Source organism: Panicum virgatum, chromosome 2N (genome assembly GCF_016808335.1).
Source record: "Panicum virgatum strain AP13 chromosome 2N, P.virgatum_v5, whole genome shotgun sequence".
NCBI classification, from domain to species: domain Eukaryota; kingdom Viridiplantae; phylum Streptophyta; class Magnoliopsida; order Poales; family Poaceae; genus Panicum; species Panicum virgatum.
The window spans coordinates 29,142,894-29,214,982 of record NC_053146.1 but is presented as its reverse complement, the minus strand read 5'-3'; the positions used below and the strand labels follow the sequence as shown (position 1 = coordinate 29,214,982).

At 46.1% G+C, this 72,089-nt stretch overlaps 1 protein-coding gene across 3 annotated transcripts; it reads left to right on the top strand.

Moving 5' to 3' along the window:
- Nucleotides 1-39,013: 39,013 nt before the first annotated feature.
- Nucleotides 39,014-43,469, top strand: LOC120660184 (protein RDM16-like). 3 transcript variants are annotated; one of them, XM_039938587.1, is made up of 7 exons: nt 39,014-39,778; nt 40,840-40,908; nt 40,988-41,109; nt 41,193-41,621; nt 41,710-41,904; nt 41,991-42,154; nt 42,236-43,469. In XM_039938587.1, the coding sequence occupies exons 3-7, from the start codon at nt 41,107-41,109 to the stop codon at nt 43,098-43,100; spliced, it is 1,656 nt and encodes a 551-aa protein (XP_039794521.1). In that variant the 5' UTR covers nt 39,014-39,778; nt 40,840-40,908; nt 40,988-41,106; the 3' UTR covers nt 43,101-43,469. The 3 variants fall into 3 exon arrangements, with proteins under 3 accessions (XP_039794521.1, XP_039794520.1, XP_039794522.1); XM_039938586.1 differs by having other exon boundaries at nt 39,019-39,778; nt 40,840-41,109; XM_039938588.1 differs by lacking the exon at nt 39,014-39,778 and having other exon boundaries at nt 40,896-40,908; nt 40,983-41,109.
- Nucleotides 43,470-72,089: the final 28,620 nt, after the last annotated feature.

Below are 72,089 nucleotides of genomic sequence, written 5' to 3'. Positions count from 1 at the left end.
ACTCTCGGAAGATGGGCGCCACAGGGACGTCGACTGGGGGACGAAAGCCTAGAAGTCCTCGTACTCCTGGTAGCTCCGGGTGAACTACTCTGCCTCACCAGGAACTGAGCAGCAGTAGGGTGTCCCCAAATAGAACAAGAGGAAAAGAGTAGAGTAGGCAAGAGTGAGTACACAACTTGTACTCAACAAGTATAACACAAACTATGAGGCTCTAAGGTTGGTTGACTCAACTGCATTAGCTTTTAAGTCTTGGCAAAGTTTTATTAAAGCTAATTACTACGAATTGGTGAATTACCATAAACCCAGTTACATAGTAATTAATCAAAATTAATTATGAACTACTGAGAACCAAACCAAACCAAACCAAACCACCGGGGAACCCCACTAATCAAAGGAAGATAACCCCACTAATCAAAAGGTGGATCTGGGCCGCTCATAACCATGAGCACGGCTAGTATACCAGTTGTACACTCTGCAGAGGTTGCACATCTTTACCCACAAGTCGTGAGCTACGCTAGTTGTTCATCACACTTCCGTAGGTGAGATGACTAGCAAACTCACTAAGAGGCCATTACAAAGGACCACGTTGGTAAGGTGTAACCGCTAAGGATTTAGGTTCCGCAACGATGGGGCCCACCTCGAGGGGTATAAGATAACACAGACCAAGCCTCGCAGTGCAGGGACCATTGAAGCTCACCCCCCCTCTTGCCCCGTCGGTAAGTTACTCCTGAACCAAAAAGACCTAATTAGTAAGCCAAGACCGTCACATTCTAGTCTTGTGGTAGCGCTGTTGTCCCAGGTTTTCGCTCTATGAACCGGTCCTTGGGGAGAGTGGCCAACCAAGCACTAAGCACCGTGCTGGCCCCCTAAACCATGTTTCTAGAAAAAACAATTTTTAACGAGATGTGAGCCACTCAAGCACAGAACACAGAGGGCCACTCTCAGAATTAAGTTGCATATATGTTTGCGCTCCTTAAGTCCCCATTTTATCCCTTGTTTATCCTTGATAATGGCATGAATTTAATATCAAAATCACTAACCGTCCTAACCCCGGCCTAATTATTGGTTATTTTCACATTTGCACATATATTTTGGAGGAACTTCGTTTTTGCATGTTTTGGCCTATTTTGGAGCATGAAATGACGAGGCCCGTGATCGAGCACTAACACGGAGAAAGACGAAGGCCAAAGCCCAAAGGAAGGACCAAAGCCCATGTTGATTTGAAGCCCATTCATGCACATCCATCCTCCAAGAGAGCCCAAAGGACCAAGCCCACAAAGATGAGATCAAGATACTTCGGGATTAAGCAAAGCAAATGAAGATTTAAGGAAGGATTCCCTATCCTATCCTTTCCTCGAAGATATCTCAAAGATAACGACGTCCAAAGGGGTGCAATCGTGACGGACATAAACTCTAGAAGATGCGAGGAGTCTACATGCGAAAGATGAGACCGAGGCGGGCCCGAAAGAGGGTAGGCCGGCCGGCCTAGGCCCATGAGGCCAGCCGGCCTAGACCGTTTCCGAGGCGGTTCGGCCTCACCTTCGATCGGTGGCTTCCTTGGCTTATAAATAGCTCGCACCTTATTCAACTCGCGGCATCCATCCACCCAGAACTCGACGAAAACCTAGGGCCAAGACTAGAGGGAGACGACGGCCGCCGTAAGTCTTCGAAGTTGTCTAGGAGATGACTTAGGCCGCCCCTAGCCGCCATGGCCTCCCTGCGTGGTTGTGCCACGGTGGAGTTCATGAGCTAGTTGGAGTCGTCAATGGTATGTACTCGGTGGTGACGATCCAAACGAATCTATTATGTGAGTAATGATAATCATGTCTTTCGAATCTATTAGTGATCATGTCTTTCCTTTTTGATTTCATTCTTACCTTGGGTGCGCTTATTCCTAGATCTATTCTCGAGATAGATTGCATGGGGTGTTCTTGTAGCTATGGTGGCTAGGAGTTCATACCTGATCTACCCAAGGGGGTTCGACACGTTTAGCATGCTTTAGGGTGCTTTTGTCCAAAGGGAGTGTCGTGACAGGGCGTGGCCTGAATAGGGGGGTTCCCGAGGGGTTGGATTGGAGGTTTTGATTTAAAGATGCCATTGATTGAGATGCATGATTTATTTGCTCATTAGCTTGAACTACAACTAGATAACAATAGGCCTAGTCATGTCTTTGGTTTTGCTATGGTTATGCCTATGTTCATGGATGAGATCAACCTTTACACAACACTCATATCTATTAAAGGTTTACTCTATATGTGCAATTCATGCTTCATGTTAGGATAGATCCGTTAGATTAGATGGAAAACCTTAGGTAGTTCTTTGTCGATCCACGGATTGATAAACCTTGGGGGAATACTCTAAGGGAAAAGCTACACGATCCCGTGCGCTTGCGGTATATAAATTGGGGCGCTAAGGAGCGTCAACAATATACCATGAATTAAATTAATTAAAAAGAACCAAGTGTGTTATAGCGCGGCACCTAGCACAACTAATCAAAATGCAACCCAAGGGATATATATATATATATATAAAGGATATGAAGTGGCTAGGAAATTCCTTATAGGCATATAGTATTAAAATGCAGTATGAAATTGTATTTAAAAGTGATAGGTGGTGTTCATGTTATACTTGCCTTCCTCAAAGTTCTCCTGCTGCTCAAACTGTTGTGAAGACAGTGGCTGCTCCGGGTACTGGTACTCCTCCGAAGGATCAATGTCTACTCACGATCGCAACGCCAAAACAAGTCCAGCACATGCACATACATGCAAACAAGAGAAAACACTAAGAAATAGTACAACAATACATAAAAACAGCAAACAAAACTAAGCTAGACCTATTTTACACGTTACAACGATCATGTGGACATAAAGAACACTTAAAACGGAGCTAGAACGCGAAAACTAGGCTTAAAACAAGATCTAGGGGCTAAACTGCGAAAGATTTGAAAGAACAGGGGGGTCCGGACAAGAAACCACAGATCTAAATGTAATTAACCTATAGATCCAGGGGTTAACGCGTGAAAACTACCGGACAGGACTGCGGGTTTTATTTCTAGGAAGCTGAGGGTCTAAAACGTTAAAAACAGGGCTGATCTGTAATTATTTTTGAACTACAATGGACCACGGGTTGAATCTAGGAAAGGTCAGGGTCTCTTTAGTAAAACAGCCAGGCCGAAGGGGTATCTTCTAAACTGAGCCATTGGATCTGGATCTAGCGGCCAGGGTTAAACGGGGCCACGGCCAGCGGCGCTGGGTCGCCGGGGACCTTTTCCCGCGGCGGCGCGCGGCTCGGCTCGCCGGAGTTCACCAAATCCGGCACTCCGGGGGTCAAATCGTCCTGTGCTTGGCTCTAGGGTGATCACTGCCCTACGCGTGATCCACCTGTTGCCTAAGTTGGGCTCGGGGAGGCCTGGAGCAACGAGCGCGATGGCGGGGGTGGATTTGCACGGCGGCTCTCGCCGGCACGCGTGCGCTGGGCTGCTCAGGGGGTCTGGTCTGGGCTCAAAGGTTCTCGTGCGTGTGCGCGGTCCTAACACAAGTGGAAACGAGGCCCATGCGGGGTTGTGTCATGCTGCAGCGGACCTACCACGGCAGAGCTGCGGCGGCGGAGCACCGGCGGCGGTGTTCCGGCCACTGGAACGGCCTACAGGTCCTAGGATCTAGCGCAACATGATGGGGAGGCGTTACTGGTGCTCACCGAGGGTTTGTTCTGGGTGGAGCTGCAGCGCAGGTGCGTCGACGGCGAGGTCGGGCGGCAGCGCTCGGCGCTGAGCTCGGGGATAGGTCGCTGCAGGGGCTCTCGGGACTCCTGGGCTCATGGGTTGACTCATGGAGTTCCTGCGATGGGGCCACGGAGGTCAGGGAGGTCGGGAAACCATCGGCGGCGAGGAATTGCGGCGGCGCAGCGAGTTCAGCTGAGATGCGTCCGGGTGCAATTCAGGCAAGGTCCGGGCTAGGGTCGAGGGTGGAGAGCTCGGGGAGCTTCCTGGCGTCAAGGCGGAGCTAATGCGGGGATCCGCAAGGGTGGAGGTGCAGCGGGGCAGCGTAACCACGGTGGCGCAGAGGTGCGGCACGGTGGAGCAAGGCGGGGTGAGGGTTTCGGGATTTGGGGCTGCGGGAAAGGGGAAGGTCCGGCGCACGGGAGGCCGGGTGGCGTTTTAAGAAGGAAGCCGAGGATCTCGGCATGCGTGACCGGGCGCAGTCACGGCGGGGATCGTGGGCGGGGCGTTGCTGCGTGGCCGAAAGGGGCGGGGAAGACGAGCCTGGCGCGTGGGCCCGGTGGGTCAGCGAGCGAGCGGGGCGAACGGCGCGCGGGGTCTGAGCTGGGATAGGCACCGACAAGTGGGCCTGGTTTGTCAGTCGGAGGGAGGCGACGCGCGTGCGGGGCGACGCGGGCTGAGAGGGAGCTGGGCCGCGTGCGTGAGGGAAGGACTGGGCTGCGGGGACGGTGGGTGAATTGGGCCGGAAAGGGGATGTGGGCCGCGTGCTGGGAAGGGAAAGCTTGCCGCGGGGAAAGAAAACGGGCCGGGCCTTGGTGGGCTGCTGGCTGGTTTAGGTTTTTCTTTTTCTGGCTTCCTTTTCCATTTCTTTTTCTTTTCAAACTCAACTCAAACTATTTGAATTCAAATGAAATTTGAATTCAAACCATAAGCACTCAACTAAATAAAACTTATGCACCAGCATGAATGCACAAACAAGTTAAACCTAAAATAAATTTTAATTATTTGTGAAAGAAATTACAATTAAATGCAAGGCTAAACAAAGAAAACCTTAGAAACTTTATTAAAGCCAATTGAATTTATTATAAAAGCAAGAATTTAAATTAGGGTGTTACAGCGGACCTCTACGTGATGCCGCTCGTGGGTTATGATGTCGTTCTCGGCACTCGCTGGCTGGCCACTCTCGGGCTGATCGTTTGGGACTTCAACGACCACGCCATCTTCTTCACGCACAAGGGCCGCGGCCTCTGCTGGCAGGGTCTGGCCAGCCCACGCGCCCTAGCGGTGAGTGTGACTATGGCCAGCAGCTCACTTCTGGAGGAGCTCCTGGACAGCTTCAATGACGTCTTCGGCGAGCTGCAGGGCCTGCCACCGCCGCGCAGCCAGGACCACACCATCACCTTGGTTCCGGGATCGCCACCGGTGGCCGTTCGGCCGTACCGCTACCCAACTTTGCACAAAGACGAACTGGAGCGTCAATGTGCAGACATACTTGCCAGGGGATTTTTCGGCAGAGCTCCTCGGCGTTCTCTTCTCCGGTTCTCCTCGTCAAGAAGGCGGACGGGTCCTGGCATTTCTGCGTCGACTACCGCGTGCTCAACGCCATCACCGTCAAGGATGCCTTCCCCATACCGGTCATCGACGAACTACTGGATGAACTCCATGGCGCCCGGTTCTTCACCAAACTTGACCTACGATCTGGGTACCACCAGGTACGCATGAAGCCGGAGGACATCGACAAAACTGCGTTGCACACCCACGACGGCTTCTACGAGTTTCTAGTGATGCCGTTCCGGCTCTGCAATGCCCCAGCGACATTCCAGGTCTTGATGAACGACGTGCTGTGTGCCTACCTCCACCAGTTCGTGCTTGTTTTCTTTGACGACATACTGATCTACAGCATGTCTTGGGCGGATCAATTGTGCCACATCCGCATCGTCCTGGAAGTCCTCCGACTGCACCGCCTCTTCATCAAGCGCTCTAAGTGCTACTTCGGCGTCGACTCCGTCTCCTACCTCGGCCACATCATCTCTGCGGCGGGCGTCGCCATGGATCCGGCCAAGGTGCAGGACATCCACGATTGGCCTCTACAGCGCTCGCCGCGCGCCGTGTGGAGATTCCTCAGTTTGGCGGGCTACTACAGGAAGTTCGTCCACAACTACGGCGCCATCGCAGCCCCTCTCACTGCCCTCCTGAAAGAGGAGGGGTTCGCGTGGAATGACGACGCAGCGGCGGCCTTCAACGCGCTCAAGGCGGCGGTGACATCAGCTCCAGTGCTGGCCCTGCCAGACTTCGCCAAGGCCTTCGTGGTGGATTGTGACGCGTCCACCCACGGCATTGGCGCGGTGCTCATCCAGGACGTGCACCCGATTGCATTCTTCAGTCACCCAGTTGCACTGCGCCACCGCTCCCTCACTGCATATGAGTGGGAGCTCATCGGCCTTGTGCAGGCTGTACGGCATTGGCGGTTGTATTTGTGGGGACGCCATTTCATCGTCAAGATAGACCACTACAGCCTCAAGTACCTCCTCAACCAGCGCCTCGCCACGATCCCGCAACACCATTGGGTCGGTAAGCTGTTGGGCTTTGATTTCTCCGTCGAGTACAGGTCGGGCGCATCGAACATGGTGGCCGACGCCCTCTCTCGCCGTGACACCGACGAGGGCGCTGTGCTGGCAATCTCGGCGCCCCGCTTCGACTTCATCGCGTGTCTCCGTCAAGCCCAAGCTACTGATTCGGCACTGGTTGCCATCCACGTGGAGGTCCGCGCAGGCACGTGCGCCGCGCCATGGGCGGTGGTTGATGACATGGTCACCTATGATGGGCAACTGTACATCCCACCGTCCTCGCTGCTACTCCAGGAGATCATGGTGGCGGTCCATGACGACGGACACGAGGGCGTCCACCGCACGCTACATCGCCTCCACCGCGATTTCCACTTCCCCAACGTGCGTCGTTTGGTGCAGGACTTCGTGCGGGCGTGCTCTACTTGTCAGCGGTACAAGTCCGAGCATCTTCATCCAATGAGACTTCTCTTGTCGCTGCCCATCCCTACGGCCGTCTGGATGGACATCAGCCTTGACTTCGTGGAGGCGCTGCCACGGGTGAACGGGAAGTCGATCATCCTCTCCGTCATCGACCACTTCAGCAAGTACTGCCACTTCATCCCCCTGGCGCACCCATACACAGTGGAGACCATGGCACAGGCCTTCTTCGCCGACATCGTTTGTCCCCATAGCATTCCGCAGTCCATGGTGTCAGACCGCGATCCGGTGTTCACCTCGGCGTTCTAGCGCGAGCTGATGCGGCTCATGGGCACCAAGCTCCATATGTCTTCGGCCTTTCATCCGTAGTCTGAAGGCCAGACAGAGGCCGCCAATCGCGTCATCATCATGTACCTACGTTGCTTCACCGGCGATCGCCCTCGACAGTGGCTTCGGTGGCTTCCACGGGTGGATTACATCTACAACACGGCGTACCAGTCTTTGCTCCGTGAGACGCCATTTCGTGTGGAGTATGACCGCGACCCGCCGACCATCCACGTGTACGAGCCCATTGAGACTCGTGTTGCTGCGGTCGCCCAGGACATGGAAGCCCGTGAAGCTTTCCTCACCGATGTTCGCTACCGCTTGGAGTAGGTGCAGTCTGCGCAGAAGCGCCACTACGACCGGCATCATCGGCCGGTTTCCTACCAGGTGGGCGATTGGGCTCTTCTTCGTCTTTGCCAGCACCCAGCTACCTCCCTTCCCAGAATGACTACAGGCAAGCTAAAGCCCCGCTTCATTGGCCCGTACCGCATCATCAAGCTCATCAATGATGTTGCCATGCGCCTGGAGCTCCCTCAGCATGCTTGCTTTCATGACATGTTTCACGTCGGGGTGCTCAAGAAATTCGTCGGCGTGCCTCCGGCTTTACCACCGGCTTTGCCATCCATTCATCATGGTGCGGTGGTTCTAGAACCACTCTGAGTTGAGCGAGCTCACTTGGCAAGCGGCATCGTCAAGTGCTTGTCCATTGGCGCGGCGAGCTGCCTGAGTCAGCTACTTGGGAGGATCTCGACACCTTCCGTGCAAAGTACCCGGCCTTTCAACTCGAGGACGAGTTGGACCTCGAGGGTGGAGAGATGTCATGTGGGGCCGCACATATACAAGGCGCAGGAGGGCCAGGGATGTGCGACACGCTGAGGAACGCACGGCGCGCGCACTGGGTGAGCCGTCCAGCAGTGGCTAAGTTAGGAAAGATAGAGTTTGTTATCTATTTTGGTTCCTAGATTTAGGGATGTAGCGAAAATGGCCTCTCATGCCATATTTCAATATAATGTTTTGGCAATTGATGACACACACAACACTTGGACTAATATGATTGTTAAGATGACCATTCTCAGGCTTTTAGGTTCAAGTGATGACAAAGAGAGGATAGGCATAGTTAGGCCCGAAGGGCCGCCCCTACAGGGGTTCCGCAAGAATTGAAGAGACCGTGAAGAAATCCAAGTAGAAAAGATCAAGACGAAGCAAATTTGCTATCACCGGTTAATCCGATGATGAGCTAATTTGTACTCATCGGTGCAATGGACTTGACACTGGATTAACCGACGTTGGGTGTTTTACACTCGTCGGTGCATTGACTTGGAGTACACCAAGCTAGGGTTTTACACCGGTTGAACCGACGCTAAAGAAATTGCATACGTCGGTGCATTGACAGATGAAGACAGAGGAAATTCTATACACCGGTTAAATCGACGATTAGGTCTTGGTGAACGTCGGTGCAGTTGTCTAGAGAGTTAGTTTTTCAGCAACTACACTCACCGGATAAACCGACGCTGCATCGGTCGATTACGTCGGTCGATTGAGGTAGCCGTTGAAGTGTAACGGATAGTTGGAAAATGCACTCACCAGTTAAACCGGTGATGACAAAAATGGGAGCATCGGTTTAACCGGTGATAAGCGCTTTTTGTCAGCCTTTTTCCAACGGCTAATTTGGGGTGTGTGGGCTATATATATGCCACCCCACGGCTCATTTGAGAGGGTTGGAGACCAAGGAAGTATACAAGAGCCAAAGATCATCTCCAACCACCTAAGAGCTTCATTGTACATCACATATGCTTAAGCACACTTGTGAGAGTGCTTAGTGCTTGTAATAGGGACTAGTTCTTGCGAGAGCTCCCTTGAGAGAAGTCTTGCTGTGGCAAGCATCTTGTGATCTGTCGTGTGACCCTCCGACTTGGTGTGGAGAGGCAACGACACTTTGTGCGGGAGAAGAGGAGACCCCTCCTTGGTGGAGAAGCTCCGTAGTGGATTTCGGCCGGGTGACCGAGAGAGACGGTGGCGGTGCACGAGACTCGGTGTCTTGTGGGCACTTGCCTTTACTTGCCGGCAATGCCTTGGTGGTGTAGTGCAAGCCAGTGATCAGAAGAGCCTCGGTGTTCCGTGGACGTAGGCGTTTGTGCCGGACCACGTTACATGACCGTGTCTACTCGGGAGTTTGCATCCCTCTTGCACTTACCTCTTTACTTACCATATTACGTTTCCGCATTTACTTTATCTTGCGTGCATTTACTTTCCTAGGTAGTTTGTTTAGGATTGGCTATAGGTTGCAAGTATTTTCGGGTAAGTAGAGAATAGCAAAGATAAATCTTAGTCATAACTAGCATATATAGGACGTGTTAGGTTTATCTTATGCAAGTAGTTTGAGCCCTAGGTTAAAAAGCGATTAGCAACCCTATTCACTCCCTCCCCCTCTAGGGTCGGACACCCCGGTGATCCTTACAAGGGAGCTTATCTCCAGTCGGTTTGGGCCTGAGGCCATATATTCTTGTAATCAGACTCTTGAGGGTTTTAAGAAATACAATACCAATCTACTCTCCTCCTTCCTCCTCTGAACAAGCCGACGGCTGAGGCGCAAAACCTCGCCGGCGATGACGGACCGCGGCTACGAACTCCGTAGCCGAGGGCCAACTACCCTAGGTCCCGACGTCCTTGACAAGTACAATAGTGCTTATTCTGGTTTGATGAGATATTGGAGCTAACATTTTTAGAAATCTAAACTTGCATGCATTGGATCCGAATCCAGATGGCAGTATGAATGCGTACCAAGAAAGCTCTTAATGTTGTCTGAATAATTGCAGCAGCCCAGATCTCATTGAGTTCATCTTCAGTTTGAGGCAGTGGAATATGAGGTGAACCAAGAAAGCTCTTAAGATGAATTTTGCTGCAAGACATTTCTGGGTTATTCAATGCCATTCTACAAACAAACAGTAGTGTGCAATAACAAAAATTCTATGCTGATCTAAACTTGCCAACTGCTACTTCATATCATATTTCGTCAGTATATACAAGCACAGTTGCAAAAGCAACATAGTGGGATTGATGATATGTTGTGTTTGGGCTTGTTACCTCAGCAAAGAATTTAGAGTATTTGGAGGGCCACTCCTCTTCGGAATTGACAACAGATCTGCAGTCATATGCGAAGAAGTATTCCTGACAACACAATGCTGAACTTGCATAATCACAAAGTATGAACCGGAGAAGATCACTCGCCTCTTATAATTTGTAACAGGAACACCCTTTATATATATCGCACCTGCCATTCCTGCAATCCAAAGCAAGCTCTACAAGCCCTCACTTCCTCAGAATTAGACAATCGCAAAGCAGTAGAAATAGCGTGTTTGCTAAGGGGAACTCAACATAAATCACACCTAATTTAATAAATTTTTGTACAATTGCATAGGAGCAAGAACTAAATCGCGACATTTTACCTAACAGCTTATGAATAACAACATGTTTAAACAACTTTGGGCAAGACATGGGCACAGGCTAGCATAGTACGCAGATATACTGACCGAACTGGAAGGACAGGTAGGGCGGCGTGTCGAGCTACAGCCAGAGGTTTTTCCCCTTTCGGAGTGCGGCAACGATGGTCCGGCCGACCATGGCGTGCTCGAAGGCCGCACGGCCAGTGAGCTCGATGACCACCTTAGCGTCGTCCGCCACGGCGCAGCGCGCGATGCGCCTGCCCACGCAGGGCGCCTGGAACACGTCGTCTTCATCGCCATCGCCGTCCGAGGCTTATCGCCGGCATGGCACTTGGCCCATCCGGAGCGCGTCGGGAGGAGGCGCTAGAAGTTGGGGTAGGAGCCGGGCGGCGGGGAAAAGGGGGATCTCACGCCATGACCTAGAGCGCGGCGACGTTGGAGGGGAAGCCGTAGAACCCGCCGCCGGCGCCGCCGCCCGTGACCGATGCGGTGAGCGCTCAACTTTTGCGCCGCTGTCCACGACATCCGCCTTCCATCACCGAGGGCAAGGCTTTCCTCCTCCTCAGCCTCCACGCTCCCCTCCTCGCCATGGCTGCTAATGGTGCATCCACACACAGGAGGCGGCGTGCGGCGATTGTGGAAGAAAAATAAAAAGGAAAGCGCTAATCAAGCGATGTGAGGGTGTCTACCGCCTAGCCTGCTCAGGGATACCCTTAGCAGTAGGGTCTGTAGGTAGGGATCGACTAGTCTAGAACTTGATGGTACAAGGAACACAAAGATTTAGATAGGTTCGGGCCGCGAGCTCGCGTAATACCCTACGTCCTGTGTGGTTTTTATTGCCTTAGGTGTTGATGATTGTTTGGAGGGGGTCCTTGCCCGCCCTTATATATCCGGGGGGACAGGGTTTCATGGAAAGTCCTAGCCGAGTACAGTTGGAGTCCTACTATAACACAATCGGATAGTTTCTTTTGTACTGCAGCTAGTTCTATGCCTATTCGGGTAGTTACAAAAGAGGTAAGGTACATCCATGAGCTATCCCTTACTCTAGAACATTCTATGCCTATAAGCAGTCCCGCTGTCCCGGGTCTAACAAGCCCCCGAGCTCTTCGTAGCCGAGTCCTGCAGGCATCGAGTACTTGGCTGGGCATCTTCGAGTACTTCAAGTAGTCAGAACATCCTTCTGGTTGCTTCTGGTCCTTCCTTCAGATACGTCGTGTAGTCCTTCAAGTACTTGTGGTTGCTCCGAGGCTGTGAGATTCTCAAGCCCCGAAATCTTGATCATATATGGTGCGCAAAGTACTCGCGCTCCATATGGAGTAGCCCCCGAGCCTTAGATTGAATCGCGGAATCACGCTGAGGGTCACTTCAGACTATTAAAAAATTGAAAAATAAATCTCTGATGCCTATATCCAGCAGCCCCCGAGCCTTAAATCAAAATCCCTTTTGCTGCGAGTAGCCCCCGAGCGTAGATTTGGAATTAAGGATTTAAGTCGTGGCATCAGATTTTATGCTTCAGATTATTTGCAGGATTCATCAGATCCGGAATCCGAAAAGACTGCTTTATCGGGTAAAATCCTAGAAAAATGATACAATTGGATCCGCCACACTGATGGCACCCGAAATAATTTCAGGAATAAAACCCGGGATGTACGGCTCTTTATTCAGTGCTCACATGAGACGTTACTATTTGGAGAATCTGCATTATTGCAACTTTTACTGCGTCCGCGAATGCTGCCATGAATGCGTCCGTGAAACGCACAGTGTTGATTCACAGGTTCTCCTTCAGTAAGCCTCCTTGTGGCTTATAAAAGGTAGGGGAGAGGTCCTTAGCAGAAGCACCTAAGTGTAGCAGCCATGGCTTTTTCTTGGTGTTCTTGCTCTCGCCCTCCTGAAGTTTGTGTAGTTCTTCCCAGCAAAAGATGCTAGAAGAGAACTTGCGAGTGACAAGAGAAGTCCCTGCAATCTCATCCTACCACTCCCATGCTCTCATTGGATCCATTTTGGACATCATGTCCTTGCATCTTCCAATGAGGCAGGTTCTTTATGGATTGGTTGAGTCTAGTTGTGTCATACTCTTGGAGTTCCCAGGTTGAGACTGCCCAAGAACTGACATCTCTGGCGGGGAAGCTTAATCTTGCCACAATGTATTCTGGGAGAAGGTGAAGTTTCTCCAGAAGATGCTACAAGAGTACTTGCGAGGTGATTACTGTAATCTGCCTTCATACTCTTGAAACTTTTCTCCTAGGATACATGTATCATTCCCTTGATGGGAATAACAAGTTTGTACTTTGTCACGGCTCGGGCCAATCTAGCTGCAGCAGGCTTCTCAGGAAGCCAAGAAGTGTGTGTGCAGACCCGAGTCATTTTGAAAAGTTATGTAAAAAGTAGTCGAGTTGTAATGTCGAGTAGTTGAACTATGTCGAGTACTTATCCTTGTTTTGGATGTAATCCTAGTTAAGGAAAAGGATGTCGAGTAGTCGACTAGGGATGTGAGTGTTTTCTTTTCCAGAATGTAATCTCAGAAAAAGGAATGTCTCTTTTAAATCCCATTATTTCTGCGATTTGTAACGGATTGTTGGCTTGTTGGGTGTTTTTACCATGTTGCCACCGCCATTATAAAATGAAGCGGTAACTTAGGTTTTACCCCACCGGCCGCCACTTGTTTTTACTGCTTCAGATCTGTCTTTTCATTCTCGAGCTCCCAGATCCAAAGTTCTTGTTTCCCTCTGCTCCCCACTATCGCCCTAGGATTTCTGCCAGTGTATGCGCATGAAGCGATCTGTAGATTTCCGGATGGCCCCCAAGAAAGCGACCAAGGGGAAGGGTGTGGCTGCAGAGCCAACCCGTGATGAGGGTTGGAACACAAGTAAGTGTTCTCAATCTGACTTAGATTCTCTAGTGTGGCAGGGTCTTTTAGTTCCCAAATCTATTATCCAATGGCGTCCTACCTTGGGTTCAGATCATCCGTATGAAAATACGGGGGAAATCGTTGCTTTCACCTCATACTTGGAACGAGGATTAGGGTTTCCTTGCTCTTCTTTCTTTTCTGGACTCCTACGCTACTACAGGATCCAGTTGCGTCATCTGACCCCAAATTCCTTTGTCCATATTTCCATCTTCGTGTATTTATGCAAAGCTTTTCTGGGCATCGAGCCCCATTTTGAGCTCTTTCGCTTTCTTTTTCATTTGAAACCGCAGCCCAATAGATTCGTCTTAGATGTAGTAGGGGGCGCTGGTCTCCAACTTAGGCAAAGGAAGGATAGAGTGTATATCTCTTATGACCTTAGTAATAAAGTAATCGAATGGAAACCCAAGTGGTTCTATATCGAGAACCAGTCGAGAAGTTTTCCATCCATTACTCCCGGCCCTCCGATCCAATGGCCCAAGTGGAATAAAAAACCAGCCGACGAGAGTCAAATCTCTGAACTACTCGCGTGGATTGCCATTTTAAGGCAAAGTATGTTGACTGGGGAAACAGTCATGTTTGACTAGATGAAGCGAAGAATCCAGCCATTGCAGGCTCGGGAATCGCTTGGATTCCAGTATCAGGGAACAACTAGGGTTAGATATCGAGCCAGCTCGGCTCGTTAGTGGCTCGGCTCGTTATAGCTCGGCTCATTATGGCTCGACTCGTTATAGCTCGTTATACAAACGAGCCAGAAAGCTAGCTCGGCTCAGCTCGTTAGTGGCTCGAGCTAGCTCATTTGGCTCGCGAGCCAGAGTATAAAAATATTTACATAGAGATGATAACCGTAAATCTGTAAAAAAACACATCACATGCATATTTAAAGTGAAATAAATAAAATAATGTGAATTATATAATAAAAAAATATAAGTATGTTATTATCCATGATCATGATCAATCATTATTTGTTGATCGTTTCCACTAATTCATACAATACTTGTTATTTATCTTGGCTCGTTATGGCTCGTGAGCAGCTCGCGAGCCAGCTAGAGCTGGCTCATTATAAAACGAGTCGAGCTCGAGCCGAGCTACTAACGAGCGAGTTGAGCGAGCTAGCGAGTTACGAGTTTTTCGTCCAGCCTTAGGAACAACTGATCTGTCAAGATACTAGAAGGAAGAGATCTCGGATGATGTAGTTTTTAGTCGAATGCAACAACTTCTGAAGAATGTAAATAATATCCCAGTTGTTCCTTGTACATTTTCTGCTGTGAATCCACCGAAGCAGGTACTTGATAAGAGTAGTCGATTCATAGAAATCGAGTACCTTACCATAGTATAAAACTGATAGGATTTGCTTTCTGTAGGAGGACGTGGATCGCTTTAAGAGTAGTCCTTCGCGACCAGGCATTTGTTCGCCCTTTTGTTATTCTAATTTCCTCAATCTGTTAATCAAATCTTGGTATGCTCATATGAGATTTCATATAAACAGTACTGATATCCAGATTTGGTTGTGTAGATGAGGCAATGTCTGGGGAAAAGAGTGATGGGGAGCACAGCCCCACTCCAAGTGCTGATGCCCAGACCGAGCGCCCAAGGACTACTCGGTCAGTGGCGAGGAAGTGTAACAGCTCCTCCCATACTACTAGCGACAGGTAAATAGCTAGTTATTTTGCAATCAAGTACTTTCTAGTTGTCGATTTGCAAGTTTGGATTTGTGTTTTTGCTTTTCCCAGTCCGGCGGCTAAGATGCCACGGACTTCACCATCTAGGGATGATACTGCGGTGGGACAAACTGTCCCCTCCACCATAGTGGATCCATCAAGTGGGATCGGGGCTACTCATTCATCGAGTAGTTCTGATATAAATAAAACCGTCGATGCGGGTAAGCTGGCCATGATCGCAAAGCCTGCCCGCAAATTTGGCATCAAGGAGTTTGCCCTAATAAGAGCTCCTACGTAGGTTCTTTAAAACTTGTATATGTAGGATCTGTTTTGAATCTAGTAGTTTTGTAACTACTTTGTTTTTGCAGAGATGCGGTCCTGGGAGAGGACGTGGGAGCTGAAAGCCACTCAGCTTCTCAGCCGGGGCTGGATAAGCCCCCGAGTACTCCTGAGATGAGTGCTCGTGATGTGGAGGCGATGGCCAATGCTATGCTTCTGGATTCTCCATTGCCGAACCTGGAGAGGGCCAATGAGGAAATCCCAGAAGATGGCAGAAGCGGTAGGCTTCCAGGAGAAGGAGAAGGCAAGAAGCTTCCTGAGGGAGGCGATGATAAACACCCTGCGGAGACCCCTGCAGGTAAGCTTGTAGTGCCTTGTTGAAAGGTATTCATTTATTTGCTCTTAATGTAATTAAGTAGCATGTTCTTCCTTTAGATTCCCAAGTCACGGGGAATACTATAGGAAGGATTGAAGAAGTGCCCAAGAAGACTGTTGTTGTGGCGAGTGCTTCCCAAGTCATATCGGAAGTGACTTGTCGCGAGAGAAGGTGGAGCATGCTTTTAAGCTGCTAGAGGTAAGTAGTCGAATGCTTCGAGTACTTTTATAGTAGATCGAGTGGTATACTGATATTTTTGTTTTGCAGGAGGCACTGGGATGAAAGGGTGTCCAGGCACCAGATGAGACAGAGCTAAATGCTCTCAAGGAGAAGGTTAAAATGCTCTCATTTGAGAAGATTGCTCTTGAAGGGAAGCTGAAAAAGCTTTCCCAATCTAAGAAAGGTTAGTCTTTAGCATTTGATATGCACTCGACTAGTAGATCTGCTTAGTGTTTATAAGATTTTCTTTTTAATCGAGTACACAGCTTGTGCCAAATCTTTAGAGATTTAGGAAAGCTTGGTACTGGATTTAAAGATTCTTATGTACCAAAACGCAGATGAGATAGAGAAGCTTAAAAAGATTAAGGAGGATTTTGACCGAGAGGCAGCATTGATGCTGCAACAACTCAAGACTTTGTCAGAGTCTCGAGACTCGATGCAGCGAGAGATCGAAGAGCTGAGAGATGTCAAAGATGCTGCCCTGGAGGTAGCCGAAGCCATGGATATTGTAACACCCGGTTTATAAAAGAACATAAACCGAGCAATCATATACGTGCCAGGATCAAGTCACACGTATATACAACAGAATGAACAGTATATCACAGCACATATCACGAATAAGACATAATAAATCGAAATACGAATGTTATTTATTACATTAATGACAAAAATGTCTGATACAAGCGGAAGCGAAGTACAAATACGATAAAAGACTCTCCGAAGCTGAAGCAGGGCGCCACAGGGACGTCGACTGGGAGACAAACGCCTAGAAGTCCTCGTAGTCCTGGTAGCGCTGGACGAACTCCCTCGTGTCGGCCGGAACTGAGCAGCAGTAGCGTAGCCAAGAGGAAAAAGTAGAGAAGAGGCAAGAGTGAGTACACAACTTGTACTCAACAAGTATAACACAAACTATGAGGCTCTAAGGTTGGCTGACTCAACTGCATTAGCTTTTAAGTGTTGGCAAGATTTTATTAAAGCTATTTACTACGAGTTGATGAATTACCATTAACCCAGTTACATAGTAATTAGTCAAATTTAATCATGATACTACTGGGAACCAGACCAAAACCAACAAGGTAACCCCGAGAGGCACCTCCCTCGTTGGAAGGAGACAACCCCACTAATCAAAAGGAGGATCTGGGCCGCTCATAACCGTGAGCACGGCTAGTATACCAGTTTTACACTCTGCAGAGGTTGCACATCTTTACCCCCAAGTCGTGAGCTACGCTAGGGGTTCATCACACTTCCTTAGGTGAGATGACTAGCGACTCACTACGAGGCCTTTACAAAGAATCTCGTTGGTAGGGAGTAACCGCGAGGGTGGATCGGCGACTATGGAGCAGGTCTAGTGGGCGTCAAGACACGAAGCACAGACGAGGCCACTCAGCACGAGGGCCATAGAAGCTTACCGCCCCTCCCCCGCAGGTAAGTTACTCCAAACCAAAAAGATCTAATTATTACGCCAAGTCTATCCCATTCTAGCCTTGTGGTAGCGCTGTTGTCCCAAGTTGTCGCTCTATGAACCGGTCCTTATGGAGAGTGGCCAACAAAGCACTAAGCACCGTGCTGGCCCCCTAAACCATGTTTCTACAAAACCATATTTTAACGAGACATGAGCCACCCAAGCACGAAGCACAGAGGGCCACTTTCAGAATTAAGTTCAAGTAAACCATTAATCAAATTAATTAAAAAGGACCAGAGAGTGCTATAGCGCTGCAACCTAGCACAACTAACCAAAATGCAACCCAAAGGATACATAAAGGATATAAAGTGGCTAGGAAAGTCCTTATAGGCATACAGTATTAAAATGTAGTATGAAATTGTATTTAAAAGTGATGGGTTGTTCATGTTACACTTGCCTTCCTCGTACTGCTCATGCTGCTGCTCAAAGTGCTCGGAAGAAGGCTGCTCCTGGTACTGGTACTGGGGCTCCTCAGATGGATCAACGTCTACTCACGAACACATGGCCAAAACAAGGCACAATAATAAGCATACAAGCAAACACTAATAAGACTAAGAAATAGTACATCAATACATAAAAACAGCACACTAAACTGGTCTAAAGCTATTCTACGCGTTACAACGATCACGTGGACATAAAGAACGCTTAAAACGGAGCTAAAACGCATTTTCTAGGCTAAAAACAAGGTTCAGGGGTTTATTTGTAATAAAAACAGGGTTCCAGGGACCTTTCTGCAAAAACCGAGCACTAAAACGTAATTAAACTAAAGCTTCGGGGTCTAACCCGCAAAAAGACTAAGCCTGGACAGCGGGTTCAATTCTGAGAAAACTCTGGGGCTAAAGCGCTAAAAACAGGACCTCTGCGTAATTATTTTTGAAAAGGATCGGACTGCGGGTTGATATCTAATAAACTGAGGGTCTCTTTAACAAAACGACCAGGCCGAAGGGGTATGCGCGGTTTTCGGCCGTTGGATCTAGATCTGAGGGCTAGCAATAGATCGGCGCGGGATGTAATCGTGGCCGTCCATCCGATATCGGGCGGCCAGGGCGGTTCGGGCGCGTGGGGGCGGCGGCGCTCAACGCCGGCGGCTCTGTTTTGCGGTGGCGCGGGCCGAGCTCGCCGGAGTTCGCCGTATTCGGCGTTCCGGGGGTTAATCCGGCCGGGGTTTGGCTCTGGGGCGGTCGGTGTGATACGCGTAAACCACCTGAGGCTAAAGCACGGTGGATTAGGACTCGGGGCGGGGCGCTCGACGGCGAAGGCGGCTCGGCGGCCACGGAGCTCGCCGGAGCGCGGTGCCTGGGCGCCTAGAGCGCGCCCGGGTCTACGGGATCCAGCGCACGGGATCAGGGGGGGCTTGGGGCGCTTACCCAGGATTCGAATCGGGCCGGAGATGGTGTGCAGGGCGTCGGCGACGAGGTCTGGCAGTGATAGGCGGAGCTGCTCGCGAGGATAGATCGACGCAGGGGCTCCCCGGGATGCTGGGCGGCGCAGATCGATGCGGGGTGTGCCTGCGAGGTTGGAAGGTGGGTCAGGGCGGCTTGATTGTCACCGGCGGCGAGGAAAACTAGCGGGCGGCGCATCTTACCGGTGAGGGCCTCGGTGGAAAACCGGCCGCTGCTCGGGCCTAACCTTCGATCAGGTGGCCCGGAGTGGTTCTGGACGTCGAGGCGAAGCTCCTGGGCGGCTTGGCCGGAGCTCCAGTGCTGCGGAGTGGCTTGGTCACGGCGGCGCAGGTGCTCTGCGCTGCGGAGCGAGGGAAGGCGGCGGCTAGGGTTGCGGCTGGATGTGGTGGCGAGGTTTAGGGTTCCAGGGGGGTCCGCCGGGTGGGTTTAAAGGGGCCGGGCGGGGATTACGGCGGGATAGGGATCCCGGCGACCTCGCCGGTGATCTCGGGGGGGGGGGGCGTTGCACGGAGCCGGGACGGAAGGGGAGAGAAGGGCGCTGACGCGCGGGCCCGGCGTGGCAGCGGGTGGGCGAGCGCGTGCGGGCTGAGGAGAGCGGGGCGTCGTGCGGAGCGGCCCGAGTGCTGTGCTGGGCTGCGGCGTGAAGCAGGCCGGGGTGGAGCGGCGAGTTGGGCCGGGCGGGGGGAGTGGCACTGCCGGCTGGGCCGCGCGTGAGAGAGAGGGTTGGGCCGCGGGAAAGGATGGGCCGGGTTGAGGTTTGGGCCGGGGTCAGGGGTTTAGCTGGGTTTTGGGTTTTGCCTTTTCTATTTCTAAACTTTTCTTCTCCTAATTCAAACAAGGTTTGAATTCAAATACAAATTTGAATTCAACCACACTCAAACAATTAAAGTTATGCACCAGCATGAATGCAACACAAAAATTTAAACCTATGATAAATTTTAATTACTTTGTGAGACAAAAATAAATTAAATGCAAGGCTAAACACATTAAACCTTAGAAATTTAAATAAAACCAATTAAATTTATTAATAAATGTTGAAATTTAAACTAGGGTGTTACAGATATCTCAGTTAGAGATGGAAATGAAATGCTCACACTGGCAGGAAGGCTTCGCAATGTTCCCGGGGCTTTTGAGAGGTTTGTTTCGACCATCACTCGCCAGTACGTGGGTCATGTACATGGGTTGGTAAAATCTTATTGGCCAACCACTCGTCTGGATGCTCTTGGACGAGGAGCCAAGGCTGATTGTACTGATGATCAGTTCCGTCAGTATTTGGTAGAAACTTCTGGGGTGGCTGATCAGATTGTAGAAGCCTTAAGCAGGGCAGAGTCTCCTTAAGCTTTTCTTGTAATTGAGTTGGCGTGTGGGCCAGAAGTACTTTGAACAAATGTTGGATATTTGTGTAATGTTAAGTACTTAGTGGTAGGATTGTAGAATCCCTTGTTGTGTCGAGTGATTGTACTCATGGGTCCTGAGTGTAGGTAGCATTGGGCCCACTCAGTCATAATAGTAGATACGATGCATTGTATCCGTGGGTGCCTTAAGAGGCAACACATTCTCGAATCAAATCGAGTTTGTATGTTTCTGAATCATAACCATAGTGTTGACCGGTTAGGATTGAATCCTGCGGGATTAACCAAGTGGGAATAGCACTTAAAGGTGTGAGAAGCCGTAGCTTAGTACGAATTTCCTTTTTGGAGGAAAAATTTTCAATTAGCACGCAACTAATATGAACTTTGTTGTTCAAATGGGGGAAGAACTCTTATTGAGTATTTAGGAGTTTTAAGAAGTTTCTCGATAGATAAGAAGATAGGAAGCTCTCGACAAATACTTAGATTACTAAGGGAGAACATGAGTTCTTTTTGTATCTCAAGCAAGCGAGTAGTACCCATCAAGTACTCGAGGCAAAAAGATTCTGTAACGGAGATTCCCATAGTAAACTAAGTAAGCGGGAAACTTGTGTCAACTTATTTTAGAGTATCAAGAACTTATTTGTACTCCTTGATGGGTTTTCGTAGTTGACCATTTAGGACAGACCTTGTTTGGTTACCCAGATAGTATGCAGCTGTTTACGAAAATGGCCCAAACTACTCGATCGTATCGAGTAGCATGTCCTATTAATGGACTGGATTGATTTCTAGAATAGGATTATTAGGATTGAACTCTGTCGAGTTAACCAAGACATGAATATTCTAAAAACATCCCAAACTTACTCGAGCAGAGCGAGTAAGGTGTCCTACCTGAGGACTGGAGTAACTCTAAGGCAAGTCTGTTAGGTACTAACCCCGTCGGATTGTACAAGATGAAGGTGCCGAAAGAGTATCTAAGACCTACTCGAGCCAGCGAGTAGGGTGTCCTTTAACCAAGGACTGGAGTAATCCATAAGACAGAACTGTTAGGTATGAACCCCGTCGGGTTGCCCAAGACGTAAATGTCGAAGGGATATCCAAAACTTACTCGAGCAAGGCGGGTAAGGTGTCCTTTAACCAAGGACTAGAGTAATCCTTCAGATAGAACTGTTAGGTACGAACCCCGTCGGGTTGCCCAAGACATAAATGTCAGAAAGATATCCAAAACTTACTCGAGCGGGGCGAGTAAGGTGTCCTTTTAACCAAGGACTGGAGTAACTCTTAGGGCAAGTCTGTTAGGTACTAACCCCGTCGAGTTGCCCAAGATGAAGGTGCCGGAAGAGTATCCAAAACTTACTCGAGCAAGGCGAGTAAGGTGTCCTTTTAAGCAAGGACTGGAGTAACTCTTAGGGCAAGTCTGTTAGGTACTAACCCCGTCGGGTTGCCCAAGATGAAGGTACCGAAAGAGTATCCAAAACTTACTCGAGCAAGACGAGTAAGGTGTCCTTTAACCAAGGACTGGAGTAACTCTTAGGGCAAGTCTGTTAGGTGCTAACCCCGTCGGGTTGCCCAAGATGAAGGTGCCGAAAGGGTATCCAAAACATACTCGAGCAAGGTGAGTAAGGTGTCCTTTAACAAAGGACTGGAGTAACTTTTAGGGCAAGTCTGTTAGGTGCTAACCCCGTCGGGTTGCCCAAGATGAAGGTGCCTATTGACGCTCCTTAGCGCCCCAATATATATACCGCAAGTGCACGGGATCATGTAACTTTTCCATTAGAGTATTCTCCCAAGGTTTATCAATCTACGGAACCAAAGATAAAAGAAACGATCTACTAACATAGAGAATCCTTTGTGTTGAGATGGTGTAAAACGAATCTAATCTACTAAAAACAGCAAACACCGAAGGTAGCAAGAGAAAGTTAGAGATACCCAATCTAGATCACCTAGATCATGCATATGTTGTAGTTCAAGCTAGATGTAGTGAAGCAAGACAGATGTGAATCTCAATGAAAAGCATCTTTAAACCCAAAATCTCCAATCCGATCCTTCGATACCCCATCTACTAAAGCAACGCCCTGTCACGACGCCCCCCTTTGGACGAAAGCACACTAAAGCAAGTCGAACCCCCTTTGGTAGTTCTGCCATGAACCTCTAGCCACCATGACTACAAGATCATGCTAAGCGATCTATCTGGATAATAGATCTAGGATGAAGCAAACCCAAAGAAAAGAACGAAATTGAAAGAGAGAACATGGTCGCTAAAAATTCGGAATCACAAGTAACTTCACCAGGAATGATTGTACATCACAAGATCCCAACCGGAGCCCTACCTTGATCTTGATGATCCTAGCTCTAGAACTCCGACATGGTCTTCCTTGCAAGGTTCCCACGTCGGCTAGGGAAGCCCCTAGATAACTAGCATGACCCTCGGCTCTCCGAGAGGTGTCCCTCTATCTTCTCTGCTCCTTGGCGTCGTCTCCCGAATGATCTTCTACGTGAGCCTGGGGGAGGGGTCTTTAAATAGCCTCAGGAAACCCTAGGTCGAAGGGGAGGTCGAGACTAACAGAAAAGGGCCTGGGCCGGCCGGCTCAATGGGCCCAGGCCGGCCAGCCTGGCCCATTTTCTCGCCGCCTCGCATCCTCCTTTCTCCCCAAGTCTTCTGGAGTCTTCTGGAGTTTATACCTTTCACGATTGCACCCCGTTGGACGTCATTATCTTCGAGATTTCTTTGAGGGAAAGGATAGGACGGAGAATCCTTCCTTAAATCCCTATTTGCTTTGCTTAGCCCCGAAGTATCTTGATCTCATCTTGTGGGCTTTGTCGTTTGGGCTTCATTGGAGGGTGGATGTGCATGAACGGGCTTCTAGTCGTCATGGTCTTTGGTCCTTTGCTTGGGCTTTGGCCTTCGTCTTTCTTCGTGTTATTGTGTGATCATGGGCCTCGTCATTTCATGCTCCAAAATTGGTCAAAACCTGTAAAAACGAAGTACCTCCAAAATATATGTGCAAATGCGAAAACGACCAATAATCGAGCCGAGGTTAGGATGGTTAGTGATTTTGATATTAAATTCTTGCCATTATTAAAGTTAAACAGGGGATAAAATAGATACTTAAGGAGCGCCAACATTCCCCTCATGCTTAAACCTTGCTCGTTCCTCGAGTAAGTCTTTGATAAAAATCAGTATTGCCTTTCGGTGTCCAATCCCTGCACTTGATCATACACGAGAAAACACAATGCTCCCAAAAATATTTTGCAGTTAATAGTTCAAGTTGTAACCAGCTTTTTCAATGTGGAAGGTAGATACAAGTTAAATGCTTCACCACAATTATTAAACACATGCTCTGTTCCATAAATAATGCTAAACCAAGATCAATAATTTAAACCTCATTGCAATTTGCTCATGGAAACTCTCAGCTCATCTTGTCTCTCAAACTTGCTAGAACTTTCTCCTTTCTTTCTCTCATATATATGTGTGAGGCTTTATCTGGAGCTCTGGAAAGGTTAGTCCTAACAAAAGATATTATAATCAAGATATTATCAAAACAAGAAATACTTCTTATGGATTTACCGAGACTCGTCAAAAAGACCATTGGAAAATAATTTCTTTGTGGAGAGGGAGAGAATGGAACACACACTTTAGATGGTGGACATGTGCAAATGGCAACGGTTGATCCCAAGGCACAACTGAAGTCATTGTTATCGGATTGCACATGGTTGGAATAATTGAGTATAGAATAATCTTCAAAGTACTTGGAGTTTAATGAAGCAAACAGAACCGAGGAGCTTTTCATCATCATTTCTTTTCTTTTCTTTTCTTTTTCCTCCTCAGAACCGTTGGAAACACAATGCACTTACTCCACCTCCCCCCATGCTTGAACGTTTGCTTGTCCTCAAGCAATGAAGTGTTGATAATCTGATGGAGTGAGTGCACAAAACTCGTATCAATTCTCTGGACTCAACTTTGGAATTCAATGGGGGCATCTCCTCGTAAAAGATTGATGCCAACAGAGGAGGAAAAGGCCCAGGCCGGCCGGCCTAGGGATATCGGGCCGGCCGGCCTACTGCCTGTAGGCCTCCACTTCTTCTGATTTTTCTGCTGCGAACTCTTTGATGCTTCCCAAGCTTATGTTTTACTGAATTTTGCTCTTGATTCCATTGTTTTGCCGTCGAAATAATAATATATACTCAATATATAGGTTGTGGTCAAGGAGGCATTTCACAAAGAGATGTTTTTGGTTACGGGTGGATATCCAGTGAGGTTTGCGATGTTCCCGGTGTAGAAACTCACAATGCATGGATAGAATCGTTAGCAAAAGAGAGATACACAAAAATACGGAATGGTCAGCTTCTTAGTCACGTACCAAAGAAGATAATTCTTGAATTAATTCACCTGAAAATAAATCTTGCTCTATGGTTTGTCCGGATATAACATTTAGGCTTTTAGAAGGGTAGAGCAATTGCAAAAGGTATCATTGACAAGGATAGCTCAAAATTAAATCCGAATTAAATTTTCCTTGACAAGCTTAAGTAAGAGAGCAAGAATAGAAAGATGTGGGTCTTAATTTATCATAACCTCCACAATTGAATTAGCCTGGCATTTAATTAATTTTTCAGATCATGTTAGGGAGAGCATTAGTTTAAACATGCATAAACCAAGCACAAGAAAGTAGACAAGGCGGCAACGATCATCATATTTTAACATGGCACAAACTTTCTATCATCATTACTAACCATAACATTAAAGCGTGGGTGATGCATTTATTTATCATGGAGATGAAAGCAAAAGAAAGCAAATTGCACACATGCTGAAAAAAAATAAAACAGAAAATTGCTACGCACACACAAGCTTGCACACATGCTGAAAATAAATGAAAAGAAATAGAAAAATCCAAACCACACGTGCGCACATTTTATTCATGGTCTTGTCGTCGATCACTCTCCTTGATTGCCTCTTGCGTTGTATCCTTGGTCATAATATTGTTGAAATGCTCCTCCATCAAATTGTTCCGGTGGCGCTAGGCCTAGAAGTCCCATTTGATATGCAATTCCCACGGTTCCATCTTCTAGTTGGCTTGTGTGCCTCCGGATGGTGTCTATGTCTTCCATGTTTCTTCTTGCATAGGCACCCATGATTCTCATTCCTTGTTCCGGTTGAGGGAGGTCAAAAAATTGTGCTCCAAATGACGGGTCGGGCATCTCTCCTTGGTATGATGCGGGTGGGTAGCCATAGTTGCTAAATGGTGGGGGCGCCGGGTACACCGGTGGAGGCGCCGCCATACCATGCCCCCATGCTTGATCTTGGTTTCCTTCCCATTGACTCGTCCATCCTTGCGGGTGTCCTTATCCACTTGATGCACCTTGAAATTCATTCCTCCAATAAGTGGAACTTGGTGGTGGAAGCTTTACTTCTAAATTTTCTTGTTGTGCCGGCGCCGATGTTTCTTCAATCAACCTTCCTCTTTTTGTTTTCTTCACCTTTGCTCCAATGTTTTCAACTCACCAATCGGTCCTTCCTCTTGCGAATAATTTAAGCCTTTGATTGGAGAGGGAAATATCCATCTCGGAAATAGTGAATCCCTTCTTTTCATCCCCTCCGATATAATGGCCTTGCCTCAAAAGTTCAATCCCTATATCTCTTCCCGGGACATAATATTTTTGGACCACCGCTAACCCCAGATTCATGGCTCAGGCTATTAGTGTAAGATAACACCCCGAACCAACTTCTCTCGTGTTGGATGATGCTTCACAAATCCATCTTTCAACCATGATGTAGGTGGGATCAATCACTTGCTTCTTCACCAATGCTGCATACATCCAATTCAATTCTTGATTGGTGACCTTTGATTCTCTCATCCTCCCAAGAATTCTTTTGCTCACCCAAGAGTGGAATATTTGGAGGATCACATTACTTATATTCTTCCTTTGGCGATTGACATCTTTTGCTATCTTCGTCCAAAACTCATCGAGCTCTCCATCTTCGACTTCCACCATTTCATTTGCATTGCTTTTGAACACGAGCAAACTCCCTATTTCTCCATAGATGATGACTTTTTCTTCATTCTTGAGCCGAAATTTTAGACATGGCACTTCTTCATCATCCACCACCTCTGTTATTTTCTCTAGTGTCATGAACATCTCCAAAGCCACTTCTTCTTGCATGTCTACCATAACACCATCGGAAAATAACTTCCAACCGATGTTCTCCAAGAGCTTGTAGATGTCATGATGGAATTCCAACTTCTCCAATGCTTCATCATCAAAATCATTGTTTGCTCGCAGCCTTCCCTTCATGAACTTGAGCCTTTCTTCTTCTTCCATTGACAAGATGGTAAACCCATATTCAGAATGCTTGGGCTTGTATGGTGGTGGTGCAGATGACCTTGTCGAACGCCGTGGAGGAGGTGGCATCCCTTCGGTGAATCTCATGGAGGAGCTTCTTGGGTCTCTCATCCCACCAAGGAGCAACATGTCACTCCTCGGTGCGGGGTTGTCTTCCTCCATGCTCCGCGGAGACCCAGACCGAGTGCCTCCGCGAAGAACTTGCCGATGCGTCGGGTGTTGATGAACGCGTCCTTCTCCTCCCGGTGACGAACTTCATGAAGCCACTCATGGTGACTCTTTGTTGCACACACTCAAAAATAAGCACACCGGGGGTTTCTTGCCAGTGGGAGAACAATATATCGAAGAGTGGAGCAAACTAGGATTTGTGGTGAATTTTCTGAGATTTTTGGAGTTGATTTTGGTGGACGAATTTTTCAGAGCTCTAGCTTATGTTTCTGGGTGAAGAATACGAACAAGGAATTGAGTGAGGAGCATACCTGTGAAATGGGAGCACCAGGGGACTTAAAAAGAGGCCAGGCCGGCCGGCCTAGGGCCATGGGGCCGGCCGGCCTAGGGTGTTCCTGGCCCTCCTCCACTTCATCTTTCTCTGGTGACTTCGTGGTGCAATTTCTTGCCTCTGACCAGTACATCTTTTATGCTTTGCACCATCCAAAACCCATGCACCACTCCTTCCTTGTCCTTGTTATCCACTTGCAACATTATTTCTTCACTTTGTGTCATTCACTTTGTCCCATACTTCATCATTCATCACATGGTGCCATCTTTGCTGAAAATTTAATGTCCGTCCCATGCATGGCTGCTCCCTTCTTTGGATCATTTGCATGTGGTGGTAGGTAGAGAGCACAATTCCTTCCCGTGAACTCACTTTGATTAATAGATGTTAATCAAGCACATAAACCCTCTCCAAATCATGCTTAGATGTTGAATCCTCCACTAACTTCAAAATTTCAGAATTAACTCAAAGCATGCAATGAGCTTAAATGAATAATCAGAGGGGAATCAAAACATCTTTACATTTGTAAGTCGAAAAATATTTTCTGACTACATTAATTTTGGTTGCACCGGAACCGTTCACTTTCATGAATTGATAGCGAACAATCTCGAATTCAACCGTGGGTCTTGGGTTTAGGTTCTAATTTTTGCCAAAATGAGAGAGAAATTTTTGAAAAAGGGAACAATTAAAGTTAGGAAAATTCTAGTCCTATGAAACTGAAAATTCTCTCTATGTTTGAGCGAACCTACGCATCAAGAATTTAAATAATATAAACATAGCACGGCTCTACTCTTGTCTTTTATCTCAACTTGGTCCGGCCGTCATGGAGAGGACGGTTGCCAGAAATAGGTATGGAATTTTGTATGTAGCTTTCTCAAGAAGAGGCAAATAAATCATAGGATGGCTCATGTCATTGGTTTAAGAATCAACATCGAAATGACCGAGCGAATAAAATCCAAATCGAATTGTTCGACCGAATGACCAATTATTCAAAAGTTTATCATGTTCTTGCGTAGCAAAATTCTTGACTCACTTACCCAAATCGACGAACGGGTTGTCCTCCCGGTAGCTTATTCTTGACTCGACGAACGGGTTGAACTCCCGGCAGCTTTATTCTTGACTCGACGAACGGGTTGCCTCCCTCAAAGCGCTTCGTTTATAGTCTATAGCTAGACTTTCTTCTTCTTCACTTCGGACCAACGCTCTGTGATGGCGCTGCAGTCTTGGGTACCCACTTCCACACAATCCTTGGTGCGGGTTTGTCTTCCAGGTTAGTCATCTTTTTGGTCTTCACAGGCGTGCTTCTAGCTTTTATCTTGACGGGTGCAGCGATCTTCTTTGTCGCGATGGACGGGACGACTTCTTTCTTCTTCGCTTCCTTCTTGTTCGGCTCCTCTTCTTTCTTCAGCTTCTCCTCTGTGACACGGCGGTGAGGCGGAACATATTTGACATTGATCATGTTGCATACCTCGAAGCGTGGACGAAACTTGAACTCGCTTGTGGTGCTATTGATGTCGAACTTGATCTCCCCCTTGCCAACATCGATGTTTGCCCTTGTGGTCTTGAGGAAAGGCCTCCCAAGTATGAGAGGCACCTTCCTCCCTTCTCCCATATCGAGAATCACAAAGTCAACGGGGACTAAGTGTTCTCCAATCTTCACGGGCACGTCTTCGGCGATTCCCAAAGGATAGCGAATGGAATTGTCCACTAACTCTAGTCACATGGCGGTGGGTTCCGGCTCCGGTAAGCTTAGCTTCTCGAACACGTTCTTTGGCATGACGCTCACACTTGCGCCGAGATCACAAAGTGCTCTTTCGAACATAAGAGATCCAATGGAACAAAGGATGGTAGGACATCCGGGGTCCCTCTTCTTCTCAGGAGCTTCATTAGTGATTGCCGCGCTACACTCCTCGGTTAGCTTGACGGTGCTTGGCGGTATCTCACGCTTGTTTCCCATGATGTCTTTGAAGTAGCGAGAATATGTTCGAACTTCTAGAGCGTCCAAGAGCGGCATGTTGATGCTCAACCTGCGTACCATGTCAACAAATTTGTTGAATTGCTCATCTTCATGTTTACCTTTGCGGTATCGTGGCCTTGGCGGTAGAATCTTGGTGTCTATCTATATCATCTATTTCAAACTCCGGCTCTTCGGTGACTATCTCTGGCGTAGGAGTAGGCGCCTTCTCTTTGATGATGGTCTCCACTTCAACTCTTGGCTTAGGCTTCCTTGCTCCCGCCGCATGTTCGGGTTTTTCGGTCTCCTTTCCCGAGCGAGTTTGAATTGCCTTTGCCGTCTCCAGACCTTGAGGTTGCCCGGGCAATTTTCCTTCGTTGCTAGATAAGCGTCCGGCGAGCTGGGCTACTTGCGTTTATAGCATCTTCATCATGTTGAGTACTTGAAGGTTAGAGCTCCCGACCTCCTTCACCTTGCCATCAATGTTCTCCAAGATCTTGTCCATAGCCTTGAACTTGGTGACGGTGTCCTTGTTGATCTTGCCTTGCTCCTCCATGAACTCCTTCAATTGTATATGAAGAGGCACCGAGTTTTGAATGGAAGAGCTTGCATTAAATTGAGGTCTACCTTGCCCGTAGCGGAAGTTGGGTTGCGAGATCCATTCTCCCTTCTTCATGTAGTCGAATATCTTGGCTTCCTCCGGGCAATTCTTTTGGACATGGCCGTACTCTCCACATTCTTCACATGTAGACCTTGCTTCGGCCGCCTTCAAATAAATAGCTTGGGCTTCTCTCTTTTCCACTTCCATCTTCTCCAACCTTCTCATGAGCGAGTCGAACTTCCCTTCTAGAACTTCTTCACGTTCCACTTGCAATACACTTTTCGCGGCGCCCACGGCTTGGAGTGGTTGTAGGCGCCCCAATGATTCCCATGCGTCATTGTCCGCCACCTTCTTGAATAGCTTGAAAACTTGAGTCGGCGTGAGCTCAATGATCGATCCTCCTGCCGATGCGTCAATAATCCCCCTTGATGCAGTAGTGAGGCCTTGATAGAACTTCTGGACCACATCTTCCCTTGAGAACTTATGATGAGGTACGGCGCAGATGTAGTCGTTGAAGCGCTCATAGGCTTCCGCAATAGTCTCCGTTGGGGCTTGCGCGAATGTAGAAATCTTGTTGCGCAAAATTTGGGTCTTGCCTGGCGAGTAGAACTCCATCATGAACTCCTTCATCAAGGACTCCCAATTTTGCACCGTGTGTGCCGGTAGACAATGAAACCATTGCAGCACTCTCCCAAGTAGAGAGAACGGAAAGAGCCTCGCTCTCATTTGATCTTGAGTCATCCCTTGCATGTCGAAGGTGCAGCATAGTTGGAGGAACGCTTGAAGATGTAGATTAGCGTCTTCTTTTCCAGTGAAGGGCGAGCTTTGCACCATCCTTATGATTGAAGTCTTGATCTCGAATGGAACTCCGATGTTGTCGAGATTTTGGATCGGCAAGTCCCGAATGTCCGGAGTGCATAGCCCTCCGATCGTACGCTCCTGCTCCGGTAGCGCCATCCCTCGGTGAAGTGGCGCCTCCTTTGGACTTGTTGATGGAGTCGCTTGAGGTGAAGACGATGAACCGGCGACTTCTTCTTTTGGATCTACTAGTTCCAGCTTTCTTGATCGTGCTTCTCGTCTCCTTTGCTAGTAAATTTTTTCTGGATCATCCACAAAATTTTTGGGTTTGTTGGAGAGGCTCCCATCCATCTCCTGTTAGGGGTTAGTGAAAAGAAAAATATATACGAGATCTAAAAGATGAATATACAAGATCTAAAACATAAAAGAAAAGTAAATCAAAATAAAGCAAACTCTAGATTAGATTGATTTTCATGGAATAGATATGTTTTTTTAGTTAGCACAAAAAAATAAGAGATCTAAAACGGTCAAAAAGAAAAATAAAGAAATATTTACGAATGCAAGTAAGATTGGATCTTAAATCGATGGTTCCCCGGCAACGGCGCCAGAAAAGCTTGTTGACGTTCCTTAGCGCCCCAATTTATATACCGCAAGCGCATGGGATCATGTAGCTTTTCCCTTAGAGTATTCCCCCAAGGTTTATCAATCCACGGAACCAAAGATACAAGAAACGATCTACTAACATAGAGAATCATTTGTGTTGAGATGGTGTAAAACGAATCTAATCTACTTAAAACAGCAAACACCGAAGGTAGCAAGAGAAAGTTAGAGATAACCAATCTAGATCACCTAGATCATGCATATGTTGTAGTTCAAGCCAGATGTAGTGAAGCAAGACAGATGTGAATCTCAATGAAAAACATCTTTAAATCCAAAATCTCCAATCCGATCCTTCGATACCCCATCTACTAAAGCAACGCCCTGTCACGACGCCCCCCTTTGGACGAAAGCACCCTGAAGCAAGTCGAACCCCCTTTGGTAGTTCCGCCATGAACCTCTAGCAACCATGACTACAAGATCATGCTAAGCGATCTATCTCGATAATAGATCTAGGATGAAGCAAACCCAAAGAAAAGAACGAAATCGAAAGAGAGAACATGGTCGCTAAAAATTCGGAATCACAAGTAACTTCACCATGAACGATTGTACATCACAAGATCACAACCGGGGCCCTACCTTGATCTTGATGATCCTAGCTCCAGAACTCCGACGTGGTCTTCCTTGCAAGGTTCCCATGATGGCTAGGGAAGCCCCTAGACAACTAGCACGACCCTCGGCTCTCCGAGAGGTGTCCGTCTATCTTCTCTGCTCCTTGACGTCGTCTCCCGAATGATCTTCTACGTGAGCCTAGGGGAGGGGTCTTTAAATAGCCTCAGGAAACCCTAGGTCGAAGGGGAGGTCGAGACTCCCAGAAAAGGGCCTGGGCCGGCCGGCTCAATGGGCCCAGGCCGGCCGGCCTGGCCCATTTTCTCGCCGCCTCGCGTCCTCCTTTCTCCCCAAGTCTTCTGGAGTCTTCTGGAGTTTATACCTTTCACGATTGCACCCCGTTGGACATCGTTATCTTCGAGATTTCTTTGACGGAAAGGATAGGATGGAGAATCCTTCCTTAAATCCCTATTTGCTTTGCTTAGCCCCGAAGTATCTCGATCTCATCTTGTGGGCTTTGTCCTTTGGGCTTCATTGGAGGGTGGATGTGCATGAATGGGCTTCTAGTCGTCATGGCCTTTGGTCCTTTGCTTGTGCTTTGGCCTTCGTCTTTCTTCATGTTATTGCGTGATCATGGGCCTCGTCGATTCATGCTCCAAAATTGGTCAAAAACCTGCAAAAACGAAGTACCTCCAAAATATATGTGCAAATGCAAAAACGACCAATAATCTGGCCGAGGTTAGGATGGTTAGTGATTTTGATATTAAATTCATGCCATTATTAAAGTTAAACAGGGGATAAAATGGATACTTAAGGAGCGCCAACAGTGCCAAAAGAGTATCCAAAACTTACTCGAGCAAGGCGAGTAAGGTGTCCTTTAACCAAGGACTGGAGTAACTCTTAGGGCAAGTCTGTTAGGTACTAACCCCGTCGGGTTGCCCAAGATGAAGGTGCCGAAAGAGTATCCAAGACCTACTCGAGCAGGACGAGTAGGGTGTCCTACCGGAGGACTAGAGTGTCTTTTAGGACAGAACTGTTAGGTACGAACCTTGTCGGGTTGCCCAAGACGTAAATGTCAAAAAAGCACTCGAGTGAGAACCATAAAAACTACTCGATAGCAGCTCTAATGCTGAGCAAGACTTTCGAGGTGGGGTATTGGTCGTGTGAGCGAGAGCCAAGTAGTCGATATAGGAGAAATCAACTTTATTTGGATTTGTTGAAATTACAATAGCTGTAAAGTGACGGACTCTGACTCTTGAGACCTACCCCTTGCTCGTTGGACGTGAGCAATGGTTTATATGACTCCATAAGACTTATTCGAAAAAAGAACTTAGTCGATATGATGGTTGACTAGTAACACTAGTCGACGCAGAGATCGACTAGATTTATTGGTGGTGTCTCCTTTAGGAGAGGTGCCCCAAGGGCCTTGCGGAGTGAGTCACACTGGAAGATCGTGTGAGAGCTCTTTGGGTGGATAAAGCACTTGCATAGCAGTACTTTGTTGATCTTGTTTCCGCTCTGAGACGATTCAGCTTGATGCTGGGTGCGTAGTTTACCCTGAGGACGGGTACTGGTGGTTGCCGTCTTGTACTTCTTGAAAGATGCAGAAGCCTTTGGTGGGATGCGATAGTTGGAAGAAGGGCTGTATGCCTCGACTTCCTCCCGTTCCTTTCTTCTTGAGATGATGACGTTGCGCGCATCGCGCCCAACGTTGATCACACTGCGGAGGTCGTAGTTGGGGTAGTCGTAGTTTGTCGCCTTGTTGTTCTTGTAGGGTGTTAGCGAGGCACTGACGCCTGAACGCCCTCTTCTGGTTGAGCTGGCGACGTCGTTCATAGAGATCTTCTACTGGATGCTACTCGTCCAGTTGGACGGTGACAGTCACCGCTGGAGGAGGAGGAGGAGCAGGTAGATTCTCCTTGGTAGCGACTTGGGCTTCTGTGATTGTAGGAGGAGTAGTTTCCATGTTGTCAGAAAGGTACTCGTTGAAATCATCAGAATTATAGTCGTCGAGGCTGAGACGCTCCGTGGGATCGCCCTCAGGTTCTTCGGCGATACGAACCATGAGGATTTCACGACAGAGGTCTTGAACTTCTTGGTCTCGTTTGCTTGAGGACGGGTCTAAAGGAGTACTCTGTTGGTAGGGCAGATCCGCTTGCTGTGAGGTAGAAGTGTTGGGATCTTGTACCTTCCTGAGGTGCACTGTCCGTCCTAGCGGCGTTGCATATATAATCAGGTTAGGGAGGGAGTCCTGATCGAACTTGAGGTTCTTAGCCGAGTTGGACTCGACTTGTTTACTATACTAGATTAGGTCGTCCAGTTGTTCCTCCGGATCGGAGGGGTACTCGGATTCGGAGTCGGTTAGCCCACCGATTTTTGAGTATGTATATTTTGGGTGAGCGAGAAGCGGTATGCCCATCTCTACACGGAGGGTGTTCTCGTTCATCCATTGTAGCCATGATTGAGTAGGAGTTAGCCCCTCAGGCTCATTAATCCAGGGTTTGTCATAGATTGAGTCGCTGGATTGTTCTGGAGCCTTGGCTTTTCCTTTTTTAAGCTTGGCCAGTTCCCAAAGAGCGTCGGCATGCTCGGTTGGTTTGGCCATAGCGTCCATGAACAGCTCGGCGTTGTCTGACCACTCTTCAAGATCGTCAAACGGTTCAAAGTTCTCGAGACCGTTCATGAAGAGATCAATGTCCTGATCGAACTTGGACTCGACTGGTTTCGGAGTCCGAGTGTGAGCAGGTTTCGGTGAAGGGCTCTGAGGTATCCTAGAGATAGACGGTCCTATCCGAACAAGCCGGGGGTTTGTCTCACCAGCTCCCCCGCAGATTCCTCCTCCCGATTTCTGCTCTTTGTTTTGCAGAGTGCTTTCAACCTCCTTAATGCAGTTAGCAAGCTTTGAATTTACCCGATCGATCCCTGAGAGCATGTCACCCGACCTCTTCTGCAGTGGGTTTGGTGCTTTAGGGTTCTGCTGTGGCGCAGATCAGCTGAGAGCGGTTTCTGCAAGTTTGATGCAGCCCTCAATTGATCGTGAAACTTGATCTACTCCGGTGAGTAGTTCTGAGTTTTTGATCTTAGAGCGTTTGATTGTCTTGAGATGAGCCAGGTATTTTCCAAGAGTTTTGGAAAAGTGAGGCTTTTCGGAATCAGAATTTATGTCAGACTCGACCAAACCAGGAGTTCGGTTTTGAGCTGACATGTTTTCTGGGTTGTCCGAGTCGAGTTCGGGTGGAGCTCTTTTCTCGTCGAGATCCGCGGACTTGCGAATGCCGGCGAGTTGGGAGCGGGTTTTTGATTTAGGCGAGTTAGGCGTGACAAGGTGGCTGGAAAAACCTCCCGTTCCATCAGCCGTGCAAGCCCAGGAACCGAAAACGAAAGTCGTGCCTTCTGGCACGCTGTTGGCGTTGCTTGATCCGGCCATCGAATTCATTGGTGAACTCGTCGAATCCCCTACCTGGCGCGTCAGCTGTCGGTGTTTACCGCCAAGCCTGCTTAGGGATACCCTTAGCAGTAGGGTTTGTAGGTAGGGATTGACTGCTCTAGAACTCGATGGTACAAGGAACACAAAGATTTAGACAGGTTTGTGCCGCTGTCCCGGGTCTGACACGCTGCTTGCCCCGGATCCTAGATGAAAAAAAGAAAGCGCGGGCGGGTGGGTACAGGCGGGTGGGTAAGGCCGCACGGTGAGAAAAAAACAAAGAGATTTGGGCAGAAACATTTCCTTTGATGCTATTTTTGTCTTCCACCAAATCCTGTCAAGCACCCAATCCTTCCATGTGGGCCTTAAAAAGTTGTTTTGTGAGAGGGATGGCTTGGTTAATGTTGTTGAGAATTGTTTCCAATTCTTTCATCCTTTATAGTATAGGTAGATAGATAGATTCCAAAGCATTTGGATTTGCATTTTTACCATTTTTTTATGATTTTCTATGCATTTTTAAAGTTCATTGATTTGAATCTAGAAGTTCATGTACTTTTTGCAAACTAGCCCCTGGAATCAAGTTTTTTAATTACAAGCAGGTCCCTGGTCACTGGAGCTCGTGCAAAGCCTCGCTCTCCGTTGTTCTGGCGAGACTCGGCCTCGGCGGCGGGGCTAAGTGGGGGAATCGACAGAGGGAAGCTGTGCGCACCTTTTGGTGCTAGAAGTCGGGGTTGGGGTGGCCGGGAAGGAGCTCGTCGGCGGCAAGAAGCGGCGGTCGGGTTCGGTTGACGTCGGTGAGGTCGCTCCGGTGGTCCTGGGCATCAGGCTTCGGGCTCAAGGGCACCATCGAGCAACGAGGAAGATGATGCAGTGGTCGAATTAGGCAATGCTGGGTGGAGAAGGCCGCTCCATGGCGAGATCGAGCTCATTGGAGCAATGGCGTGAGGCGGAGAGGGAAATGGCGGCGAGCGCGCGCGAGATCGGCCTGGGGGGCTATTTATAGTGTAGGAGGCTTAGTGGCGAAGGGATTGAGCGACTGGGGGCAGGGTCATTTGGCCTGGGACGAACCGGCATCGAGGTGGCGGCGCTGGGAAGGCCGGTGGCGAGGTGGCGGCCGCTCGGGCGTCCGGGATGTGTGGCGCGCGAGGGAAACACCATGGGGACCGGTTTGGTCGAAAACCAGGGGCGCGGGGGTCCACTTGGACGGCCATGTGGCGCTCCAGGGCCGCTTCCCCGGCGGGACGCCGGCGTACGGGCGCCGGAGGAGAGGAGAGAGAGAAAACTGAGTTTTTGGCCTTTTTGTGATTTCTAAAATTTTGTGAGACTAAATTGTAAACTATAATTTTCTCCTTCTTCCTAAACTCAAATAAAAAACATTTGAATACCATTTTTGTTCAATTTTTCAAAATCTACATTTTTTGTTTAATGCACTTTTCATTTGATCGAAGGTTTGCAAATTATTTTAAATGTTTCATTTTACATTAAAAGACCTCAAATTTGATGTTGTTTTAAATGGAAATTGGCTGAAATCTATTTAAGCACATGTTACTAAAGGTACTTGTTTTCATCCATTTTATATTTGTGACTTGTTTGAAATTTCATTTAAATTTGATAACTTTTGATTTTAACGCCTTTACATGAATTACTTATATTGGAAAATTAAGTTTAAATTCAAATGTGTTGCCTCCATTAATTATTTGCCCTCATAATTATGTTGTAAATTAATTGAGTTGGCTTAATTATGATTTTTGAACACCTAGGGTGTCACACTTTCAAAATCCCCAAACTTGCAGCAAAGCTAGAAGAGTACTTGGATCAGATCGTTCCAATATTCAACAATCCAAAACGACAAGGCAGACACTTCAAAGTTCACAAATAAAGGTGAGGTATAGAATAACTTTTGTGCAGTGTGTTTTTATCAAGAAGTGGTCATTCTACCTTAGTCCTAGGCTTTACTCGGGACGAGAAAAGGACTAAGTGTGGGTGATCTTGTTGACGGTCTAATTTGACTCGTTTTGACCATCAACTCTGGCATGAAAACCATGCATAAAGATGGAATAAATGGTAGAAGAGGATTAAATACTAATGAATTCCACATATGCTGGTTTGAAATTGTATGCAGGTGAATTTGAGCTAAACTTGAAGTTAGGTGGCAGGTCATGATCCAAGAAACAAAAGTTCGACGAATCAGAGCGCGACACATGTCGTCACATGGATCAAAGAGCCCACCAAAGTAAGGAAACCGACATTACATAGGCTTAGGCATGTGCCAAGGCCAAGAGGACCCTCCTGGAAGCTTTCTGCCCAAAGACGGTGGCTAGAGGTAGGCCCCACTAGTCGGTTGAAACAGTGATTGGCTTCACCGACCTTCAGCTTTGTCCTGCTGCTTCCTGGTAGCTTCCTAACATCGGCTTGAGGTGCCTCCCCTGCTGCAAATGCCGCGTGAAGACCCCATAACTCCTTCCTATAAATACAAGAGGGGGTAGAGAATGGAGACACACACCACACCATTCACCTCTCTTCTTCACTTCGAGCTTGAGAGCTCTCCTTAGGTACTTAGGCAGCCTAGGAGTGTAGGAAAAATATGGAGAGAGTGAGGAGGAGTTGGGGAAGTGCCGGGTCTGTCGGCACTCTTCTCTGCTTATACCTCGACGGATGCTTATCGGTCATTGTAAATGTTAGTGACTTCTTCAGTATTCAATAATTTTAAATCAAGTTAACTAGTATTTTCAAACTGTTTACTGGATTGAGCGTTCACCAGTGGGTAGATGTAGTTTAAAACTCCCGATAAAGACGAATGTTCTTGACTAGAACTGGAGCTAGTAAACAACAGTGTTGGCGTGGTGCCTAGACTAGAATTCGATTGTTGTAGCATCCCACGGTTTGTAGAGGTAGACTGCAGGTGGTGACACCCCTGTTTGTGAGATTGTAATCCTCCACGTTCGGTTGCACGATAGTAGCCAATATAAGAATTTCTGGTCTATCCAGGCGACGTTGAAGCTCGACATAAATAGTTAAACTTAGGTTTTTCTTGTTTTAACCCTTGAATCTGAATAGTCCTCTCTACCCTTGATTCTACCGGTGTTGTGTTCTTGGATGAGCCTGAACCGTAGATACCACATTCTTGCATATTCTCCATGACGCTCAAATATACCAACAGTCGCTATGCAGTTGTCGCGTTCGTATATGCATATGATGGATTTCTGACTTTGTATGATGTTATGATCATTTAAATATAGAACTTGTTATTTATATTTTTATTATCTTTAAAAAATCTTTGAACACAGATTTCTTACTCACAATACGTTACAATGATGTTTACTTTATTAAACTTATTGATCATGAGAAAAATTTGTAAAGCGTAGACCCATGGGTGATCCACGGGTATCTGCTAACCCGATGGGTTTAAGTTCGGGCAAAATTTTAAACCCGTCACGAGTATGAATTTTTTAGTGGGTTCAAATATTTTTCATGGGTTTGGGTTTGAGTTTGGATGGCAAAATCCGATGGATTTAGACCCGTTGCCATCCCTATGCCTGAACATGGAAAAAATTAAAAAAATCAGTAGCGCATCGTGGATCGGGCTTGGCTTGCAACATAGCCCAGCCCAGAGATAGCCAGGGCTCACTGCTTAAGCATAGCCCAGCCCAGAAATAGCCAGGGCCCACTGCTTAAGCAGACAGAAGTCGGTGACTTGCGCAATAGGGGTCTGGTTTAGATGCAAAATTCAAAATTCCAAAACTATCGTATCGAATGTGTGCAACACATACATAAAGTATTAAATTAGATGAAATAAAAAAACTAATTGTATAGTTTACTTGTAAATTACGAGATAAACTAATGAGTTTAATTACACCGTAATTAGATACTAAATTGCTACAGTATATATGTACTAATGATGGATTAATTAGTCTTAATAAATTTTTTTTATAGTTTACCGATGAGTTCTATAATTAATTTTATAATTAGTCTATGTTTAATTTTTCAAATATGAAAAATTATCTTTTAAAAAATTTATAGTGTGCATCTAAAGGATGCCCTAATTATTTTTAGGAACGGAACCCAGCGCACGCGACGCGTCCGCAGATCCTCCATTTCTGTCCGCTCCTCCCCGTTTCTGAACTCGACTCAAACCCTAGTCCCCGCTATCGCCTCGCCATCCCCGCCCATGGATCGCGACCGCTCCTCCCGCCGCGCCCGCGACGACGACGGCCACCACCGCTTCCGCGACCGGGATGACGACCGCCACCGTCGCCGCAGCCGCCACGACACCGACGACCACAACAAGCACGACGGCGGGGATGACGACCGCCGCCGCCGCCACCGCGAAAAGGACGGCGGTGGCGACGATGAGGACCGCCACAGCCACAGCCACCACCGCAACAAAGACGACCGCCGCAGCCACCGCGACGGCGGGGACGACGGCGACGACCGCCGCCGCCATGGCCGCCGTTCCGTGTCCTCGTCGGAGTCCCCGCCGCCCTCCGCGAAGCGGGAACGCTCGTCGAGCCGCCCGCGAGAGTCCATCGAGCGTCGCGACTCTGCCGACCGCGAGCCGCCGTCCTCGTCACGGAAGCGGAAGGGCCACGAGGGCGGTGGCGGTGGTGGTGGGGACGAGACCGACCGAGATGTCGGCAAGCGGGCTAGGGCCTCTGTGGACCCGCCTCCGCCCAAGGAGGAGAGGCCTAGGCGTGAGCGCCGGAGATTTGAGGATGTTGATGCTAATGGGAAGAATGGTGATGTGAGGAGTAAGGGGAGCAAGGAGATCTCATCTCGTGACCAGAAGATGGGGGAGTTAGCAGTTAATGGAGATTTACAGAGTGGTGCCGCGCATAGTGTAAGTGTTCCTACACTTTATTGCTTAGTTCTGTTCATTGTGTTTTCATGTTGATTGCTAGAGCTTGGGCAACTTACTGCTAATGTATGCTAGTAATATATGCCATTAAGGTAGTCACAATTGTCAAGTGAGCTATGGTAAGGTTAAGAAACGAATGTGTTAGTTCACAGCCGTGTTGTTAGTTCACGGGGTATTGGATGATTTGAAGAGTTCGACTATTTTCTTGCAGCAGTTGTGATTTAAGGTTATTCTTTTCTGCTCAAAAAGTTTATACCATCTCGATTGAGTGGTATTGTTTGAGTTTCCCTTGTGAAATCATCTCAGAAGATGAACAGCTTCTGTGGCTTGTTTTGAGTGGCTGTTGTGATTATGATGTTGACTATTTTCCTTAGATTCAGTTAGAGGAAAGGCAAAAGCAAGCAGACAAGTAGCTATGGCAATGCTGCCTTACTCGTTGTTAGGACTTTTTTTTTGTGTTGGTATAAGCGTACAGTTTGTTTTGTTTGGCACTTTGGAGTTGGAATATTAAATTCAGAAGCATATGGCTTCTGCCGTGCTGTATTTTTTTCTTCTTATTAGAGAAATGTGCCAATGGGTCACTCAAGACTTATGTAGTCCCTTGTTGGTTTATGTTTGTTCAGTGATGATTGATAGTGTAGATACCTTTCAAGGATTTGAGGGACATTTTGATTATCAAGTTTTTTGAGGAAGGCCATAGTATTTTTGCCTATGTTTTTTATGATCTTCCTGCTGACTACTTATACTAATATTGTATTTGGTGTTACACGATTCTGTCAAAGCTGTGGTGTAAAGTGAAGTGCTTATGTAATACTTCATTATCTTCTAATGCAATATAAGTCATATCAGCAGTCAGCATTGATTTGATGTTGCCGTATTTTTCTTGGTTATTCTACATATCCTACTTGCACCATTTTGTTAGTACTTGATTGCCTTGTTTTTTTTGTTACTTTTTTTTTTGAAGTGCCACATATCATGTGATTGTTGCTCCTTTATTTTGCAAGTGTATTTTTATAAGTTGAATTTGCATCTCTAATTTGCAGGATGGTTCTCAGCAACCGCTCAATGCCGCACCTGCTGTAGTGTCATCATCTGTTTCCGTGTCTTCAAAGGTATCTTCGATTACTATCAACAATGAAAATGAGGGGGTTAGTATTAGATCTGATGAGGTTACTGGAAAATCTAGTACAGATGGAAGTGCAACCTCAGCTGCTGGCAAAAATAGTAATCTATCTCTTGATGCTTTAGCCAAAGCAAAAAAAGCTTTGCAACTGAAGAAGGAACTGTCAGAGAAACTCAAGAAACTACCCATGGTAAGAAGTCACAGCTGTTCTCAGTCCCTTGCCCCAATTTCTTAATATAACTTTTTAATTATTCTATTTTTTTTCTTGCACAGCTTAATAAACTTGGCACTACTAGTACTGATATGCAAGTTTCTAAAAAAGAAGATGCAAAAACAGCTGTCGAAACACAGACTGTTTCTAAAGGAGAAGCAAAGCATACTGGGCCAGTTTCTGGCCTGCCCATGAGTAGTGTCTCTGGGACTCCAGCCGCAGCTGATGCAATTGGTATTCCGGGTCTTACAAGCATTCCTAATCTGGAGGCAGTGAAGCGAGCACAAGAGCTTGCTGCTAAGATGGGATTCCGGCAAGATCCACACTTTGCTCCTCTCATCAACATGTTTCCCGGTACATCCACTGAACTTACTGTGCCTCAAAGACCTCCCAAGGCTCCTGTCCTTCGCCTTGATGCTCAGGGTAGGGAAATTGATGAGCAGGGAAAAGTTATCAGCATGACAAAGCCAACAAATTTGAGTACTCTAAAGGTAAAATTTGTTACAATAAGCTTCATATAAAATGTTATCCATGATCTGTTCATATGGTGACTGCCACTATTGGTTCTACATTGGCTAGGTCAATATAAACAAGCAAAAGAAGGCGGCTTTTCAAATCATCAAGCCAGACTTGGATTCTCTGGCAAAATCAAGTGCTCATTTTGATGAAAGGATGGGCATAAACCAAATCAAGCTCCTCCGTCCTAAAAGGCCAGGATTTCAGTTTGTTGAAGAGGGAAAACTCTCTAGGCAGGCTGAATTGCATAGAATTAAGGTATGTATGGGTGAATCTTGATTGTTTTTTTGGTTGTTTATCCTTATCCTTATTTCTTGTGCCTTACTTGAATGTTCTGATTACAGAGTCAATTTGGTGAAGCACAAGCTAAGGAGCTCAAAGTAAAGCAAGCACAGCTCGCGAAGGCAAAGGCAGAAGTAGACATGAACCCAAACCTTATTGAAGTTGCTTCTGGTATGAGAGCTCCAAAGCAAAAGCAGAAGGAAGCAATTCTTGACATTGAGCCATGGTTATATCTTGCTTCCTCTATTGGTTTTTTTTTATTATTATACTCAGTCAATGGATGGTAACTAATTTACATTCTTTTCAGGGATGCTAAAATTTTACTTTCTGCCACATATGAGGATTTCACTGTGGAGAAGCTTAATATGGACAGGATCACCATATATGTGGAACATCCAGAGCCATTAGACCCACCGGCCGAACTGGCACCACCGCCACCCCAGCCACTGAAGTTAACTAAAAAAGAGCAGAAGAAGCTGAGAACACAGAGGCGTCTTGCTAAGGAAAAAGATAGGCAAGAAATGATTAGGCAAGGCCTATTGGAGCCACCCAAACCAAAGGTCAAAATGAGCAATCTTATGAAAGTTCTAGGCTCTGAAGCTGTGCAAGATCCCACACGGCTGGAGATGGAAATCAGAACTGCCGCTGCAGAGCGTGAGCAGGCTCATGTAGACCGCAACATTGCCCGCAAGCTCACACCATCTGAGCGCCGTGAGAAGAAAGAGCGGAAGCTTTTTGATGATCCAACTAATACAGTGGAGACAATAGTTTGTGTTTACAAGATCAGAAACCTGTCCCATCCACAGACACGCTTCAAAGTCGATGTCAATGCACAAGAGAATAGGCTAGCTGGTGCTGCAGTCATCACCGATGGTATCAGTGTTGTGGTTGTTGAAGGAGGGAAGAAATCAATCAAAAGGTACAATAAGCTCATGCTCAACCGGATAGACTGGGCAGCTGCAGTTAGTGGTGAGGATGATGCTGAAGAGGAACCTGACAAGCCTGTGAATAGTTGTGCCTTGGTCTGGCAGGGCAGCGTGGCGAAGCCTGCCTTCCACAGGTTCATTGTACACAACTGCCGGAGTGAGGCTGCTGCTAAGAAAGTTTTTGCTGATGCTTCTGTTCCTCACTACTGGGACCTTGCTATCAATTTTTCTGAAGATTCATCATGAGCAAATCACCTGTTCAAAACCTTGGTACCTGCTGTTGATCTTTGCTCTGTCTACATGCAATTGCTGATGAGCGTCCAGCGTTTTAGCGCTTGACATGATATTATGCCCTCGTATCACGAGTGGTTCAAAAACTTACTAGTAGCAATGTGGACATCTGAACCGAGTAATACGTTGTAGTGGTTTAAAAGCTTACTAGTAGCAATGTGACATCTGAACCGAGTAATACGTTTTACTGTCGATCTGTCGTGAATGTGGAATTCAGAGATGTCGGGTGTTTGCTGTGTTTTTTTATTATATGGCCCTGGTACTGTCATGAGGAACTGCCGAATTTCGCAAGTATGCACTTTAGAATAACTGAGACTGATTCAAGTGTTGCCGTGTGAATTACTGTCACTAGTGTCTGGGGCGTGCCAAAGGCGTGCCAATTATGCTTTTCAGCGGAAAATGACATTACAGATGTTTAAGAAATTCTCACAATATAGTAATTTTTTTTCTGTTTAGATTGCAGACATTACACTTATGCTTTTCAGCGGAAAATGACATTACAGATGTTTAAGAAATTCTCACAATATAGTATTTTTTTTCTGTTTAGATTGCAGACATTACACCTTGCTTTATATTGGAAGCGAAATAGTATATTTTGGAGTTAGTACTTAGTAGCTTACAAGTATGGATATTGAGGTTAAACGTAGAGACCCAAAGTCTTCGCATGCAGTTGGAACAGAAAGCTATGAAGAGGAAGTTGAGGCATTGATTGGCCAAAACAAAGTTGCACAGAACAAAAACGCAAAAGCGCGAATTTGAATAGATGAGATCTCTCCCTACATCACCCTTTTTCAGGCAAAAGAGTAACCCAATTAGCATTAAGAGCTGAATCTCCAGGATCTTGTTAGTCGCAGTACCTTTCTCTAATTTGGTTTATTTCCGCATACACAAAATATCACGGAAAATACAAATATTAGAAGATTTAGAATTTATTTTGCAATAAGAGGAATATGTGTTATGCAGACTGGTTTAATTTCGATATGTTGGAAGATTAATCACTAAAACAAATTTATTTTAATTAAAGTAATTTAGAGACAAGCTATTAGCAGTAACGGTTGCCTAATCAACTGGATGTAATTCTTCTAACCGTAAAGACGGTGAATTTTGTTGGCTCTCCAATTACTGCCACCGCCAAAGTTACACGCCACTTTGTCTTCTTCCCTTCTTTACACGTCACTCTCCAATTAAGAAATCAGAATCTGAGACCATTGCTCATCTCGGCAGAAAACAAAATTGCAAGTGCAAGGAAGGAAAAAATATACAGAACATTATGCAGAAACGAAAAGCTTCAGTTGTTACTACCGGTGCTACTGCTACATCATCTACTTCGGAAGCTGATGATGAGCCTTGGAAATCCGCCCGGCCCAGAGTCTCGAACGTTCGCCTCTCCGGATCAGAATGGAACCAGCTAGCATAGGTGGCGTGTGTGAGTGATTGAGCAAAAGCCCAACAAAAAAATCTGACGTGACCTAGGTTTCTAGGGCTTGGCGACTTCAGCGGCAATCTGTGCCGACAAAGGTTTTCCACCGACACCGGTCCTCCTCCTCGCGTCCGGTTGAGTCGTCCTTCGCTCGGGCTGACCAAAGGACTGATGTGACTCAGTTTCCCAGCCTTAACAGGGTATCAGCTTGATCTGCGGGAGTAGGAACAGGGGTGGGATCATGGCGGCAGATAAGAAGAAGCAAAAGAAGATAAAAGAGGGCACTTGTCCTACTTCATCGGCGGGCTCCGAGTCGGAGTGCCACCGGGACCAATGAGTTGCTTGAGCTGGAACTGCTGCGGCTTGCGCAATGCCGCGATAGTTGGTGAGCTTCGCAATCTTGCGAAGAAGTATGCCCTGACCGTGCTATGTGTTTTAGAAACTCAGATTCACAAGTCACGGATGGAGTTGTTAAAGGGTACTCTAGGGTATGACAATTCCTTTGCTGTCGGTAGTTCAGGTCGCAGTGGTGGCCTTGGTATCTTTTGGAAAAATAAAACTAGAGTGGAAATTTTACCATACTCGCAATATCATATCGATGCAATTGTGATAGAGTATGAGAAGGAGCCTTGGAGATTGACATGTGTTTATGGTGATGCTCAAACTGCCGAGCGCCATAAGACGTGGGACATGCTGAAATTTATCAAAGCCTCATCGCATCTCCCCTGGATGTGCATGGGTGATTTTTATGAAGTGTTGCTGAGGGAGGAGCACCAGGGAGAGCGCAGCCACGCACAGATCACGGGCTTCCGTGAGGTGGTGGATGTGTGTGGTTTTCATGACCTCGGTTATGAGGGAAGGAGCTGGACCTTTGAAAAGAGAGTTGCAGGTGGCTCGTACTGCCGAGTTCAACTTGATCGAGCTCTAGCCACGACGGATTGGTGCTCGCGCTTCTCTGAGGCAAGGGTTTCACATCTTACTGGAGCAGCGTCAGACCACGGCCCAATACTGCTCCGATGGGAGCAGGATGAGAGTGATCGGCGAAGGAAAAAGAAGAAGATTGTCAGGTACGAGGTGATGTGGGAATCTCATGAAGATTTTATTGCTATGTTGGCTCAAACATGGCAGGGAGGAGCAAGGCACATACTCTGCAGGAGCTAAACGAGAAAGTGTCTCGCTTGGCGGGTAGTCTGAGAGAATGGGGAGCTCATTCTTTTGGCCATGTTCGCCGCGAGCTTAAAGCTTTGAATGAGGAACTGGAAAGGATGAGATCAGACACCACGCAGGCTGGGGGACCTTCTCATGCGAAAATTAAAGTGGTGGAGAGAATTATGGAGTTGAATCATAGAGAAGAAATTATGTGGAAGCAACGCTCCAGAATCACGTGGCTGACGAAAGGTGATAGGAATACTTGCTTCTTTCATCTCAGGGCGAGTCAGCGACGCATAAGAAATTACATCTCCAAGCTGAAAAATTAAAATGGTCAGTTCACTGATAATCAAGTGGAGATGGGAGTTATGGCAACGGATTTCTACAGGACGCTGTACACGTCAGAGGGGACGGTAAATATGAACCTTGTCCTTGATACGGTTCCAGCCAAGGTGACAGCGGCTATGAATGAGAGTTTGGTGGCCCTTTTTGATAAAGATGAAATAAAGAGGGCGTTGTTTTAGATGTTTCCCACTAAAGCGCCGGGGCCTGACGGTTTGCCGGCACATTTCTTTCAGCGTCATTGGGAGCTCTATGGTGACGAGGTTACTGAAGTGGTACTTCGCATCTTGCGAGGTGAGGATGATCCATCTTTGATTAATTGCACGTGCATTGTTTTAATGCCAAAGGTGGAGAACCCGGAGGAACTGGGTTAGTTTCGCCCTATTAGCCTATGTAATGTAATATACAAGATAGCTTCAAAGGTGATGGCGAATATGATGAAGTCTGTTCTACCGAAGATTATTTCTGAGGAACAGTCGGCTTTTGTTCCAGGCCGACTTATCACAGATAATATAATTACAGCTTAGGAGTGCATGCATTTTATGAAGAAGAAGAGAGCAAGAGATAACAGATTTTGTGCGCTGAAGCTGGACATGAGGAAATCATATGACCATGTGGAATGGAGCTATTTAAAGGCTGTAATGATTAAGCTGGGTTTCCACCGGATATGGGTTGAGAGGATTATGAAACTGGTCACTATGGTGTCTTTTTCTGTCTTATTCATTGGAGATCGTCTGGATAGCTTTGTTCCGACAAGGGGAATCCGTCAGGGAGACCCAATCTTGCCTTACTTGTTCTTGTTAGCAGCGGAGGGCCTTTCGTGCCTGTTAAAGTCCAAAATTCAGTCATCGAGCCTTAGTGGGATTAAAGTGGCTGCCTCGGCCCCGATGGTTAGCCACTTATTGTTCAGGGATGACAGCATGCTGTTCTTCAAGGCAAACAGGGAGAGTACGGAGACGGTGATGGATGTGTTGAACACATACTGCTAGGCCTCGGGTCAGAGGATCAACATGGATAAATCTTCTATACACTTTGCCAAGGGGGTGAGTGGCGGCATTAGAGAGGAAATCATGGAGACCCTGGATGTGCACAATGAAGCTCTAAGTGAGAAGTACTTGGGAATGCCCACGGATGTTGGTACTGCTACAAATGGAGCTTTCAAGTATCTCAAAGATAGAGTTTGGAAGAAGGTCCAGGGGTGGATGGAGCAAACACTGTCAGCTGGTGGAAAGGAAGTGCTCATCAAGGCAGTGGCACAAGCGGTGCCAACCTTCTCCATGTCTTGCTTCAGATTGCCGAGAGGGCTGTGCCAGCATATCGATAGTTTGTTGCGAGGCTTCTGGTGGGGGAGTAAGGAGGGGAAGAGGAAGACATGCTGGGTAGCATGGGAGGAGATGAAAAAACCAAAATATATGGGAGGATTGGGATTCAGAGATATTGAGCTTTTTAACCTTGCACTGCTTGCGAGACAGGCCTGGCGCATTTTGCAGGAGCCGGCCACGATCAGCGCGTGGGTGTTGAAGGCAGTTTACTTCCCTAATGCAGACTTTCTTGACGCAGAACTTGGCCCATCTCCATCCAGAGTTTGGAGAGCTATCATTGACGGTAAGGGAGTTCTACAGCGGGGTCTGATTAAAAGAATTGAAACGGGTGAGGAGGCCGATCTGCTGCTTGAGCAGTACACCACCGGAAGTGGTCAGTGAGCTGATCGATCCGGTGAGTTTGTCTTGAGATCTGGATAAGCTGAAATTCCACTTCATACCGATGGACTGGGAGGTAATCAGGAGTATACCCCTATCCACTCGAAGACAGGAGGATTTTTAGGCCTGGCACTATGAGAAATCAGGAGTTTTCTCAGTTTGTTCTGCGTACTAAATGTTGGTGTCTAACCGAGAGCAAAGGACTGATTGGATTGATCACAACCCAGGTCAGTCAGATGTGAGAGCAAAACATAAGGACTGGACAGATTTATGGAGTGTCAAAGTTGTTTCCAAAGTTCGAGTCTTTTTATGGAGACTTGCAAAACAATCGATCCCGATCGGAGATGTCCGTTATCATAGAAATATGGCATAGCACAGCAACTGCTCCATATGTGGAAGGCTGGATTCCTGGCGCCACTCCTTGCTGGAGTGCAACATGGCCAAGTGTGTCTGGGTTTTGCAAGGTGAACCTGTGTTGGAATTTCTAAGTCATGAGGATGCTAGGGGATGGCTACACGACACAATGGCAAATTTAAGACATGAAGACCTTGTGCGTTTGACAGTCACGATGTGGGCGATTTGGTATGCTCGAAGGAAAGCCATTCATGAGGAGATGTTCCAAAGCCCGTTATCTACTCATAATTTTATTGATTGGTTCTTATCAGACTTGGAAACAGCTACTCCTATGGAGGTAAAACAGAGACAAGGGGAGAGGATCAGGCCTCAGGTGCCGCGCTGGATCCCACTTCCTCAGGGAGTGTTGAAGATTAATGTTGATGTAGCCCTATCCAAGAATTCAGATATTGCAGCCATGGCCGCGGTGGCAAGAGATGAAACAGGGATGCATCTTGGCGCATCAGCTCTGGTTGTTGAGGGAATTACCTCGCCGGAGGTTGCGATATGGACCTGCTCTCGCAAGCGATATGGACCTATAGAAGATCAGAATTGCCATGGAATGTGTCAATGTGGTGAAGAACATATATGGGCAAGGAATGGGACTTTATGGCCATATCGTTATGGATATCAAGGCAGGGGCGGCTCGGTTTGTGGACGCTCAGTTCATTCACGAAGGTCGGAATTCTAATGGTGATGCTCATAGACTAGCTAGAAGTTCGATCTATGAAGCTGTAGGACGGCATGTCTGGCTTCTTGCTCCTCCTGATGGAGTTTGTACCAACTATATTTCTTAATTGAAGGTGGTACTATCTCAAAAATAGGTGGCGTGCGCGAGTTTTGTTGTACTCGCGAGAGTATAAGTACCTGTTTGGTAGGGCTCCGGCTCTTCTAAAAACAGCTCCGGCTCCGGCTCTAGAGGTGGAGCGGCTTCTCTGGTGGAGCTGGAGCCGTTTTAAAAAACATTTGGCAAAACAGCTTCACTTGTTGGATTGAGATTGTAAAAAGTATAAATTACCCTTTTATTTTTCCTTTCCTTTCTTTTTCTCTCTTCTTTTCTTTTTCTTTCCCTTTTTATTATTCTCTCCCCTTATCCAGTCGCCCGTCTCCTTCCAATCGCCCAGACCCATCGCCTCCTCCATCGCTTTTTCCTCTGTACCCCACAGGCCGCACAGACCGGGCCGCCGCCGGCCACCTCCTTCGCAGACCGGGCCGCCACCGGTCACATCTTCCGCAGATCGGGCCGCCGCTGGCCACCTCCTCCGTCCGATGCCGCCAGTGCCTTGCGTCGGCCTCGGCGCCGCTGCGTCCTCCACCTCCTCGTCCTGATCCGGTGGCGGTGAGGGATATCTGGGGCCGCACCCACACTGCGGCTCCAGCTGCTGGGGCCGGCCACCTCCTCCCCACCGACCGCGCCGCCGACGATCGCCTCCTCCCCAGGAACGCCACCGGCCGGCCTCCTCCTCCCCGTAGGCCGCGCCCCGGTAGGCCCCACCCGGGGGCAGAGCTGGCAAACGACATTGAGGAGCCGCGGGAGCCGGACGGAGCCACTATTTCCTGGCTTCGCCTCGTGGAATCCGCTCCAGAGAGCGCGATTTCAGGGGCTCCGAGGTTGGAGCCGTTGCCAAAAGCACCGTTTGGGTGGGCTCCGGCAGGAACCGGTCTTGGATCCAGAGCTAAAGCCCTCCCAAAAAGGGCCTAAGAGAGAGGTTGTGGCGTGGGAAGAGAATAATGTAAAACAATTATCAAAACATTTCACAACGAATTGAGTCTGTCCGCGTCGAATTCTTACTAGCCTTCCCCTGTTCTTGCTCCTTCCCTAATTTTCCTCTCTGGTTGTTAACATCCTGGTTTCAGAGACTCGATTCTGGATCCCCTTCCTCCCCACCACCGCTATACCCGACTCTAGAAGCATGCCGACTCTAGGGATCCGAACACCAAGTTGATCATCGAATACAAGGAAATATGATTGTCTCTAGGATATATTTCCAACAGTCTCCTACTTGCGCTAGAGTCAATCTAGAATGTATCTAATAGCCATTGCTCTTGTGTGTCTCTCATGCTTGGGCCGTGGAAGGGGTTTTGTCAACGGATCTGAAATGTTCAGGTCCGTGTGTATTTTGCATATCTTGATCTCACCACGACCAATGAACTCTCGAATGAGATGAAATCTCCGCATAACTTGTTTGCTCTTCTGGTGATTCCTTGGCTCCTTGGCTTGCGCAATAGCTCCACTGTTATCACAGTAGAGATCCAGCGGACTAGAGGCATTAGGGAACACACCAAGCTCAATAAGAAACTTCCTTATCCAGACACCTTCCTTCGCAGCTTCCGAAGCTGCGATGTACTCGGCTTCTGTTGTAGAATCGACCACCCTCTCCTGCTTGGAACTCTTCCAGCTAACCGCACTACAATTTACTTTGAACACGAAACCGGACTGAGACTTTGAATTGTCTTTGTCGGTTTGGAAGCTAACGTTAGTGTAATCAGTTACAACGAGCTCCTCCTCACCTCCATAGACTTAGAACACATCCATAGTTCTTCTCAAGTATTTGAGAATGTTTTTCACAGCTGTCCAGTGACTCTCACCTGGATCTGACTGGTACCTGCTCATAACACTTAGAGCATAAGAAACATCTTGGCATGTACTTATCATTGCATACATGATAGATCCAATTGCTGAGGCATATGGAACTTTGCTTATGTTCTCTCGCTCATCAGTCGTCGTTGGACACTGAGTCTTGCTAAGATGTATGCCATGTGACATAGGCAAGAACCCTTTCTTTGCCTCTTCCATGTTGAACCGCTTCAATACTTTTGTCAATGTAAGTATCTTGGCTTAATCCTATAAGCCTCTTTGATCTATCTCTATAGATCTTTATGCCCAATATGTATGCTGCTTCTCCTAAATCCTTCATCGAAAACTATTTTTCAGTGAAGTCTTTATGGACTCAAGCATAGGAATATCATTTCCAATCAGCAATATGTCATCTACATACAGGATTAGAAATGCAACAGAGCTCCCACTTTCCTTCTTGTAAACACAAGCTTCTTCTTCGTTCTTAATGAAGCCAAACCTTTTGACTACTTCATCAAAATGAATATTCCAACTCCGAGATGCTTGCTTTAATCCATAAATGGATTTTTGAAGCTTGCATATCTTTCCAGCATTGGTCGGATCGACAAAACCCTCGGGCCGCATCATATACACGTCCTCGGTCAGATTTCCATTAAGGAAAGCTATTTTGACATCCATCTGCCATATTTCATAATCGAAATATGCATCAATAGCTAGAATAATCCGATCAAATTTAAGCATCGCTATGGGCGAGAAAGTCTCGTCGTAGCCAACTTCTTGAACTTGTCAAAAACCTTTTGCGACAAGTCGAGCTTTATAGATGTGAACATCTCCATCCATATCTTTCTTCTATGGTTCTCACACCATCAGGCGGGTCTATCAAGTTCCAAACTTAATTTTCCTTCATGGATTCTATCGGTGTTTACCGCCAAGTTTGCTCAGGGATACCCTTAACAGTAACGTTTGTAGGTAGGGATCGACTGCTCTGGAATTTGATGGTGCGAGGAACACAAAGATTTAGACAGGTTCGGGCCGCGAGTTGCGTAATACCTTATATCCTGTGTGGTTGTTTGTATTGCCTTAGGTGTTGATGATGTTCGGAGGGGGTCCCTGCCCGCCCTTATATATCCGGGGGGACAGGGTTACATGGAAAGTCCTAGCCAAGTATAGTTGGAGTCCTACTACAACACAATCGGATAGTTTCCTTTGTACTGCAGCTAGTTCTATGCCTATTCGGGTAGTTACAAGAGAGGTAAGGTACATCCATGAGCTATCCCTTACTTTAGAACATTCTATGCCAATAAGCAGTCCCGCTGCCCCGGGTCTGACAGATTCTATTTCGGATTTCATGGCATCTTGCCATTTCTCAGAGTCAGGGTCTGCCACCGCCTCTGCATATGTCACAGGCTCATCATTGTCTAACAATAATAATTCCCGCGCTGCGCGGAGCCTTGCTGACCTTCGTGGTTGCAGAGGTGCTTCTGTTGCCATAGGCATCTCAACTTGTTCAGCTACATTAGCGTCACTTGTAGAGTCTTGTCCTATTGGCTCATCTCGAACTTCTTTGAGTTGCACCGTTCTTCCACTTTTCTCTCCTTTGAGAAACTCTTTCTCTAGGAAAACTCCATTTCGAGTGACAAACACTTTGCCCTCAGATCGATTGTAGAAGTAATTGTGTTGGTGTTTACCGCCAAGCCTGCTCAGATTCGAGCTGTGAGATGCGTAATACCCTGCGTCCTGTGTGGTTGCTTGTATTGCCTTAGGTGTTGATGTATTTCAAGGGGATCCCTGCCCGCCCTTATATATCCGGGGGACAGGGTTACATGGAAAGTCCTAGCCTAGTACAGTTGGAGTCCTACAACAACACAATCGGGTAGTTTCATTTGTACTACAACTAGTTCTACACCTATTTGGGTAGTTACAAGAGAGGTAACGAACATCCACGAGCTGTCCCTTACTCTAGAATATTCTATGCCAATGAGCAGTCCCGCTGCCCTGGGTCTGACAAGCCCCCGAGCTCTTCGTAGCCGAGTCCTGCGGGCGTCTATGCCTATGAGCAGTCCTGCTGCCCTGGGTCTGACAAGCCCCCGAGCTCTTCGTAGCCGAGTCCTGCGGGCGTCGAGTACTTGGTAAGGCGTCCTCGAGTACTTCAAGTAGTCAGAACATCCTTTTGGTTGCTCCTGGGTTTTTCTTCAGGTACGTCGAGTAGTTCTCCAAGTACTTGCAATTACTTGAGGTTGTGAGGTGCTCCAGCCCCGAAATCTTGATCATATATGGTGCGCGAAGTACTCGCGCTCCATATGGAGTAGCCCCCGAGCCTTAGGTTGAATCGTAGAATCAGGCTGTCTTTTCCTTCTCTTATTTTCCAAAAAAATTGAAAACTAAATCTCTGATGCACACATCCCGTAGCCCCCGAGCCTTGAATTTTAAATCTGTTAATTTAGATTTTAGGATCCAAAACTCGTGGCAAACGATCAAATCCGACTTTTCAAAAAACCGCCTAGAATAGTCAACAACCGTTGGTCTTCCAAGTATTCACGAAATTGCCATTCGGAGCCTTGTTAATCCATGCGGCAACTTTTAGGGTTTTTACCCCTTTGATTCCTGGCCGCTTGGGACTCTTCTCTTCTCCAAATGGTGTGTGCTGAAATAAGGGGTGGGGACTCCCTTTTATAGGCCTCCAAGGTGGGTTGCTTAGCTTGTAAGCAAGGCTAAGGTTGCTTAGCTTGTAAGCTAAGTTATGGTTGGATTGGCTTGAAAGCAAAGCTGTCCATGCATGCATGGCGGTTGTAACTTCCACTTGTGGGCTGCATACATGACGGTTGTAACTCCCTCTAGAAGGCTGCACACGTGGCACAAAAAGACCAGGCCAGCCAGCCTCCCCTAGGCCGGCCGGCCTGGGGTTGCCATCCACATGTCACCGCCTTCCTTGCTGACGGCTTTGATCTTCTGAAGATGTCGGTTGAAGTGGCATTGGTCTGAAACGAGGTAGTTGGGGGCCGGGCGGCCTGCCGGCCTAGGCTTGTCCCCTCTTGGCCCTCCGTTGCACCGACTCGTCCATCGACGGTTGCATGTTATTGCTTAAGACGGTATCCAACTAGAAGATCAGATTCTCTCTGCATGTGGGTCCGTCAATCCTTGACTCAAGCCTTTCGATCTTAGGATAGGAATCTTGAGTAAAATCAAGTTGAATTGGCTTGGTTTTGTTATTTGAGACACACTGGCAAAAGATGGACACGAGACTCCACACTGGGTAGGCTGGCCGGCCTGGGAATTTCCCTAGTTTTTACCAGTTTTTGCACACTGAGTTCCTGCATTCAAATATTCAACAAAACTTGTGGAACTTGTTAATATAAGTGAATTTGGCATGATTATGGACTTTAAATTATGAAATCAGGTGGAGCGTTGGTGGCGGAAATCACTGATATCGACCGCCAACAATCTTCCACCTGCCCCTCTCGTAGCCTGTCAGACCCGGGGCAGCGGGACTGCTTATAGGCATAGAAAGTTCTAGAGTAAGGGATAGACCATGGATGTACCTTACCTCTTTTGTAACTACCCGAATAGGCGTAGAACTAGCTGCAGTACAAAGGAAACTACCCGATCTTGTTGTAGTAGGACTTCAACTGTACTCGGCTAGGACTTTCCATGTAACCCTGTCCCCCCGGATATATAAGGGCGGGCAGGGACCCCCTCCAGACGATCATCAACACCTAAGGCTATACAAACCACACAGGACATAGGGTATTACGCAAACTCGCGGCCCAAACCTGTCTAAATCTTTGTGTTCCTTGTACCATCGAGTTCCAGAGCAGTCAATCCCTACCTACAAACCTTACTGCTAAGGGTATCCCTAAGCAGGTTTGGCAGTAAGCACCGACAGCTAGCGCGCCAGGTAGGGGATTCGGCGAGTTCATCAGTGATTTCGATGGCCGGATCAAACGACGGCAGCAACATGCCTGAGGGCACAACTCTCGTTTTTGGTTCCTGGGCATGGCTGACGGATCGGGCGGCTTCTCTAGCCACCTCGTGACGCCTAACCCTCCTAAACCGAAAACCACCATCCAATTCGCCGACATCTGCAAGACAACAGATCTCGACGAAAAAAAAGTTCTACTCGAATTCGTTCGGATAACCCAGAAAACGTGTCGACTCCAATTCGAGCCCTCGGGTCAGTCGAGTTCGACACAATTTCTAATTCCGAAAAACCTCACTTTTCCGAAACCCTCGGAAAATACTTGACTTATCTCAAGTTAATCAAATGCCCCAAAATCATCAATAACTCAGAACTACTCGAAAGAGTAGATTGAGTTTCACGATCAATAAAGGGTTGCATCAAACTTACAGAAACTGCTCTTGGCTCATCTACACCACAGCAGAACCCAGAAGTGTAGAGCCCACCAAAGGAACAGTCGGGTGATATACTCTCAGGGATCGATCGAGTAGATTCCAAACTCAATGACTGCATTAAGATGGCTGAAGGCACTCTGCAAAACTTGAAGCAGAAATTGGGAGGAGGAATCTGTGGGGGATTTGGTGAGACGAACCCCCCGGCTTGTTCGGTCGGGATCGTCTATCTCCAGGATACCTCAAAGCCCTTCACCGAAACTTGGTCACATTCGGACTCCTGAACTAGCCGAGTCCCTGTTCGATCAGGACTTTGATCAATTCATGAATAGTCTCGACAACTTTGAACCATTCGACGACCTCGAAGACTGGTCAGATAACGTCAACTTGTTCATGGACGCCATGGCCAACCCACCACAGCATGTTGATGCCCTTTGGAAACTGGCCAAACTCAAAAAGGGAAAAGCAAAAGCTCCAGAACAATCCAGTGAATCAATTTTCGACAAACCCTAGATCAAGGAGGCTAAAGGGCTGACTCCCACTCAATCTTGGTTACATTGGATGAACGAGAACGCCCTCCGTGTAGAGATGGGCATCCCGCTTCTGTGACACATCAGGTGTCAGTTTAACCAAACCCAGGCAATTAACATAACTTCACACACAAATGAGCTAAGGAAACTTAAATAAGAACCCTATATCTAGTTTTTGCAAACTTGTGTGCAAATGTATGTGTGAATGTGTTTGAGTGCAATGTGCTTGAAAAACAATATTTGGTACCCTTTTAAACATGACTTGACATGTGTGGTAATAAGTCAATAAAATACACCTTTCAGAATGAGCTATAAACTTTCTATGCAAATCAAATTTAAACTGGAAAACCATCAGTTGAAATGATTAATGGAACCATTCTTTGATTTATGAAGAGCTACTAGTTGAAACAAAATAGTAAAATGAGGCCACAAATATTCAACACACAAGTAGTTTGAAATCTTGAAATTTCTTTAAGGAAAAGAAGACATAAAACATACTTACTTCGGAGGTCTAGTAAGAAAATATTTAGTTCTTCCTTAAATGACAAATTGGAGTTGTGAACAAACTGAAATTTTGAACAAGGGACCATAAACATTCCTTTAGCACATAATAATAATAAATATTTATTGAAAACAAGAATGCATCCTTGTATATGAGTATGTGAGGATATAAAACTTGTTCCTTTAATAGTCCTAAACTTTCATGCTCAACTTGTTACAAAAACTTAGTATAAAGATACACTCATATTTTGTGGCACATAGTTTAATTTAAAAAGACTTTTTGCTAATTCAGAAGTTAAACATATCAAATAAATAGGAGTTCAATTTCTAGTGGTAAGGAAGTTAAAAATAACTTTCAAACCAATGCAAACATGCATATGAAAATAAATAGGCATATTCACCATGTCATGTTAAACAAAAGCCTAGTTGAAGCCTAGGAGTAAAAGTGACAAAAATCACATGAAATGACAAGTTCCTCAATCATTAAGTCATCTCATAGTTTTTAAATAACTCTCAAACTATTGCTCAAACGAAAAAGTGCATGACACAAAAGTTGTAGATCTCGAAAAACTGAACAAAAATGGTATTCAACACTTTTTTATTTGAGGCCAAAAAGAGGGAGAAAAATTGAAATTACAGAACTAAATTTTAAACTTCAGACTAATTACGAGACTGTCACTGCCAGCATCTCTCTACTCCCTCCTCCCCTATTTCCCTGCGCCCAGCCCACCGGCGGCGCCGTACGCCGGCGTGGCTACTTGGCCGCGCCTCCACCCAAAACTAGCCCCGCGCCCCTGGTTTGCATGAACCTGGCCTTCCCTGGCAGCTCCCGACCTCGCCACGCGCCCCCGCTCCTCCCCTGTTCGACACGCCATCGACAACCGGCTCCCGGCCGCTGACGTGCCCCTGACCGAGCTCCCCCGGACGACCCTTCCCCCGACAGCTCGCCCCAAGCATGACCTCCCCCTCCGTTCGGGCCTATAAAGGGCAGAGCCCAGCCCCTCGCCGGCCACCTCTTGCACCGCCGCTCGCCCGCCACTCGGGAAACCACTGATTCGGCCCCCTTTTCCCCAATCTGAACTCCCAGCAACCTTCCTTGCCTCCCCACGAGCCTCCCAGACCCAGCCTTTGGCCCCTCCCCTCGCCGGAATACCGCCGGCGCGGCCAAACTCGCCGCCGAGCACCGCTGCTCCGTGGAACTCCACCCTCCGCTCCCACATTGCCAAAATCAAGTGCACCACGACCTTCGTCACATCCTAACAAAGCTTCCCAGCCAGACCGCCCCACCCCAACACCATCGGAGCGCCGCCACCGCAGCTCAGACCCACCGCCGGCAGCCCCTCTCTGCGAACCCGCCTCCTCCAACCCTCTCCCGACGAGCCAAGACCACCGGAAGGTAGCACTCGAGCCCCTCATACTTTTCCCCACCTTTTCGCCTACCTCCGGCGACTCTCCTCGCCGTGAAACGCCGCGCCATCATCTCCTTTGTTTTGTTCAGTCCGCCCAGAGACTCCTGTGGAGAAGAAACAAAAGTTCAGGGGGCCTAAGTGAGAAACGTACATGAACTCTAGAAATAAAATCAGTGAACTTGTAAAATTCATATAAAATCGTAGAAAAATCATAAAAATGCAAATCCAAATGAAATGGAATCCTTAGGACAGGAACTACAACTTTTGTTACAGTCGCATGTTCATATTTTGCTTCTTTTTTAATCCACGAATAAAGTTAATTTAAATAGGACAAAAATGTTCTAGGAGTTGTGCTCATCAACTATGGGCGATTTTTGGCTAGAATGTGTATAATACTGTTTATAGGGTCTGGTAAAAATATGAACTCATTTTGAAATCATTTACTGGCTCAAATCACAAAGATTCCTAGATCTACTAGTGAACTTCATATATTAATGCTGGTAAACTTACAAATGGTTTTGCTCTGAAACATTTTCTAGATGAACATACTACTAAATCCTTGTTGTCATACAAGTTTGAGAAATTTTAGATTTATTTTTCTATATACCAAGTTTAATGCTTGTTTAATAAACTTAATTCACCATATATAGTAAATGTGCCTAGAAAAATCTAGATTTATTTCTAGAGATTTTTTTAAGTTCTATAATCATTACTACAAAGTTTGGACTCTATTTATTGAGTATAGTTTCAGTTATAAATCATTCTTAGTATATCTTGGCTAGGTTTGTTATTTTTATTCTGGATAAACTAGAGCACATATGATCATGATTTTTGGACATGTTCTTAGTTAGAATATATTCTTGCTACAATAAAAAGTTAACATGTAGTACGGATCATATTGAACCTTGAAATAATATGCAAGCTCATGTAAAGTTAAATACATAATTAATTTATCTGGTAGAAGTAAAACTTGATAATTTTTCTGAATCATGTTTTGTCTATCTCTAGGCTCTGGTAAAAATTCGAAGTCCATAACCCTGGTAGAATTATCTGTGTAAATTTATTTTGTTTCTAGCATGATAGTTTTGTTAATTTCATAACTCCTGTTGTATAAGTAGATACAATCTGTAAAAATTACAGTACTGATTAGATCATATCTAGATGCTGCTGTAAATTTTGTAGAACCATAAACCATGCCTAACAACCTGTACAAATTGGTAAAGTTTCTAGCTTAATCTGTTTACATGATTTTTCGTGATTAAATGCTTTACTGTTTAAGTCTGAAATATTTACAGTAAATACTAGACTATCTGATCTGCTCAACATAAATTTTCCATCATTAGTTCATGTGTAGATTTTCTGTTATGAATTTATGAACTTATGCTTATGTTGCTAGTCTAAAATTGAACACACCCCAACACACTCATTCATGAAGTGACATAAATATAAGTTCTACTCCATAAATGACTACCCAAGAAATGAGATCACAAGATCATAACTGAATTTAACTTTTTGTTGAACTACAACTTTATCCTGAAGGAAATAGAAATCATATCATGTTGTAATAATGAATCCTTGCATTGCATATAGAAGCAGTCAATCTCGCTGGCGGTGACTATGAACTGATTCCAGCGGACTCTCTTGCTGCATCGAAGGTTAATCTTAACTGTACTAACTTAGCTTAAGACCTGGGCCAAGCCCCAGAAGAATCTCAGCCTGACAGTGCCCAAGAAGGCAAGCTTTGGTGCATAATCCCATTATTTTCAGAGTTATTATTCATCTAACTATTCATAATGTGTTGTAATAATTTTTATTTCTGCATTTAAGTTTTCTAGGCATTGATCGAAAACATTAGATACATGATCCCTAGGAACCTATGTTTGACATCCGGATCTTTTTATCGAATAGTCGCCCCGCTAATTAGGAACGGTAGAAGTCGAGGGGTTTCCAGCCTCTCGCGAGTTATAGGAATTTACTGACTTTGAATTCCTGCTGAAATATAAGGACAACGGGTGGGGTTGTATAGTTGTGATACCCCGCTGGTGTAGTCAAATTGGTTAAGGTCGCGGTGTGTGTCTCATTTCGTTAAGCATTTGAAAGTACTAGCCCCGTAATCGGTAAGCTTAAGTACCTGATTGAACCAGCAAGTGGAACGATCTCGCACCCCCCTTGGTAGTAGTAGGTTTATTTTTGTCCGGACGTACGGGTGCCGAGTGGTCGGACTCTGTAGTCGGGGGGGGGGGGGGGGTGTTCCAGATCCACGACCTAGAAAGAAAGGGGAAAAGTAGCGTGGGCGGGAGCGAAGTCGATCCCCATGGGTGTGGTCTAGGTTCCCCTGGCCAGGTTGAAATTCGATTCAGAATTGTCCGCCTCTCACGGCATGAGACTGCTTAATGTTTTCGGTCACATAGAGTAACAAGTGGAACATGATGATGATAATACTGCTGGTTGATTAAAAGGTTGCTCTACCATGTTTGAGTAGAGATAGGTGCAAACTTAGAATGGTTAATCCAACTAGAATATGACTAAGTTAAAATCTGAAAATACGGATCAACTCTTAGTGGCGATTTTGGCAAAACAAACCTCACAAACTAAAAAGCCTTGCATGTCTAGTTATCGGACTATGGTATATCCGGTGACGGGTAAGTCTTGTTGAGTATTAGTATACTCAGCCTTTCTTGTGGCACTATTTTCAGGTACTAACTTCGAAGGTTTGATTGCGAGTCTGACTTGGCCGTGTACTTTGCCTCCGGGCTGGTCTGTTGTGTGGGATGGCCCTTCAGCTGGTGTTGACCACCCTCCCACTGAGTGACGTGTTTCGTACGGGCTTTATCGATGCGTCACATGTTTCGCTAGACGTCATTTTACTTCTTCCGCTGCAATAATGAGACTTGAATAATTTGAGTAGTTAGAACTCTGTAGTATTTTAATATTCTGAACAAAGTTTTGTAATAAATTTACTTTCTGCTGCAAACTCTGAGATGTATGAGATGATCTGTGTTGTAATCTCTGGGCTCACCGTCGTGTGGGTGTTGTCTGTGCAATCTTGGAATAGCGTGGCTTTTATCGAGGCTTCACTCGAGGAACTACTGGTGCGTGCCGATTTGGGTCGGAGTTGCCTAGCAACGAAGATCAGTGCACCTGGGCCCAGTTAGTTTGGGTGGTTCTGCCACAGCTTCTCGCTCACCCAAAGCACTCATACTCTAAAATCGGTGGACTAACCGATTCCGAATCCGAGTACTCTTCCAACTCGGAGGACGAGCTGGATGTCCTAATCCAGTGCAGAAAAGAAGCCGAGTCCAAATCTACTAAGAAGCCCAAGTCCGATCAGGAATCCCTCCCTAACTTGGTCATATATGCAACGCCGCAAGGACGGATAGTACACCTAAGGAAGACACAAGATCCCAACACCTCTGGCTCGCTGCCAACGGATCTGCCCTTCCAGCAGAGCACCCCTCTAGACCCGTCCTCAAGCAAACAAGACCAAGAGATTCAAAACATTTGCCGTGAAATCCTCATGGTTCGCATCTCCGAAGTACAAGAACCTAAGGGTGATCCCACGGAGCGTCTCAACCTCGACGACTACAACTCTGATGATTTCGACGAGTACCTTTCCGACAACATGAAAACTACTCCTCCCACAATCACAGAAGCCCAAGCTACTACCAAGCAAGATCCGCCTGCACCTCCTCCAGTAGTGACAGTCACTATGCAATTGGAAGAGCAACACCCTGCAGAAGATCTTTACGAGCGTCGTCATCTGCTAAACTAGAAGAGGGCATTCAGGCGCCAGCGCCTCGCCAACAGCCAGCAGGAACAGCAGGGTGACAACTATGACTACTCCAATTCTGGCCTCTGCAACGTGATCAACGTTGGCCGTGACGCATGCAACGTCATCATCTCAAGGAGAAAAGAGCGTGAGGAAATTGAGGCTTACAGCCCTTCTTCCAACAATCGCATCCTAGCACAGGCTTCTTCCTTCAAGAAGTACAAGCCGGCAAGTACCCATCCTCAGGGTAAACCGCGCACCCTATATCAAGGAGAATCATCTCATGGCGGAAATAGGATCAACAAGACCCTACAACGCAAGTGCTTCATCCAACCGAAGAGCTCTCACACGATCTTCGAGTGCGACTCACTCCGCAAGGCCCTTGGGACACCCCTCCTAAAGGAAACCCTACCTAAAATCTAGTCGACCACTGTATCGACTAGTCTTTACCTTCGAATAATTTTATTCAGTCATGTAAACCATTGCTCACGTCTAACGAGCAAGGTGTAGGTCTAAAGAGCCAGAGTCTGTCATTTTACAATTATTGTAATTTCGACAAATCCAAAATAAAAGTTGATTTCCTCCACAAATCGACTGCTTGGCTCTCACTCATATGGTAAGTACCCCACCATAAACACTACCCTGAAAAAGCTGCATTGGAGCAGCAATCGAGTAGTCTTCACGGTTTACTATGAGTAATCTTATGATATTTTCGTCTTGGGTAACCCGACGGGGTTCATCCTAACAGACCTGTCCTAAGAATCACTCGCCCTTGTTTGAGGACACCCTACTCGCTAACTTGAGTAGGTTTTGGATACTCTTTTGGCATTTTTGTCTTTGATAACCTGACGGGGTTTATACCTAACAGACTTTCCCTAAGAGTTACTCTAGTCCTTGGTTAGGACACCCTACTCACTTGCTCAAGTAGGTTTTGGAAATTCTTTCGGCATTTTCGTCTTGGATAACCCGACGGGGTTCATACCTAATAGACTTGCCCCAAGAGTTACTCCAGTCCTTGGTTAGGACAACCTACTCGCTGGCTCGAGTAGGTTTTGGATATCCTTTTGACATTTACGTCTTGGATAACCCGACAGGGTTCGTACCTAACAGTCTTGTCTTAAGGATTACTCCAGTCCTTGGTTATGGACACCCTACTCGCTTGATCGAGTAGGTTTTGGATACTCTTTCGGCATTTTCGTCTTGGATAACCCGACAGGGTTCATACCTAACAGACTTGCCGCAAGAGTTACTCCAGTCCTTGGTTAGGACACCCTACTCGCTTGCTCGAGTAGGTTTTGGACACTCTTTCGGCATTTTCGTCTTGGATAACCCGACGGGGTTCATACCTAACAGACTTGCCTCAAGAGTTACTCCAGTCCTTGGTTAGGACACCCTACTCGCTAACTCGAGTAGGTTTTGGATATCCTTTTGACATTTACGTCTTGGATAACCCGACGGGGTTTCATACCTAACAGTCTTGTCTTAAGGATTACTCCAGTCCTTGGTTAAGGACACCCTACTCGCTAGCTCGAGTAGGTTTTGGATACTCTTTTGACATTTTCGTCTTGGATAACTCGACGGTGTTCATACCTAACAGACTTGTCTTAAGAGTTACTCCAGTCCTCAGGTAGGACACCTTACTCGCCTTGCTCGAGTAAATTTTGGGATATTCCTAAAATATTTACGTCTTGGTTAACTCGACGAGGTTCATCCTAACAGTTCTATTTAGAAATCAATCCAGTCCTAGTATAGGACATACTACTCGATAAATCGAGTAGTCTGGGATATTTTCATAGAAAGTTGTATACTATCTAGATGACCAAGCAAGGTCTATACTAACTGGTCAACTACAAAAATTCCCTCAGGGAGCACGTATAATTTCTTGGTACTCTAAAATAGGTTGTCATGAGTGTCCTGCTTGCTTAGACTACCAAGGAAACTCCAGCTACGGAATCTTTTCACCTCGAGTACTTGTCGGGTGCTACTCGCTTGCTCGAAGTACATAAACAGTTTCGTCTTCCCATGGTACTCTGAGTAGGTGTCGAGAGCCTCCTGTTCACCTATCTATCAAGGAACATCTTAAGCTCCTAAATAATCGATAAGAGTTCTCCCCCCGATTGGACAACAAAAGTCCATATGAGCTTTGCTCTAAAGTATTTCCTTTAAAAAGGAAATCTGCATTAAGCTACGGCTTTTTGACACTCTTTTAGTGCTTTTCCCACTTGGTTAATCCTGTGGGATTCAATCCTAACCGGTCAGCACTAGAGTTCTGATTCAGAACCATATAAACTCGATCCTATTCGAGAATACTTCACCTCCTAAGGCATCCACAGGATACAATTCTTCATATCTACCATCAACACTGAGTAGGTGCGATGCTGCCAAAACTCAGGATTTTTGAGTACAACTACTCGACACATCAAAAGGATTCTACAATCCTACAACAGAACAAGTACTTAAACATTACACAAATATTAAACATTTGTTCAAAAGTACTTGCGGCCCACACGCCAACTTAATTACCAAACAAATTCAAGGGGACTCAGGCTTGTTTAGGGACTCCACTATCTGATTGGCCACCATGGAAGTTTCTTCCAAATATTGACGGAATTGTTCTTCAGTACAATCAGCTTTGGCTCCCTTCCCAAGTGCATCAAGACGAGTCAGCGAGACTTCACCAACCCGAGTAAGACTTCACCAACCCGAGTGCTCCCTTTCCACACGCCAGTAAGACTTCACCAACCCGAGTACATGACCCACGTACTGACGGGTGGTTGTGGAGATGTACTTTCAAAGGCTTCGAGTACTTTACGAAGTCTCCCCGCCAGCGAGAGCAGTTCGTTTTTGTTCCCTTCCGGGATCACCATAACCTCGGCTACTTCTTGGGCAGCATCCCTGACTTCCCGCAGCGCGACAAGCTCTTGTTGCATCAAGTCCCGGGACTCTGATAGCTCTTTCAGCTGCTTCATGGCTCCCACCATCTCCTGGTCAGAATCCACCTTGATCTTCTTGAGCTTTTCAATTTCATCTGCGTTTCGGTACTGTTGGCGCTCCTTAAGTACCCACTTTATCCCTTGTTTATCCTTGATAATGGCATGAATTTAATATCAAAATCACTAACCGTCCTAACCCCGGCCTAATTATTGGTCATTTTCACTCTTGCACATATATTTTGGAGGAACTTCGTTTTTGCAGGTTTTTGGTCTATTTTGAAGCATGAAATGACGAGGCCCGTGATCGAGCGCTAAAAAGAAGAAAGACGAAGGCCAAAGCCCAAAGGGAGGACCAAAGCCCATGTTGATTCGAAGCCCATTCACGCACATCCATCCTCCAAGAGAGCCCAAAGGACCAAGCCCACGAAGATCAGATCAAGATACTTCGGGATTAAGCAAAGCAAATGATGATTTAAGGAAGGATTCTCTATCCCATCCTTTCCTCGAAGATATCTCCAAGATAACGACGTCCAGAGGGGTGCAATCGTGAAGGACATAAACTCTAGAAGATGCGAGGAGTCTACACGCAAAAGATGAGACCGAGGCGAGCCCGAAAGGGGGTAGGCCGGCCATCCTAGGCCCATGGGGCCGGTCGGCCCAGCCCGTTTTCGAGGCGGTTTGGCCTCTCCTTCGACCGGTGGCTTCCTCGGCTTATAAATAGCTCGCACCTTATTCAACTCGTGGCATCCATCCACCCAGAACTCGACGAAAACCTAGGGCCAAGACCGGAGGGAGACGATGGCCGCCGCAAGTCTTCGAAGATGTCTAGGAGATGGCTTAGGCCGACCCTAGCCACCGTGGCCTTCCTGCGTGGGTGTGCCATGGCGGAGTTTATGAGCTAGTTGGATTCATCGATGGTGTGCACATGGCGGTGATGATCCAAACAAATCTATTATGTGAGTAATGATAATCATGTCTTCCGAATCTATTAGTGACCATGTTCTCTCTTTCGATTTCGTTCTTTTCTTTGGGTTTGCTTCATCCTAGATCTATTATCGAGATAGATCGCTTAGCATGATCTTGTAGTCATGGTGGCTAGAGGTTCATGGCGGAACTACCAAAAGGGGGTTCGACTTGCTTCAGGGTACTTTTGTCGAAAGGGGTGGCATCGTGACAGGCCATTTCCACTAAGTAGGTGGAGTATCGAGGGATCGGATTGGAGATTTTGGGTTTAAAGATGCTTTTGATTGAGATGCATGATTTATTCGCTCGTTAGCTTGAACTACAACTAGATGATGGTAGGCCTAGTCATATCTTTGGTTTTGCTATGATTAAGCCTATGTTCATGGATGAGATCAACCTTTACATATCACTCATATCTATTAAAGGTTTACCCTTTATATGCAATCAATGCTTCATGTTAGGATAGATCCAATAGATTAGATGGAAAACCTTAGCTAGTTCTTTGTCGATCCACGGATTGATAAACCTTGGGGAAATACTCTAAGGGAAAAGCTACACGAACCGTGCACTTGCGGTATACAAATCGGGGCGCTAAGGAGCGTCAACAAGCTTTTCTGGCGCCATAGCCGGGGATTGGCAACACGAACCCTAGGGCGATCTATCTAGTTTTTGGACTAACCCTAATTTTATTATTGCATATATCCTGTGTTTCTTGTTTGTGTCCAAGAATGCAGGTAAAACCCTAGACACAAAGCGATTGAGAAGTTCTCAACGTCCGTACTTTGACAAGTCCAATCTCACTCAAGCAAGTTGATGGCTACGTGAAGACCTGCTCTTTAGTGGTAGGTGCTAACTTTTGTTAGTGGCCCAGCATCCGCTATCCAGTCCCCACTCCCCAAAGCAAAAGATGATAAATAAGGTACGCCGCCATGTCAATTGATTTTAAAGACTAATGTTTTTGGGAAAAATTGTTTGTTCAAGCAATAGGTATGAAGCATGCCCGCGAAGAAAATCATGCGATCGGATCATCATCATCTCCAAAGTGTTACTGTTGTAATGAGTTTTTCGTCCAAGATCAGAGAAGTACCATGAGAAAATAATAGATTATTTTGAAGCTCCATCAAGTCTACTTTCCAACGCATCAAGAATCATGAATTTTGGAGATCGGTGTGAAGAGTTATGGTAAAATCTTTCAACGCTGCGCATTCTGAAATGTCTCGGGACAGAGCGTAGTGCCGGAGTAAAACGACCATAACTTCTTCATCCGGAGTCCGTTTGGGATAAATGACTACTTGTTGAAAAGGTAATTTCATAAGGCTTTCCATGGAGTAGAATTTTGGTACATGTTCTGTGCAGGATGATCAAGTAATTCAATGAAGAAGAGGCAGCAACAAACAATGGAGAAAGCGATGACGATGTCGCAAGATGTTTGGAGAACCTTGTGCACAAAAGTTGATGATTTGAAGTTGACCAACGCTAGAGACAACAAAATTAGAGGAACCATGATGCCACCCATCTTCTCCATGGGATGCTCAAGAAGCTTCTAGTCGAGTGCAATCAAAGAAAGAGACCGCTCTGATCATCGACACAAAGCACGGGAGCCTCCCTCGATCCCGACACCTTAGGCAAAGCAAGAACCATGGAGACAGACCATTGGTGCCATTCTACTCACTGGTGAATCAATGGTGATGACCTTGAATCCAAGGATGCACAACAAGACGCTCCGAAGACCACAAGATCAAGATCATCGACATCTTCGGATCGATTCGTAAGAAGTCATTGTTATCATCAATATTCTGCTCAACCTCAGAAGCAAATAGCAGTATATTTTTGGATATTCAAAAGCTCCACGAAGTTCCCGTCCCAGCGAATCAAGAACCAAGTCAATCGGAGATTCCTACAAGCGGGTATGGCCAAAACATTGAAGGTTGTGCACTCTGAAAATTTCTGGACAGTACGCAGCGCCAAAAGTGAAACGGGCATAACTCCCTCGTTTGGACTCCGTTTAAAGCGAATGACCACTCATTGGAAAGGTAATTTTATAAACTTTTTAATAGAGCTATATTTTGGTATATGTTCTATTCTGGACGCAGGGGAAAATCCACAAAGAAGATGCAGGAGCAACGCGATGAGAACAAGATAGAAAAGATGACGATGACAACAATGAAGAGGAGCTTGGGTGATGTTTTCATCAAGCGTACATGATAAAATTCAGAGGCTTGGAGCAGAGGAAGAACCCCAATGACATTGGCAAATGAAGGCACAAGCGGTCGACCTTCGACAAACAAAGATGTTGCAAACAAACCACGACGGATTACAAGAGCGCAACATTCAAACACATGGAGACGTGAGAAGCAAATCACGACGGACCACGAGGAGTGCATCAAGATGACATCTCGCACAAAGCACCACGACTCCAATGAGTATGAAAAAGTTTCGAGGCTAAGGTATACAGTGAATTCTCAAGCTTCTATTGGTTTTGTTGATAATCGTTAAAAATCTCATGCTCGAACCAATAGTCGGAATGAAAGTTTAAATTCTATGCCTTGTTCTTTTCATGATGATAGGCTAGAGTTTCTTGAGAAGGTTGATTTCATGCTTACAGAACCTCTGCCTAATAATGAGCTCTGCACTATGCAAGAAACGCATGCTGTATTTAATTACACCATGCCTTGTTGATGAAATTTAATTGAGGATGTGATTATGCTGCATATGTCTACAAATAATTGCAAATCTCGATCTTGCTTTGCGCTTGGTCAAGCTCATGACCCTAAAAGAGCACATGTCGGGAGAAGCCCCGAAATTCACTAACCATGCAGGACATGAAACTCAAATGATGAGGAGGGAAACTGTGCCCAAAATTCTGAACACCATCATCAACAACTTCAAGTTTCAAGAACGGACGTCGCTAAGCCTCATCAATTTTGTGCACAAGCCCAGAGATTTACAATGCAAGAAAGTTGAATATTCAGGATCTCCATCAAGTCCTTGGTCCAACGCATCCATAATCGATACAATTGAAGACCCACGGGAGGAGCTATGTCTCAAACATCAGAGATGCACGTGAAATCAGCAAGGGGCAGATTGCAGTGACGGGGAAAAAGGGGAATAACTCCCTTAATTGGAATGTGTTTTGGGCAAATGAAGACTTGTTGGAAAGAAGATTTCGTGCACCTTGCATTGGATCAATTGTTTGGCGCAATTCCCAATCTGGACGGAGAGGAAAATCCATGAAAAGAAAGGTAGCGACGAAGGACAACAAAGAAGGAGGTGACGATGATGTGAGAGACGATTGGACAAATTTTCCATTAAGCGTGATTGATCATGTCCAACATGGGAAGTGGAATAAGAGCTGCATGGAACACCTTCACCTCTTGCATGAAGGACCATGGCTTCGTATCAATGAGAAGGTATGTAAGAAAGTCGAGCTCTATGACTCTAAATGAAGCGCTTTGCGGGAGGCAACCCGATCTTTTATTTTATATATATTAATATGACCGTCTACATTGCACTCTTTAATCGGAATATCAAGTAACACTGTACCATTACTCTAATAAAAACCACAACTTCATGTTGTTCATTCTAAATGTTATTGAGGGAGCACTTTGTTATTTGATCTTGGGAAACTTGTAGACCTTTTTGTGTGCCTATTAGCGTTTTGAGTCTTTTTCTTTGTGTCTTTTTTAGAGGGAAATATGAAGTGTTGCACCACCCTTTGATTCTAAACTTGTGGCTAGTTAACTTAGGCTAACTTTTTGTTTTGTTTTAGACCACCTCATCATGTCATATCATTTTGTTCGTCTCACCCTTGCATTGCATTGCATGTTGCATTTAAAAAAAAACTTTTCTAAAAACATTGACTAGACTCGCTTTTGAGATCCTAAAACCCTTAGGAAAACCACTCATAGAGCAATCCTAAAACCATAGGTTATATTTTTCATTCAAAAAAAAATCTAACTTTTGTTTCTCTCTAGTTTTTTTTTAAAAAACCACCTTAGATAGAATTTCTATACCCAACACTCTCTCTTCAAAATTTTTGTTTTAAGCCAAAAAAAATATATGAAACCCATAAACCTACTTCTAAAACCTTGTTAGCTCGGTTGCTTGGTCCTTTTCGATAAATAACCTTTTCATTGACAAAAGCCTCACTTCTTATGAAGTGTCGCGAAGGCTTTTTGTCACTCTTAGCAATTGTTTTTTAATAAGCTAGTTGCGGAACAACATCGAAAAGTCCTTTCAACCTTGCTAACACTTGTTTTTGCTAACTTTGCATTTACATTTTGCATCCACCTCATTGTCCTCACTTTCATTTTGTTAGCTTGATCCTTCGGAAGAACTTTATTGATGAAAGCTTTCATATCCATGTTAATGCTTGACGTGAGCATTTTCCTTTTTGCAATCTTGTGTAAACATGGTGTTTAGACATGATTTAAGACCATCATCATTCTATTTTATAAACCAAGCTATGAGGTTGCATTTGGTTGGTTTATAAGCTTTGCAATGTGCTTTATTTTTTTCTTGTGCTATGAAGGCCTATTGATCTTGGGATAGACATGATGTTTTGACCTTGGTTAAATAAGTCTTTGTGGCTATGTAGTAGTTCGGCAACCTAGTTGTAAACATGGTGTTTAGAACTAGGTGTAAACATTGTCTTTGTTTATATACCTTCATCTCATTTGCATTTACACTAGCACACATGTACACTCACTAGGTTTTTATTTTTTTCGCTAAGCTAGCTATGCCACAAATTGAGATCTTAGGAATGGTGGGTTTGTTGGCATTTGTTTCTACTCCCGACTGTCACCTTGGAGGTAGATTGTGCACTTGAATTGTTTTGCAGGCATGACAAAGCGTTCCCATGAATTCGTGATCAAAGAAGAAATCAAATTCGTCAACATCTCCAAAGTTCGAAAGCAAGCCCCGCTGTTTTAATCAAATTTTGCACATGGACAGAGATGTACAAGGAAGAAAAAGTTGATATTCAGAAGCTCCATGAAATTCCCGTTCCAACGCATCCAAGATCAATGAATTTGAAGACCCGAAAAAAAAATATAGCAAAAATTTTGGACGTTGTGCGTTCTGAAATTCGGAACAGATTGCAGCGCTGGGATAAAATGGACATAACTCTCTTGTTCGGAATCAATTTTGGGCGAATAAGGACTCGTTGGAAAGAAAAATTCGTGCACTTTGTAATGGAGCAATGTTTCAGTATATGTTATGTTCTGGAAATTGAAAGAAAAATTCATGAAGATGATGCAGCAATGAGACAACGAGGAATTGAAGGAGGCGACGACGATGAGAAGCAAGGATTGGAACCATGACTTAGTACAAGAAGAAGTTGAAGCAAATTGAGGCAATAAAGTTGACGACACATTGAAGATGATATTCATACACCTGAGGGAAGGACTTCAAGAATTTCAAGATGGTCCATCTTCTCCTTCCACGCCTAGCATCATGCTAAGCATGGGGGAGGATTTCGTGGACAAGGAAGAAAGATATCATGAAGTAAGATAATCACGGTTGCCACAAGATGCTCATGATTCTTCTTCCATGCTTAGCACAATGCTTAAGTATGGGGGAGGCCGCGCTACACTTCATTACGAGCATCGAGAAGGACGGTAATTCTTCCTCAACTCTCTCTTTTTCTAAATGCTTGTACATATATGCCTTCAATCATAGATGCAACCTTTGTATATACCTCTCAACCTATCACATGGATTCTAGGAGGACAACCTAGTTTTGTTTTTGTTTTCAATAAGTGTAGGATCACCATCACTTTGCGCTCACCACATTGATATATTTTGGCAATGCCTTATGCTTATGGAAAAATGATGAAAGTTGCTGCTTTGTTTTACCTACGCTATGTTGTATATGACTTGACCATTTGCTCTCAATTAAATGGAATTAAAATGATTAAATACCGGCTCTTTTATTTGTGGAGGTTAAACGACTAAATTCTAAACCCACATATTCTATGTTGCTCTTTGATTTAAGTCTACCAATGACCTTACACCTTGTGATTAGTTTAATTTGAAAACTTAATTCCTATGCTATCTACATTTGTGAATCTCTTGCAAAGTTCTACCTACCAAAGCCTATACATACATATTCTTTCATGATGAAACCTTTAGATTGCAAACTTATATTTTGATGAGTTGGATTAAGATTGATTTCTTTGGTATGAGACTAAGAAGCTGGTCATTCCGTTTTTTTTTTGTGTAACCTTCTTTTTGCTAGCCTATTTATCCATGCATTGTGAGTTTCTACTTCGGAAATTTTGCAAACCTCGCTGGATATCCACCCTAAACCAAAAATATCTTTTTGTGATTACCTCCTTGACCACAACCCAATTTGAGTATGGATTATCATTTCGACGGAATCAAAAGAATCAAGAGCATCATATAAAGAAAAGTTTTGGGAGACAAGGCTCTCCGGAGATTCAAGAGGTTCTACGAAGAAGAAGGTGAATTTGAGATACTTACCCTAGCTAGTTGGTTCTCCCACTATTCATACTCGAGGACGAGCATTCGTTCAAGCATGGGGGACGGCTGGGTAAGTATTCTATGCTATCAAAAGTTCTAAGGAGCAGAAAGAAAGAAAAAAAAGAAAGAAAGAGAAAAATAGAAAAATGAAAAAGGAGAAAAGAAAAGAAAAATGAAAGAAAAAAAAGAGAAGAATAAAATGCTCCTTAACTCTTTTTGGCTTCATTAATTTTCCAAGTTATTTTGAAGAATTATTCCATACTCAAATTTTCCAACCATGTACAATCCGATAACGAGAACTTCATTTGTGTCTCGGGATCATCCATTTGCCACTTGCACATGTCCACCTATCTAAATGTGTGTGTTTCATTTTTCTCCCTCTCCAACATTATTTTCCAATGGCCTTTTTGACTAGTCTCAGTAAATCC

What these genes read in the sequence shown, in the direction of transcription:
- LOC120660184 (XM_039938586.1), top strand. Translation starts at nt 39,110, where the DNA reads ATGGATCGCGACCGCTCCTCCCGCCGCGCCCGCGACGACGACGGCCAC. An exon ending in AGAGTGGTGCCGCGCATAGT is followed by an intron (nt 39,779 to 40,839) that starts GTAAGTGTTCCT and finishes TCTAATTTGCAG; the next exon opens with GATGGTTCTCAGCAACCGCT. An exon ending in CAAATTTGAGTACTCTAAAG is followed by an intron (nt 41,622 to 41,709) that starts GTAAAATTTGTT and finishes TACATTGGCTAG; the next exon opens with GTCAATATAAACAAGCAAAA.